At 39.7% G+C, this 72089-nt stretch overlaps 4 protein-coding genes across 4 annotated transcripts in view; all 4 read left to right on the forward strand.

Annotated features, from left to right (window-relative positions):
- Positions 1-685: 685 nt before the first annotated feature.
- Positions 686-36503, forward strand: LOC120297481 (vomeronasal type-2 receptor 26-like). Its single transcript, XM_039320142.1, has 5 exons — positions 686-805; positions 29789-30028; positions 31712-32569; positions 32659-32720; positions 35552-36503. Exons 1-5 carry the CDS (start codon positions 686-688, stop codon positions 36501-36503), a joined length of 2232 nt encoding a protein of 743 aa, XP_039176076.1.
- An 8744-nt stretch (positions 36504-45247) lies between these two features.
- LOC120297459 (vomeronasal type-2 receptor 26-like) lies at positions 45248-55303 on the forward strand. Its single transcript, XM_039320102.1, has 5 exons — positions 45248-45359; positions 46389-46477; positions 48826-49683; positions 50720-50947; positions 54374-55303. Exons 1-5 carry the CDS (start codon positions 45248-45250, stop codon positions 55301-55303), a joined length of 2217 nt encoding a protein of 738 aa, XP_039176036.1.
- A 4728-nt stretch (positions 55304-60031) lies between these two features.
- LOC120297460 (vomeronasal type-2 receptor 26-like) lies at positions 60032-70728 on the forward strand. Its single transcript, XM_039320104.1, has 7 exons — positions 60032-60249; positions 61569-61746; positions 62645-63505; positions 64149-64376; positions 65429-65555; positions 66643-67544; positions 70612-70728. The coding sequence occupies exons 1-7, from the start codon at positions 60032-60034 to the stop codon at positions 70726-70728; spliced, it is 2631 nt and encodes an 876-aa protein (XP_039176038.1).
- Positions 70729-71310: 582 nt separating this feature from the next.
- LOC120297461 (vomeronasal type-2 receptor 26-like) overlaps positions 71311-72089 on the forward strand; it is an 8061-nt gene continuing 7282 nt past the window's right edge. The window contains exon 1 of the mRNA XM_039320105.1: positions 71311-71553. Coding sequence (XP_039176039.1) covers positions 71311-71553 — 243 coding nt within the window. The remainder of the gene's footprint in view (positions 71554-72089) is intronic.

Genomic DNA, 72089 nt, shown 5'->3' on the forward strand with positions numbered 1-72089 from the left:
GGGTTAGGTTTCCATAAATTCGTAGAGTGAAATGGACATCGCCAATGGATTTGGAGTTCATGGCAATGGTTTGTAGCATCCATTTCTTTTTAGCCTGACTTATCTACATGTCCTTGTGAAATACATGGGAAAAAATCATTGCCGGGAAAACCCACTTAGGGTTAGGGTTAGGTTTCCCTAAATTTGTAGAGAGAAATGGACATCACCAATGGATTCGGAGCACGTGGCATTGGTTAGGAGAGTTCATTTCTTTTTAGCCTGTCTTATCTACATTTTCTGGTGAAATGCATGGGAAAATCCCATTGGCGGGAAAACCTACTTAGGGTTAGGGTTGGTTTTTCATAAATTCAGAGAGTGAAATGTACATCACCAAGGATTTGCAGCTCATGGCCATTGTTAGGAGCATGCATTAAATTTTAGCCTGCCTTATCTAAATTTCGTGGTGAAATACATGGGAAAATCTAATTTGCGGGAAATCCCTCTTAGGTTTAGGGTTAGGTTTCCGTAAATTTGTAGAGCGAAATGGACATCCCCAATGGATTTGGAGTGCATGGCAATGGTTATGATCTTCCATTTCTTTTTAGCCTGCCTTATCTACATGTCCTGGTAAAATACATGGGAAAATCCCATTCGCCGGAAAACCCTCTTAGAGTTAGGGTTGGTTTCCATAAATTCATTGCGCAAAATGGACATCAACAGTGGATTGACAGGGAATGGCAATGGTTATGAGCTTGCATTTCTTTTTAACGTATCTTATCTACATCTCCTGCTGAAATACATGGGAACATCCCATTGGCGGATTTCGGTTAGGTTTCCATAAATTCGGAGAGTGAAATGGTCATCATCAATGGATTTGGAGTGCATGGCAAAGGTTTGTAGCATGCATTTCTTTTTAGCCTGACTATTCTACATGTCCTTGTGAAATACATGGGAAAAAAACATTGCTGGGAAAACACTCTTAGGGTTAGGGTTAGGTTTCCCTAAATTTGTGGAGCGAAGTGGACATCACCAATAGATTTGGAGCACATGGCAATGGTTAGAAGCATGTATTTCTTTTTAGCCTTTCTTATCTACATTTCCTAGTGAAATGCATGGGAAAATCCCTTTGGCGGAAAAACCCACTTAGCGTTAGGGTTAGATTTCCGTAAATTTGTAGAGCGAAACGGACATCACCAATGGATTTGGAGCGCATGGCAATGGTTAGGAGTGTGCATTTCTTTCTAGCCTGTCTTATCTACATTTCCTAGCGAAATACATGGGAAAATCCCTTTGGCAGGAAAATCCACTTAGGGTTAGGGTTAGGTTTCCGTAAATTTGTAGAGTGAAATGGACATCACCAATGGATTCAGAGCGCATGGCAATGGTTAGGAGTGTGGATTTCTTTTTAGCCTGCCTTATCTACATGTCCTGGTGAAATACATGGGAATATCCCATTCGCAGGAAAACCCACGTAGGGTTAGGGTTGGGTTCCATAAATTCATTTCACGAAATAGATATCACCAATGGATTTGCAGAGAATGGCAATGATTAGGAGCGTTCATATCTTTTTAGCCTGCCTTTTCTACGTATCCTAGTGAAATGTATGGGAAAATCCCATTGGCGGGAAACCCCACTTAGGGTTAGGGTTAGGTTTCCCTAAATTCGTAGAGGGAAATGGACATCACCAATGGATGTGGAGAGCATGGCAATGGTTATGATCATGCATTTCTTTTTAGCCTGCCTGATCTACATGTCCTGGTGAAATACATGGGAAAATTCCATTGGCGGGAAAACCCACTTAGGGTTAGGGTTAGATTTCCATAAATTCGTAGAGTGAAATGCACATCAACAATGGATTTAGGAGTGCATGGCAATGGTTAGGAGCATTCATGTCTTTTTAGCCTTCCTTATCTACATTTCCTAGTGAAATGCATGGGAAAATCCCATTGGCAAGAAAACACACTTAGGGTTAGAGTTAGGCTTCCGTAAATTTTTAGAACAAAATGGACATCACCCATGGATTTGGAGCACATGGCAATGTTTAGGAGCTTGAATTTCTTTTTAGCATGCCTTATTTACATTTAATAGTGAAATACATGGGAAAATACCATTGGAGGGAAAACCCACTTAGGGTTAGAGTTAGGTTTCCGTAAATTTGTAGAGCGAAATGGACATCACCAATCGATTCAGAGAATATGGCAATGGTTAGGAGCATACATTTCTTTTTCACCTGCCTTATCTAAATTTCGTGGTGAAATACATGGGAAAAACTATTGCGGGGAAAACCCACTTAGGGTTAGGGTTAGGTTTCTGTAAATTCGTAGAGCGAAATGGACATCACCAATGGATTTGGAGAGCATGGCAATGGTGATGATCACGCATTTCTTTTTAGCCTTTCTCATCTACATGTCGTGGTGAAATACATGGGAAAATCCCATTCGCGGGAAAACCCACTTAGGGTTAGGTTTAGGTTTCTGTAAATTCATAGAGCAAGATGGACATCACCGATGGATTCGGAGCACGTGGCAGTGGTTAGGAGAGTTCAATTCTTTTTAGCCTGCCTTATCTACATTTTCTGGTGAAATACATGGGAAAATCCCATTGGCGGGAAAACCCACTTCGATTTAGGGTTGGTGTTCCATAAATTCATAGAGCGAAATGGACATCACCAATGGATTCGCAGCGCATGACAATTGTTAGGAGCATGCATTACATTTTAGCCTGCCTTATCTAAATTTCCTGGTGAAATGCATAGGAAAATACCATTGGCGGGAAAACCCACTTAGCGTTTGGGTTAGGTTTCCATAAATTCGTATAGTGAAATGGACATCATCAATGGATTTGTAGAGTGTGGCAATGGTTAGGAGCGTTCATTTCTTTTTAGCCTGCCTTATCTACATTTCCTGGTGAAATACATGGGAACATACCTTTGGCGGGAAAACCCACTTAGGGTTAGGGTTAGGCTTCTGTTAATTCGCAGAGTGAAATGGACATCACCAACAGATTTGGAGCACATGGCAATGGTTAGGAGCATGCATTTCTTTTTCGCCTGCCTTATCTACATTTCCTGTTGAAATACAAGGGAAAAATCTATTGCCGCGAAAACACACTTAGGGTTAGGTTTGTTTTCCATAAATTCATTGCGTGAAATGGACATCACCAATGAATTCACAGGGAATGGCAATGGTTAGGGGTGTGCATTACTTTTTAGCCTGCCTTATCTACATTCTCTGGTGAAATACATGGGAAAATACCATTGGCGGGAAAACCCACTTAGAGTTAGGATTAGGTTTCTGTAAATTTGTAGAGCGAGATGGACATCACCAATGGATTCGGAGCACGTGGCAAAGGTTAGGAGAGTTCATTTCTTTTTAGCCTGCCTTATCTACATTTTCTGGTGAAATACATGGGAAAATCGCATTGGCGGGAAAACACACTTAGGGTTAGGGTTGGTTTCCATAAATTCATTGCGCAAAAAGGACATCACCAATGGATTCACAGGGAATGGCAATGGTTAGTAGCGTGCATCTCTTTTTAGCCTGCCTTATCTACATTATCTGGTGAAATACATGGGAAAATACATTTTGCGGGAAAAACCACTTAGGGTTAGGTTTCTGTAAATTTGTAGAGCGAGATGGACATCACCAATGGATTCGGAGCACGTGGCAATGGTTAGGAGAGTTCATTTCTTTTTAGCCTGCCTTATCTACATTTCCTGTTGAAATACATGGGAAAAATCCATTGCCGCGAAAACACACTTAGGGTTAGGTTTGGTTTCCATAAATTCATTGCACGAAATGGACATCACCAATGAATTCACAGGGAATGGCAATGGTTAGGGGTGTGCATTACTTTTTAGCCTGCCTTATCTAAAGTTCCTGGTGAAATACATGGGAATATACCATTGGCGGGAAAACCCACTTAGTGTTTGGTTGGTTTCCATAAATTTATTGTGCGAAATGGACATCACCAATGGATTCACATGGAATGGCAATGGTTAGGAGCGTTCATTTCTTTTTATCCTGCCTTATCTATATTTCCTAGTGAAACGCATGGGAAAATCCCATTGCCGGGAAAACACACTTAGGGTTAGGGTTGGTTTCCATAAATTCATTGCGCAAAATGGACATCACCAATGGATTCATAGGGAATGGAAATGGTTAGTAGCGTGCACCTCTTTTTAGCCTGCCTTATCTACATTCTCTTGTGAAATACATGGGAAAATCCTATTGGCGGGAAAACCAACTTAGGGTTTGGGTTGGTTTCCATAAATTCATTGTGCGAAATAGACATCACCAATGGATTCACATGGAATGGCAGTGGTTAGGAGCGTTCATTTCTTTTTAGCCTACCTTATCTACATTTCCTGCTGATATACATGGGGAAATACCGTTGGCGGGAAAACCCACCTAGGGTTAGGGTTAGGTTGCCATAAATTCATAGAGCGAAGTGGACATCACCAATAGATTCGCAGCGCATGGCAATGGTTAGGAGCATGCATTACATTTTAGCCTGCCTTATCTAAATTTCCTGGTGAAATGCATAGGAAAATCCCATTGGCGAGAAAACCCACTTAGCATTTGGGTTAGGTTTCCATAAATTCGTATAGTGAAATGGACATCATCAATGGATTTGTAGAGTTTGGCAATGGTTAGGAGCGTTCATTTCAATTTAGCCTGCCTTATCTACATTTCCTGGTGAAATACATGGGAAAATCCTATTGGCGGGAAAACCAACTTAGGGTTTGGTTTCCATAAATCATGAGATGCGAAATAGATATCACCAATGGATCACAGAGGACTGGCAAGGTTAGGAACATTCATTTCATTTTAGCCCTGCCTTATCTACATTTCCTAGTGAAAACGGCATGGAAAATCCCATTACCGCGGAAAACACAATTATGGTTAGGTTTGGTTTCACATAATTTCATTGCCGTGGAAATGGACATCACAATGAATTTCACAGGGGAATGGCAATGGTTAGGGTGTGTCGCATTACTTTGTAGCCTTTCCTTCCAATCTAATTTCCTGGTGAAATACATGGGAATATACCATTGGCGGGAAAACCCACTTAGTGTTTGGTTGGTTTCCATAAATTTATTGTGCGAAATGGACATCACCAATAGATTGACATGGAATGGCAATGGTTAGGAGCGTTCATTTCTTTTTATCCTGCCTTATCTACATTTCCTATGTGAAAACGAATGCGGAAAATCCCACATTGCCGGGAAAAACACACTTAGGGTTAGAGTTGCGTTTCCATAAATTCATGCGCAAAAAATGGACATCACCAATGGATCATAGGAAGGAAATGGTTAAGTAGCGCACTCTTTTTAGCCTGACCTATGATACATTCTCTTGGAAATACATGGGAAAATCCTATTGGCGGGGAAAACCAACTTAGGGTTTGGGTTGGTTCCATAAATTTCATTGGCGAAATAGACATCACCAATGGAGTCACCGGAAGGGCATATGGTTAGGGAGCGTTTCATTTCTTTAGCCTACCCTTATCTACAATTTCGACTGATAGACATGGTGGAAATTACGTTGGCGGGAAAACCCACCTAGGGTTAGGGTTAGGTTGCCATAAATTCATAGAGCGAAGTGGACATCACCAATAGATTCGCAGCGCATGGCAATGGTTAGGAGCATGCATTACATTTTAGCCTGCCTTATCTAAATTTCCTGGTGAAATGCATAGGAAAATCCCATTGGCGAGAAAACCCACTTAGCATTTGGGTTAGGTTTCCATAAATTCGTATAGTGAAATGGACATCATCAATGGATTTGTCGAGTTTGGCAATGGTTAGGAGCGTTCATTTCAATAGCCTGCCTTATCTACATTTCCTGGTGAAAGACATGGCGAAAATCCTATTGGCGGGGAAAACCCACTTAGGGTTTGGGGTTTTTTTGGTTTCCATAAAATTCATGTTCGAAATAGACCTCAACAAATGGATTCACAGGGAATGGCAATGGTTAGGAACATCAATTCTTTTTAGACTGGCCTATCTAAATTTATCCATAGTGAATGAAACGCATGGAAAAGGAAAATCCCCATTACGGAAAACACACCTTATGGTTAGGTTGTTTCCATAATGCATTGCGTGAAACATGGACATAACCAATGAATTCACATGCGGAATGGCAAAGGTAGGGGTGGCATTACTTTTTAGCCTTCCTTATTTCCTGGTGAAATACATGGGAAAATACTAGTGGCGGGAAAACCCACTTAGTGTTTGGTTGGTTTCCATAAATTCCTTGTGCGAAATGGACATCACCAATGGATTCACATGGAATGGCAATGGTTAGGAGCCTTCATTTCTTTTTAGCCTGCCTTTTCTACATTTCCTGGTGAAATACATGGGAAAATACCATCGGCGGGAAAACCCACTTAGGGTTAGGGTAAGGTTTCTGTAAATTTGTGGAGCGAGATGGACATCACCAATGGATTCGGAGCATGTGGAAATGGTTAGGAGAGTTCATTTCTTTTTAGCCTGCCTTATCTACATTTTCTATTGAAATACATGGGAAAATCGCATTGGCGGGAAAGCCCACTTAGGGTTAGGGTTGTTTTCCATAAATTCATTGCGCAAAATGGACATCACCAATGGATTCACAGGGAATGGCAATGGTTAGTAGCATCCATCTCTTTTTAGCCTGCCTTATCTACATTCTCTGGTGAAATACATGGGAAAATCCTATTGGCGGGAAAACCCACTTAGGGTTAGGGTTGGTTTCCATAAATTCATTGTGCGAAATAGACATCACCAATGAATTTACAGGGAATGGCAATGGTTAGGAACATTGATTTCTTTTTAGCCTGCCTTATCTACATTTCCTAGTGAAACGCATGGGAAAATCCCATTGCCGGGAAAACACATTTAGGGTTAGGGTTGGTTTCCATAAATTCATTGCGTGAAATGGACATCACCAATGAATTCACAGGGAATGGCAATGGTTAGGGGTGTGCATTACTTTTTTGCCTGCCTTATCTAAATTTCCTGGTGAAATACATGGGAATATACCATTGGCGGGAAAACCCACTTAGGGTTAGGGTTAGGTTTCCGTAAATTCGTAGAGCGAAATGGAAATCACCAATAGATTTGGATTGCATGGCAATGGTTAGGACCGTTCATTGTTTTTAGCCAGCCTTATGTACATGTCCTGGTGAAATACATGGGAAAATCCCATTGGAGGGAAAACATATTTAGGGTTAGGGTTAGGTTTCCATAAAATCGTACAGGAAATGGACATCACCAATGGATTTGGAGTGCATGGCAATGGTTAGGAGCATTTATTTCTTTTTAGCCTGCCTTATGTACATTTCCTGGTGAAAGACATGGGAAAATAACATTGGCGGGAAAACCCATTTAGGGTTAGGGTTAGGTTTCTGTAAATTTATAGAGCGAAATGGATATCACCAATGGATTCGCAGCGCATGGCAATGGTTAGGAGCATTCATTAAATTTAGCCTCCCTTATCTACATTTCCTAATGAAATGCATGGGAAAAATCCATTGCCGGGAAAGCCCACTTAGTGTTAGGGTTGGTTTCCATAAATTCATTGCGCAAAATGGACATCACCAATGGATTCACAGGGAATGGCAATGGTTAGTAGCATGCACCTCTTTTTAGCCTGCCTTATCTACATTCTCTGGTGAGATACATGGGAAAATCCTATTGGCGGGAAAACCAACTTAGGGTTTGGGTTGGTTTCCATAAATTCATTGTGCGAAATAGACATCACCAATGGATTCACATGGAATGGCAATGGTTAGGAGCGTTCATTTCTTTTTAGCCTACCTTATCTACATTTCCTGGTGATATACATGGGGAAATACCGTTGGCGGGAAAACCCACTTAGCGTTTGGGTTAGGTTGCCATAAATTCGTATAGTGAAATGGACATCATCAATGGATTTGTCGAGTTTGGCAATGGTTAGGAGCGTTCATTTCTTTTTAGCCTGCCTTATCTACATTTCCTAGTGAAACGCATGGGAAAATCCCATTACCGGGAAAACACACTTATGGTTAGGTTTGGTTTCCATAATTTCATTGCGTGAAATGGACATCACCAATGAATTCACAGGGACTGGCAATGGTTAGGGGTGTGCATTACTTTTTAGCCTTCCTTATCTAAATTTCCTGGTGAAATACATGGGAAAATACTATTGGCGGGAAAACCCACTTAGTGTTTGGTTGGTTTCCATAAATTCCTTGTGCGAAATGGACATCACCAATGGATTCACATGGAATGGCAATGGTTAGGAGCCTTCATTTCTTTTTAGCCTGCCTTTTCTACATTTCCTGGTGAAATACATGGGAAAATACCATCGGCGGGAAAACCCACTTAGGGTTAGGGTAAGGTTTCTGTAAATTTGTTGAGCGAGATGGACATCACAAATGGATTCGGAGCATGTGGCAATGGTTAGGAGAGTTCATTTCTTTTTAGCCTGCCTTATCTACATTTTCTAGTGAAATACATGGGAAAATCGCATTGGCGGGAAAGCCCACTTAGGGTTAGGGTTGTTTTCCATAAATTCATTGCGCAAAATGGACATCACCAATGGATTCACAGGGAATGGCAATGGTTAGTAGCATCCATCTCTTTTTAGCCTGCCTTATCTACATTCTCTGGTGAAATACATGGGAAAATCCTATTGGCGGGAAAACCCACTTAGGGTTAGGGTTGGTTTCCATAAATTCATTGTGCGAAATAGACATCACCAATGAATTTACAGGGAATGGCAATGGTTAGGAACATTGATTTCTTTGTAGCCTGCCTTATCTACATTTCCTAGTGAAACGCATGGGAAAATCCCATTGCCGGGAAAACACATTTAGGGTTAGGGTTGGTTTCCATAAATTCATTGCGTGAAATGGACATCACCAATGAATTCACAGGGAATGGCAATGGTTAGGGGTGTGCATTACTTTTTTGCCTGCCTTATCTAAATTTCCTGGTGAAATACATGGGAATATACCATTGGCGGGAAAACCCACTTAGGGTTTGGGTTAGGTTTCCATAAAATCGTACAGGAAATGGACATCACCAATGGATTTGGAGTGCATGGCAATGGTTAGGAGCATTTATTTCTTTTTAGCCTGCCTTATGTACATTTCCTGGTGAAAGACATGGGAAAATAACATTGGCGGGAAAACCCATTTAGGGTTAAAGTTAGGTTTCTGTAAATTTATAGAGCGAAATGGATATCACCAATGGATTCGCAGCGCATGGCAATGGTTAGGAGCATTCATTAAATTTAGCCTCCCTTATCTACATTTCCTAATGAAATGCATGGGAAAAATCCATTGCCGGGAAAGCCCACTTAGGGTTAGGGTTGGTTTCCATAAATTCATTGCGCAAAATGGACATCACCAATGGCTTCACAGGGAATGGCAATGGTTAGTAGCATGCACCTCTTTTTAGCCTGCCTTATCTACATTCTCTGGTGAGATACATGGGAAAATCCTATTGGCGGGAAAACCCACTTAGGGTTTGGGTTGGTTTCCATAAATTCATTGTGCGAAATAGACATCACCAATGGATTCACATGGAATGGTAATGGTTAGGAGCGTTCATTTCTTTTTAGCCTATCTTATCTACATTTCCTGGTGAAATACATGGGAAAATACCGTTGGCGGGAAAACCCACCTAGGGTTTGGGTTAGGTTTCCATAAATTCATAGAGTCAAGTGGACATCACCAATAGATTCGCAGCGCATGGCAATGGTTAGGAGCATGCATTACATTTTAGCCTGCCTTATCTAAATTTCCTGGTGAAATGCATAGGAAAATCCCATTGGCGGGAAAACCCACTTAGCGTTTGGGTTAGGTTTCCATAAATTCGTATAGTGAAATGAACATCACCAACAGATTTGGAGCTCATGGCAATGGTTAGGAGCATGCATTTCTTTTTATCCTGCCTTATCTACATTTCCTGTTGAAATACATTGGAAAATCCCATTGCCGGGAAAACACAGTGTTTGGTTGGTTTCCATAAATTTATTGTGCGAAATGGACATCACCAATAGATTCATATGGAATGGCAATGGTTAGGAGCGTTCATTTCTTTTTAGCCTGCCTTATCTACATTTCCTGTGAAATACATGGGAAAAACCTATTGGCGGGAAAACCCACTTAGGTTTAGGGTTAGGTTTCCATATATTCGTAGAGGAAATGGACATCACCAATGGATTTGGAGTGCATGGCAATGGTTAGGAGCGTTTATGTCTTTTTAGCCTGCCTTATGTACATGTCCTGGTGAAATACATGGAAAATACCATTGGCGAGAAAACCCATTTAGGGTTAGGGTTAGGTTTCTGTAAATTTGTAGAGCGAAATGGACATCACCAATGGATTCTCAGCACATGGCAATGGTTAGGAGCATGCATTAAATTTAGCCTGCCTTATCTACATTTCCTAATGAAATGCATGGGAAAAATCCATTGCCGGGAAAGCCCACTTAGGGTTAGGTTTGGTTTCCATAAATTCATTGCGCAAAATGGACATCACCGATGGATTCACAGGGAATGGCAATGGTTAGTAGCGTCCATCTCTTTTTAGCCTGCCTTATCTATATTCTCTGGTGAGATACATGGAAAAATCCTATTGGCGGGAAAACCCACTTAGGGTTTGGGTTGGTTTCCATAAATTCATTGTGCGAAATAGACATCACCAATGGATTCACATGGAATGGTAATGGTTAGGAGCGTTCATTTCTTTTTAGCCTACCGTATCTACATTTCCTGGTGAAATACATGGGAAAATACCGTTGGCGGGAAAACCCACCTAGGGTTAGGTTTGGTTTCCATAAATTCATTGTGTGAAATGGACATCACCAATGAATTCACAGGGAATGGCAATTGTTAGGAACGTTCATTTCTTTTTAGCCTGCCTTATCTAAATTTCCTGGTGAAATACATGGGAATATACCATTGGCGGGAAAACCCACTTAGTGTTTGGTTGGTTTCCATAAATTTATTGTGCGAAATGGACATCACCAATAGATTGACATGGAATGGCAATGGTTAGGAGCGTTCATTTCTTTTTAGCCTGCCTTATCTACATTTCCTGGTGAAATACATGGGAAAATACCATTGGCGGGAAAACCCACTTAGGGTTTGGGTTAGGTTTCCATAAATTCATAGAGCGAAATGGACATCACCAATGGATTCGCAGCGCATGGCAATTGTTAGGAGCATGGATTACATTTTAGCCTGCCTTATCTACATTTCCAAGTGAAATGCATGGAAAAAATCTATAGCCGGGAAAACCCACTTAGGTTTAGGGTTAGGTTTCCATAAATTCATATAGTGAAATGGACATCACCAATGGATTTGGAGTGCATGGCAATGGTTAGGAGCGTTTATTTCTTTTTAGCCTGCCTTGTCTACATTTCCTGGTGAAATACATGGGAAAATACCATTGGTGGGAAAACCCACTTAGGGTTAGGGTTAGGTTTCTGTAAATTCGTAGAGCGAGATGGACATCACCAATGGATTTGGAGCACATGGCAATGGTTAGGAGAGTTCAATTCCTTTTAGCCTCCCTTATTTACATTTTCTGGTGAAATATATAGGAAAATCCCATTGGCTGGAAAACCAATTTATGGTTAGGGTTAGGTTTCCATAAATTCATAGAGCGAAATGGACATCACCAATGGATTCGCAGCGCATGGCAATTGTTAGGAGCATGCATTACATTTTAGCGTGCCTTATCTACATTTCCTAGTGAAATCCATGGGAAAAATCCATTGCCGGGAAAACCCACTTAGGGTTAGGGTTAGGTTTCCGTAAATTCGTAGAGCGAAATGGAAATCACCAATAGATTTGGATTGCATGGCAATGGTTAGGACCGTTCATTGTTTTTAGCCAGCCTTATGTACATGTCCTGGTGAAATACATGGGAAAATCCCATTGGAGGGAAAACATATTTAGGGTTAGGGTTAGGTTTCTGTAAATTTGTAGAACGAAATGGAGATCACCAATGGATTCGGAGCACATGGCAATGGTTAGGAGCATGCATTTCTTATTAGCCTGCCTTATCTACATGTCCTTGTAAAATACATGGGAAAAATTCATTGCAGGGAAAACCCACTTAGGGTTAGGGTTAGGTTTCTGTAAATTCGTAGAGCCAAATGGACATCACCAATCGATTTGGAGCACGTGGCAATGTTTAGGAGCGTGCATTTCTTCTTAGCGTGCCTTATCTACATTTCCTGGTGAAATACATGGGAAAATACCTTTGGCGGGAAAACACACTTACGGTTAGGGTTAGGTTTCTGTAAATTCGTAGAGCGAGATGGACATCACCAATGGATTCGTAGCACGTGGCAATGGTTAGGAGCATGCATTTCTTTTTATCCTGCCTTATCTACATTTCCTGTTGAAATACATTGGAAAATCCCATTGCCGGGAAAACACAGTGTTTGGTTGGTTTCCATAAATTTATTGTGCGAAATGGACATCACCAATAGATTCATATGGAATGGCAATGGTTAGGAGCGTTCATTTCTTTTTAGCCTGCCTTATCTACATTTCCTGTGAAATACATGGGAAAAACCTATTGGCGGGAAAACCCACTTAGGTTTAGGGTTAGGTTTCCATATATTCGTAGAGGAAATGGACATCACCAATGGATTTGGAGTGCATGGCAATGGTTAGGAGCGTTTATGTCTTTTTAGCCTGCCTTATGTACATGTCCTGGTGAAATACATGGAAAATACCATTGGCGAGAAAACCCATTTAGGGTTAGGGTTAGGTTTCTGTAAATTTGTAGAGCGAAATGGACATCACCAATGGATTCTCAGCACATGGCAATGGTTAGGAGCATGCATTAAATTTAGCCTGCCTTATCTACATTTCCTAATGAAATGCATGGGAAAAATCCATTGCCGGGAAAGCCCACTTAGGGTTAGGTTTGGTTTCCATAAATTCATTGCGCAAAATGGACATCACCGATGGATTCACAGGGAATGGCAATGGTTAGTAGCGTCCATCTCTTTTTAGCCTGCCTTATCTATATTCTCTGGTGAGATACATGGAAAAATCCTATTGGCGGGAAAACCCACTTAGGGTTTGGGTTGGTTTCCATAAATTCATTGTGCGAAATAGACATCACCAATGGATTCACATGGAATGGTAATGGTTAGGAGCGTTCATTTCTTTTTAGCCTACCGTATCTACATTTCCTGGTGAAATACATGGGAAAATACCGTTGGCGGGAAAACCCACCTAGGGTTAGGTTTGGTTTCCATAAATTCATTGTGTGAAATGGACATCACCAATGAATTCACAGGGAATGGCAATTGTTAGGAACGTTCATTTCTTTTTAGCCTGCCTTATCTAAATTTCCTGGTGAAATACATGGGAATATACCATTGGCGGGAAAACCCACTTAGTGTTTGGTTGGTTTCCATAAATTTATTGTGCGAAATGGACATCACCAATAGATTGACATGGAATGGCAATGGTTAGGAGCGTTCATTTCTTTTTAGCCTGCCTTATCTACATTTCCTGGTGAAATACATGGGAAAATACCATTGGCGGGAAAACCCACTTAGGGTTTGGGTTAGGTTTCCATAAATTCATAGAGCGAAATGGACATCACCAATGGATTCGCAGCGCATGGCAATTGTTAGGAGCATGGATTACATTTTAGCCTGCCTTATCTACATTTCCAAGTGAAATGCATGGAAAAAATCTATAGCCGGGAAAACCCACTTAGGTTTAGGGTTAGGTTTCCATAAATTCATATAGTGAAATGGACATCACCAATGGATTTGGAGTGCATGGCAATGGTTAGGAGCGTTTATTTCTTTTTAGCCTGCCTTGTCTACATTTCCTGGTGAAATACATGGGAAAATACCATTGGTGGGAAAACCCACTTAGGGTTAGGGTTAGGTTTCTGTAAATTCGTAGAGCGAGATGGACATCACCAATGGATTTGGAGCACATGGCAATGGTTAGGAGAGTTCAATTCCTTTTAGCCTCCCTTATTTACATTTTCTGGTGAAATATATAGGAAAATCCCATTGGCTGGAAAACCAATTTATGGTTAGGGTTAGGTTTCCATAAATTCATAGAGCGAAATGGACATCACCAATGGATTCGCAGCGCATGGCAATTGTTAGGAGCATGCATTACATTTTAGCGTGCCTTATCTACATTTCCTAGTGAAATCCATGGGAAAAATCCATTTCCGGGAAAACCCACTTAGGGTTAGGGTTAGGTTTCCGTAAATTCGTAGAGCGAAATGGAAATCACCAATAGATTTGGATTGCATGGCAATGGTTAGGACCGTTCATTGTTTTTAGCCAGCCTTATGTACATGTCCTGGTGAAATACATGGGAAAATCCCATTGGAGGGAAAACATATTTAGGGTTAGGGTTAGGTTTCTGTAAATTTGTAGAACGAAATGGAGATCACCAATGGATTCGGAGCACATGGCAATGGTTAGGAGCATGCATTTCTTATTAGCCTGCCTTATCTACATGTCCTTGTAAAATACATGGGAAAAATTCATTGCAGGGAAAACCCACTTAGGGTTAGGGTTAGGTTTCTGTAAATTCGTAGAGCCAAATGGACATCACCAATCGATTTGGAGCACGTGGCAATGTTTAGGAGCGTGCATTTCTTCTTAGCGTGCCTTATCTACATTTCCTGGTGAAATACATGGGAAAATACCTTTGGCGGGAAAACACACTTACGGTTAGGGTTAGGTTTCTGTAAATTCGTAGAGCGAGATGGACATCACCAATGGATTCGTAGCACGTGGCAATGGTTAGGAGAATTCAATTCTTTTTATCCTGCCTTATATACATTTTCTGATGAAATACATGGGAAAATCCCATTGGAGGGAAAACCCACTTAGGGTTAGGGTTGTTTTTCCATAAATCCATAGAGCGAAATGGACATCACCAATAGATTAGCAGCGCACGGCAATTGTTAGGAGCATGCATTATATTTTAGCCTGCCTTATCTACATTTCCTAGATTCTTGGCGGTGTCCATTTTGCTCTGTGAGTTCATGGTGACATAACCCTAACTCTAAGTGTAATTTTCCTCCTATAGGATTTTCCCATGTATTTTACCAGGAAACATAGATATCACAGCCTAGAAAAGTAAGTGCCCACCGAACGATACACAAGCACTCCGAGTTTGTTGGCGCTGTCCATTTTGCTCTATAAGTTCATGGTGACCTAACCCTAAGTGGAATTTTTCTCCTATAGGATTTTCCCATGTATTTTGCCAGGAAACATAGATATCGCAGCCTAGAAAAGTAAGTGCCCTCCAAAACATACCCAAGCACTTCGAATTTATTAGCTATGTCCATTTTTCTCTATGAGTTCATGGTGACCTAACCCTAAGAGGAATTTTCCTCCTATGGGATTTTCCCATGTAGTTTACCAGGAAACATAAATAGCGCAGCATACAAAAGTAAGTGCCCTCCTAACCATACCCATGCACTCCGACTTTGTTGGCGATGTCCATTTTCCTCTATGAGTTCATGGGGACCTAACCCTAACAGTAAGTGGAATTTTCCTCCTATGGGATTTTACCATGTATTTTACCAGGAAACCTACATAGGGCAGCCTCGAAAATTAAGTGCCCTACTAACCATTCCCAAGCACTCCGAGTTTCTTGGCGCTGTCCATTTTGCTCTATGAATTCATGGTGACCTAACCCTAACCCGAAGTGGAATTTTCCTCATGTGGGATTTTCCCATGTATTTTACCAGGACACCTATATAGGGCGGCCTATTAAATTAAGTGCCCTTCTAACCGTACCCAAGCACTCTGAGTTTGTTGGCACTGTCCATTTTGCTCTATGAGTTCATGGTTAATTAAACCTAACCCTAAGTGGAATTTATCTCCTATGGGATTTTCCCATGTATTTTACCAGGAAACATAGATATCGCAGCCTAGAAAAGTAAGTGCCCTCTTAACCATACACAAGCACTCCAAGTTTTTTGGCTGTGTCCATTTTTCTCTATGACTTCATGGGGACCTAACCCTAACCCTAAGTGGAATTTTCCTCCTATGGGATTTTCCCATGTAGTTTACCAGGAAACATAGATAGCGCAGCCTGGGAAAATAAGTGCCCTCTGAACCATACCCAAGCACTCCGGGTTTGTTGGTGCTGTCCATTTTGCTCTATCAGTTCATGGGGACCTAACCCTAACCCTAAGTGGAATCTTCCTCCTATGGGATTTTCCCATGTATTTTACCAGGAAAAATAGATAGGCAGCCTAGAAAAGTAACTGCCCTCCTAACCATACCCAAGCACTTCAAATTTTTTGGTGCAGTCCATTTTGCTCTATGAGTTCATGGTAACCTAACCCTAACCCTAAGTGGAATTTTCCTCCTACGGGATTTTCCCAGGTAGTTTACCCTGAAACATAGATAGCGCAGCGTAGAAAAATAACTGCCCTCCGAACAATACCCAAGCACTTTGAATTTGTTGACGCTGTCCATTTTGCTCTATGAGTTCATGGTGACCGAACCAAAACCCTAAGTGGAATTTTCCTCCTATGGGATTTTCCCATGTATTTTACCAGGAAACATAGATAGGCAGCCTAGAAAATTAAGTGACCTCCTAACCATACCCAAGCACTCCGAGTTTGTTGGCGGTGTCCATTTTGCTCTGTGACTTCATGGTGACCTAACCCTAACCCTAACTGGAATTTTTCTCCTATGGGATTTTCATATGTACTTAAGCAGGAAACATAGATAAGGCAGGGTAGAAAAGTAACTGTCCCACTAACCATACGCAAGAACACCGATTTTGTTGGCGATGTCCATTTTGCTCTATGAGTTCATGGTGACCTAACCCTAACCCTCAGTGGAATTTTCCTCCTATGTCATTTTCCCATGTATTTTACCAGGAAACATAAACAGCGGAGCCCAGAAAAGTAAGTGCCCTCCTAAGTATACCCAAGCATTCCGAGTTTGTTGGCGCTGTCCATTTTGCTCTATGAATTCATGGTGACCTAACCCTAACCCGAAGTGGAATTTTCCTCATGTGGGATTTTCCCATGTATTTTACCAGGACACCTATATAGAGCGGCCTATTAAATTAAGTGCCCTTCTAACCGTATCCAAGCACTCTGAGTTTGTTGGAACTGTCCATTTTGCTCTATGAGTTCATGGTTAATTAAACCTAACCCTAAGTGGAATTTATCTCCTATGGGATTTTCCCATGTATTTTACCAGGAAACATAGATATCGCAGCCTAGAAAAGTAAGTGCCCTCTGAACCATACACAAGCACTCCAAGTTTTTTGGCTGTGTCCATTTTGCTCTATGAGTTCATGGGGACCTAGCCCTAACCCTAAGTGGAATTTTCATCCTATGGGATTTTCCCATGTAGTTTACCAGGAAACATAGCTAGCGCAGCCTGGAAAAATAAATGCCCTCTGAACCATACCCAAGCACTCCGGGTTTGTTGGTGCTGTCCATTTTGCTCTATCAGTTCATGGGGACCTAACCCTAACCCTAAGTGGAATTTTCCTCCTATGGGATTTTCCCATGTAGTTTACCAAAAAACATAGATAGGGTAGGCTAGAAAAGTAACTGTCCTACTAACCATACCCAAGGACTCTGAGTTTGTTGGCGCTTTCCATTTTGCTCCATGAGTTCATGGGGACCTAACCCTAACCCTAAGTGGAATTTTCCTCCTGTGGGATTTTCCCATGTATTTTACCAGGAAACATAGATAGGGCGGCCTATTAAATTAAGTGCCCTTCTAACCATACCAAAGCACTCTGAGTTTGTTGGCGCTACTTAGGTTTCCTGGTAAACTACATGGGAAATTCCCATAGGAGGAAAATTCCACTTAAGGTTAGGGTTAATTAACCATGAACTCATAGAGCAAAATTGACAGCGCCAACAAACTCAGAATGCTTGGGTATGGTTAGAAGGGCACTTACTTTTCTAGGCTGCTCTATCCATGTTTCCTGGTAAAATACATGGAAAAATCCCATACGAGGAAAATTACACTTAGAGTTAGGGTTAGGTCACCATGAACTCATAGAGCAAAACGGACATCACCAACAAACTCGGTGTTCTTATGTATGGTTAGTAGGACAGTTACTTTTCTAGCCTGCCCTATCTATGTTTCCTGGTAAACTACATGGGAAAATCCCATAGGTGGAAAATTCCACTTAGGGTTAGGGTTAGGTCCGCATGAACTCATACAGCAAAATGGACGGCGCCAACAAACTCGGAGTGCTTGGGTATGGTTCAGAGGGCACTTACTTTTCTAGGATGCGCTATTTATGTTACCTCGTAAAACACATGGGAAAATCCCACATGAGGAAAATTCCACTTAGGGTTAGGGTTAGGTCACCATGAACTTATAGAGGAAAATGGACAGCGCCAACAAACTTGGAGTGCTTGTGTATGGTTCAGAGGGAACTTACTTTTCTAGGCTGTGATATCTATGTTTCCAGGTAAACTACATAGGAAAATCCCATAGGAGGAAAATTCCACTGAGGGATAGGGTTAGGTCCCCATGAACTCATAGAGCAAAATGGACATCGCCAGCAAACTTGGAGTGCTTGTGTATGGTTCAGAGGGCACTTACTTTTCTAGGCTGCGATATCTATGTTTCCTGGCAAAATACATGGGAAAATCCCATAGGAGGAAAATTCCACTTAGGGTTAGGGTTAGGTCACCATGAACTCACAGAGCAAAATGGACACCGCCAACAAACTCGGAGTGCTTGGGTATGGTTAGGAGGTCACTTAATTTTCTAGGCTGCCTATCTATGTTTCCTGCTGTAATACATGGGAAAATCCCATAGGAGGAAAATTCCACTTAGGGTTTTGGTTCGGTCCCCATGAACTCATAGAGCAAAATGGACAGCGTCAACAAATTCGAAGTGCTTGGGTATGCTTCAGAGGGCACTTATTTTTTTAGGATGCGCTATCTATGTTTCCTGGTAAACTACATGGGAAAATCCCATAGGAGGAAAATTCCACTTAGGGTTAGGGTTAGGTCCCCATGAACTCATAGAGCAAAATGGACAGCGCCAACAAACTCGGAGTGCTTTTGTATGGTTCGGTGGGCACTTACTTTTCTAGGCTGCTCTATCTATGTTTCCTGGTAAAATACATGGGAAAATCCCATAGGAGGAAAATTCCACTTAGGGTTAGGGTTAGGTCCCCATGAACTCATAGAGCAAAATGGACATCGCCAACAAACTCGGAGTGCTTGTGTATGGTTCGGTGGGCACTTACTTTTCTAGGCTGCGATATCTATGTTTCCTGGAAAAATACATGGGAAAATCCCATAGGAGGAAAATTCCACTTAAGGTTAGGTTTAATTAAACATGAACTCATAGAGCAAAATTGACAGCACCAACAAACTCAGCGTGCTTGGTGATGGTTAGAAGTGCACTTAATTTAATAGGCCGCCCTATCTATGTTTCCTGGTAAAATACAAGGGAAAATCCCATAGGAGGAAAATTCGACTTAGGATTAGGGTTAGATCCCAATGAACTCATGGAGCAAAATGGAAAGCGCCAACAAACTCGGAGTCCTTCGGTATGGTTAGTAGGACAGTTATTTTTCTAGCATACCCTATCTATGTTTTTTGGTAAACTACATGGGAAAATCCATAGGAGGAAAATTCCACTTAGGGTTATGGTTAGGTCACCATGAATTCATAGAGCAAAATGGACAGCACCAACAAACCCGGAATGCTTGGGTATACTTAAGAGGGCACATAATTTTCTAGGCCGCCCTATTTAGGTTTCCTTGTAAACTACATGGGAAAATCCCATAGGAGGAAAATTCCAGTTAGGGTTAGGGCAGTGGTTCTCATCCTGTGGGTCGGGACCACATTTGGGGTCGAACGACCATTTCACAGGGGTCGCCAAACAAGGCTGTCCGCCATTTTCTCCCTTTTCTTTGGCCACGCCCCTGGCACCCGGTGATGTATAAGTGGTTGGGGGTCACCAGAACATGGGGAACTGTATTATGGGGTCGCGGCATTAGAAAGGTTGAGAACTACTGGGTTAGGGTTATGTCCCCATTAACTCATAGAGCAAAATGGACAGCGCCAACAAACTTGAAGTGCTTGGGTATGGTTCGGAGGACACTGACTTTTCTAGGCTGCTCTATCTATGTTTCCTGGTAAACTACATGGGAAAATCCCATAGGAGGAAAATTACACTTAGGGTTAGGGTTAGGTCACCATGAACTCACAGAGCAAAATGGACAACGCCAACAAACTCGGAGTGCTTGGGTATGGTTCGGAGGGCACTTATTTTTCTAGGCTGCGCTATTTATGTTTCCTTGTAAAACACATGGGAAAATGCCACAGGAGGAAAATTCCACTTAGGGTTAGGGTTAGGTCACCATGAACTCATAGAGCAAAATGGACAGCGTCATAAAATTCGAAGTGCTTGGGTATGGTTCGGAGGGCACTTACTTTTCTAGGCTGCCTATCTATGTTTCCCCCTTTATGGATTACTGCCTTGTCGTGGCGAAGAGTCTTGCGTAACTCAATGAAGCTATAAGCTATGCCATGCAGGGCCACCCAAGACGTATAGGTTATAGCAGAGAGTTCTGACAAAATGTGATCCACTGGAGAAGGAAATGGCAAACCACTCCAGTATCTTTGCCATGAAAACCCCATGGACAGTAATAAAAGGAAAAAATATATGACGCTGGAAGATGAGCCCCTCAGGTCGGAAGGTGTCCAATATGCTACTGGGGAAGAGCAGAGGGCTAGTACTAGTAGCGCCAGAAAGAATGAAGCGACTGGGCCAAAGCCGAAAGGACGCTCAGCTGTGGATATATCTGGTGGTGAAAGGAAAGTCCGATGCTGTAAAGATTTTTTCTCCATAGGAACCTGGAATGTAAGATCCATGAATCAAGGCAAGCTAGACGTAGTCAAAAAAGAGATGACAAGACTGAACATCGACATCTTAGGAATCAGCGAACTAAAATGGATAGGAATGGGTGAATTTAACTCAGATGACCATCAGGTATACTACTGTGGGCAAGAATCCCTCAGAAGAAATGGAGTAGCCTTCATAGTCAATAAAAGAATAGGAAAAGCAATACTGGGATACAATCCCCAAAATGACAGAATGATCTCAATTCGAATCCAAGGCAAACCATTCAATATCACAATAATCCAAATCTATGCCCCAACCACTGGTGCTGAAGAGGATGAAATTGACCGGTTCTATGAAGCCCTACAGCACCTTATAGAATTAACACCAAAAAATGATGTCCTTATCATCATGGGGGATTGGAATGCTAAGGTAGGAAGCCAAAAGATAACCGGAATAACAGGCAAGTTTGGCCTTGGAGAACAAAATGAAGCAGGGCACAGGCTAATAGAATTTTGTCAAGAGAATACGATGGTCATAACAAACACTCTTTTCCAACAACCCAAGAGACGGCTCTACACATGGACATCACCAGACGGTCAACATAGAAATCAGATTGACTAGGTACTCTGCAGCCAAAGATGGAGAAGCTGTATACAGTCAGTAAAAACAAGACCAGGAGCTGACTGTGGCTCAGATCATGAGCTTCTCGTTGCAAAATTTAGGCTTAAATTGAACAAAGTAGGGAAAAGCACTAGGCCACTCAGGTATGAACTAAATCATATTCCTGATGAATATACAGTAGAGGTGACAAATAGATTTAAGGAACTGGATCTGATAGACAGAATGCCTGAAGAACTATGGATGGAAGTTCGCAACATTGTAAAAGAGGTAGCAACTAAAACCATCCCAAAGAAAAAGAAATGCAAGAAAGCAAAATGGCTGTCTCAGGAAGCTTTGCAAATAGCTGAGGAAAGAAGGGAAGCGAAAGGCAAAGGAGAAAGAGAAAGATACACACAATTGAATGAAGAATTCCAGAGAGTAGCTAGAAGAGATAAGAATGCCTTCTTAAATGAACAGTGCAAAGAAATAGAAGAAAACAACAGAATAGGGAGGACCAGAGATCTCTTCAAGAAAGTTGGAGATATGAAGGGAACGTTTCATGCAAAGATGGGCATGATAAAGGACCAAAATGGCAGAGACCTAACAGAGGCAGAAGAGATTAAGAAGAGATGGCAAAACTACACAGAAGAACTATACAAGAATGAGCTTAACATCCCAGATAAGCACAATGAGATGGTCATTGACCTCGAACCAGACATCCTAGAATGTGAAGTGAAATGGGCCTTAGAAAATCTGAGCAACAACAAAACTAGGGGAGGTGACAGTATTCCAGCTGAGCTATTCAAAATCTTAAAAGACGATGCAGTAAAAGTGCTACACTCAATTTGCAAGCAAATTTTGAAAACTCAACAGTGGCCACAGGATTGGAAAAGGTCAGTTTACATTCCAATTCCAAAGAAAGGCAATGCCAAAGAATTGTTTTCAACAACTACGCACCATGCACTCATTTCACATGCTAGTAAAGTTATGCTTAAATCCTACAAGCTAGACTCCAGCAGTATGTGGATCGAGAACTACCAGAAGTACAGGCAGGATTTCGAAGAGGCAGAGGAACTAGAGATCAAATTGCCAACATACGCTGGATCATGGAGAAAGCTAGGGAGTTCCAGAAAAACATCTACTTCTGCTTCATTGACTATGCAAAAGCCTTTGATTGTGTGGATCACAACAAATTGTGGCAAGTTCTTAAAGAGATGGGAGTACCAGACCATCTCATTTGTCTCTTGAGAAACCTATATGCGGGTCAAGAAGCAACAGTGAGAACCGAACACGGAACCACTGATTGGTTCAAAATTGGAAAAGGAGTCCGGCAAGGCTGTATACTGTCGCCCTGCCTATTTAACTTATATGCAGAGCACATCAGGAGAAAGGCAGGGCTAGATGAATCAAAAGTTGGAATTAAGATTGCCGGGAGAAATATCAACAACCTAAGATATGCAGATGATACCACTCTAATGGCAGAAAGTGAAGAGGAACTAAAGAGCCTCTTGATGCGGGTGAAGAAGGAGAGTGCAAAAGTTGGCTTGAAACTCAACATTAAGAAAACCAAAATCATGGCATCCGGCCCTCTCAATTCTGGCAAATAGATGGGGAGAAATGGAGGTAGTGACAGATTTTATTTTTCTGGGCTCCAAGATCACCTCAGATGGAGACTGCAGCCAAGAAATTAAAAGACGCTTGCTCCTGGGGAGGAAAGCTATGGCAAATCTAGACAGCATTCTAAAAAAGCAGAGACATCACCCTGCCAACAAAAGTGCGTATAGTCCAGGCCATGGTTTTCCCAGTTGCAATGTATGGCTGTGAAAGTTGGACCATAAGAAAGGCTGAGCGCAAAAGAATTGAGGCCTTTGAACTGTGGTGCTGGAGAAGACTCCTGCGAGTCCCTTGGACTGCAAGGCGTTCAAAACGGTCGGTCCTAGAAGAGATCAACCCCGACTGCTCTTTAGAAGGCCAGATCCTGAAGTTGAAACTCAAGTACTTTGGCCACCTAATGAGAAGGAAGGATCACTGGAGAAGGGCCTAATGCTGGGAAAGATTGAGGGCAATAGAAGAAGGGAACGACAGAGAATGAGATGGCTGGATGGAGTCACTGAAGCAGTAGGTGTGAATTTAAATGGACTCCAGAAGATGGTAGAGGACAGGAAGACCTGGAGGAATGTTGTCCATGGGGTCGCGATGGGTCGGACACGACTTCGCAATTAACAACAACAACAACATGGCCAAGGCTTCTCTGTCAATTTGAGCGTAATTTCGCTTTGCAGAAGAAAGAGTCTATGAATAATAGGCCACAGGAACCTGTGTCCCATCAGCCTTCAGATGGCTGAGTACAGCTCCAACCCCATAAAGAGATGTATCACATGCGATGCAAACAGGCAGTTGCTCATTGAAATGCGCTAAAACAGCATTAGAAGTAAGCAAGACCTTAACCTCATTGAAACTCTTGTCATGGACTTTAGTCCACTGCCAAGGAGCCTGCTTGTCTAAGAGCCTGTGTAATGGCTCTGCCACTGCAGCTTTATGTGGGAGAAATGCATGGTAAAAATTTAATAGCCCCAAGAAGGCTTGCAGCTCATTCTTAGACTTAGGGCTTGGGGCCTGCTGGATAGCTTGCAATTTAGTTTCAGCAGGGTGAATGCCTTGAGCATCTATCTTGAATCCTAAGAAGTCAGTAGAAGTGACTCCTATCTTACATTTATCCTTCTTTAGTTTAAGGCCTGCTTTTCAAAAACGAAGCAAGACAGCCCTTAATCTCTCTGCTAAATTTTGAGATGATTCCCCAGCAATGAGGACATCATCAAAGTAGAGTCAGACCCCAGGAATACCTCAAAGTGTGCTCTCCGTGACACTTTGGAATATGCCAAGGGCTACATTTACCCCAAATTGCAGTCTCTTGACCTTGAAGGCCCCCCCTGTGAGTTACAATAGTCTGGGCCTCTGCAGCTGCCTCATCAACAGGTAGCTGTTGATAGGCCTGTGCCAGGTCAAGCTTTGCAAAAGTGTGCCCCCCCTTGAGGGAGGCCAGAATGTGACTTACCACAGGCACTGGATAAGCATGCTGTTGCAGCACCTTATTCAGTGTGCACTTGTAGTCTGCACATATATGTATGTTCCCATTAGCCTTTAGAGGCATTACTATGGGGGTTTCCCATGGACTTGAATCCACAGGTTCTAGAATGCCCTGCTGGAGCAATTTGTCCAGCTCAGCATCAATCTCCTAGGCTTAACCCTGATGAGTGTGATGGTTGGGTCTAATCCTAGTGAAATTGGAGGCCCCTTGTAGGATCCTAGCTCTGAACTAAACACATCTGCAAACTCCTTGCAGACTTCTGCAAGGCTCAACGTTTGCAAATGGTGCAGCCCAGTTACCTGGATTCCCAGGGCCTCGAACCAATCGAGTCCAATAAGACTCGTACGCTCACCCCCAACAACCACCACATCTAGGGGACCTTCAAAATCCTTACGCTGTACTCTAAGGGTGGCCTCCCCCTTAACACACATCATATAATTCTGAAAATCTGTAAGTATTAGATTGGATGGCCTGAGTTTAACTCGAAGGCCACTGCAACTGCATATTCTTTTGAATGTGTTAATAGAAATAATAGAGAGAGCGGATCCAGTGTCCAACTCCATTGATAAGGGAACCCCTTGCAGCCTTAAGTTAATAGAAAGTTTCTTCTTAAGGGGCTTATGTGTCCCTGTCCTTAAAATACTCCTGCGCAATGCGCAGAAACCCACCCTATGTTGGCTGGGGACCGTGGTACCTTTCAGATGCAATTCTTCACGAGGTTGGACCTTCTGGCAACCCAAACAGACGGATGTGATGTGGCCTTGCCTGCCACATGCTCTGCAAATGGTGGAGCAGAACCTGCAGTCAGCTCGCTTGTGGCGTCCTCCACACCCGAAGCATTGAAGAGATGCTGGGGCCTTGTCCGGATGTTCCTTCTGCCTCCTTTCAGTTGGCTGGTGAAGTCTATCCACCTCTTCTTCAGGATCCGCTTCTGATCCTTCTCGAGCGTCCTCTTGATGGACGGTAGCTGTCTCTGGAGGGCTGCTGGTGGGCCGTAGGGTCTTCACAGCCCCGCCTGCTGCTTCCTCAGCTGTCACCTCTTGTAGCGCATCTTGGAAAGAGACATCTTCTTTAGCAAAAATCTTCTATTCCTTAAACCGCATACAAAGCGATCTCGTAGCCTCTCTTCCAGATGCTTGAACTCACAAGATCTGGCTGCTTGCCTTAAGGCCGCAATAAAATCTGTAGCAGATTCACCCGGCTTCTGGTCTCTCTGCTCAAACATGTGCCTCCAAGCAATAACAGATAACTTTGACTGGAAATGTTCCTTTAACATTTTCTTCAAATCAGTATATGTTACTGACTCCAGAGGTGCAGGGGCCACCAGATTCTCTGCAATTTCAAAAGCTTCCTGTCCACAGACACACAAAAGAATTGCAGCCTTCAAGCCATCTTCTTTAATTTGATTTACTCTGAAGTAATTCTCCACTCTTGCAACGTAGGAATTCCATCTCTCTGGGTGTGAGACATCAAAATCAGACAAACGACCAATCTTCGCCATCGTACTTCTACTAACTTCACCACTCGCTCCTCTGCAAACTTCTGTTTGGGGAAAGGGTCCTTTAGCTGAGCTCACCCTCCAGCAATGCTATACTGGCAGGCTGGGACGCTGATTCAGACGCCGTCTTCCCTCTTCAGGACTTCCTGGGTAAGTCCTTAAAACTTTCTCTTTAGTTTGCAAAGGATCCCATCCTCGTTGCCAGTGTTAAGTACTTTGTTCACTTGCAAATGATGAATAAACATGGTGAAGTTTAACAGCTCTTTATTCTTCAACCAACAACACCCGAACAATGGCAAAAGGCACGCAGGCCTCTTTATGTGTCCAGAGACTTGGACAACGGCAAACAAAGTAACAGAGCGTTTTTGTGCCTTGCGTATGCGTAGAAGGCCGGCGCCGCTCAGTCTGGTCCTGGGCAGCTTTTGGAGTGCCCAGAACCTATGCAACATCCTGAGCCTGCTTTTGCAGGCTCAGGATACAACAGGAAATATCTATGTTCAATGACAGTGCCTTCACAATACGTAAGACAGGAATTGTATTAGTAATTGCACCCAGATCAACCCAAAGGGTTTATAGTGCTAGATACAGTCCTTTCTAATAGTTGAAAGCAACATCAACAAGCAATGCAGACCTATCATGGTGTCTTGAGCAATTTTATTTTGGGTTCTGTATAGGAAGTTAGGCTAGAAAGTGGGAAGTGTGTCCCACCTTAGCCATGGAAACCAGCTGAGTGAGGGCCAGCCATTCTCTCTCAGCCCAACTCACCACACAGAGTTTTTTGTTGTGGGGAATATAGGAGGAGGAAGGTGTGTTGGATATGTTTACTGTCTTGAGCTATTTGTAATATTAATATAGGCAGGAAATAAACAAGTAAACAGTACAACCTACAGTTAACAGACAGTATTTCTTGCATCTAAGATATTAATTGGGGGCTTGTATCACACCATCAATTTTGCCATCTTGCTTGCTTCGTACTTTTGAAACATTTTTTTAGAAAAAAATTTTTTGCTGAAGCTGTAGGTGGGGGAATTGTTTTCCTCTGCTACGTGGACATCTAATGACGAGTAGAAGGATATATTCCCCATAATTATCCAATTGATGCTGATTACTTGGAGAATTCCTCCAGGTGAGAAGAGATTTTCTGGTAGTAGCTAGCTAAACAGTGAACTAAGATTAAGGAATACTGTTAAATACTGTTAAACTCCACTGGAACTTTCATGGCAGGGATTTTAAAGCATCTGGGACTCCTGAATTATTGATGAAGCTGACATTCTTGGACATGCTAGAAGAGCACAACAGAACACCAACGCTTGAACGATTGTAAAGGAAAAGATGACTTGATGTTAAGGAGAAGATGTGAATGAGAGATAATGATCTTTATTCTTTCATTTGTCATGCTGCTTCCTTCAGCAGTGTGTTATGTTCCAGTTGCTAAATGCATAATCAGTGACCCTCGGAAAATCAATCATAAGTATTACCAGTCAGGAGATGTTATCATAGCTGACATTAGTTCACAGAGCTACAGGTTTTCCAACCCTCTCAACTTTGAAAGGCATCCTGCTTCTGAACTCTTTGATGACCTCATGTAAGCAATTGGTATCTTAAACCAAATATTTCAGGCAGTGGGTCTCTCCCTAGGCTTAGGCAATAAGAGCAAGCATGACTTTTCAATCATAAGCATTAAGGGATATAGTACAAATTAAATTTCAATGGATCAGAATTTTTATCCAGTTTAGCGTGTTCTATGAACACATTCTGACCATTTTAAGTAACATTCCTGAGCAAAGTGACAAGTTAAATGGATGGAAATTACTGAGACTGATTCCACTACCTACCCATTTCATGTTGTGTTATTATTATTGTCATAGTACTGTAGTTCTTCTGTATACTTGTAATAAATTTCATGAGAATTTTTCATTTTGCTTTCTTGGTAGCAAAAGAGAATTGAGGCTAAACTTATTTCTCTTAGAAAAATAGCCATCTTTCATTATGAACTGCAAAATTAAAGATAACTGAACATATTTAATAGCTAATAACTAATCTGAAGAACAGAGAGATTGCAAAGATATAATTCCACAAATATCATGATGGGATTTTGTTATTGTGTGGTAGAGAAGATGAACTTCTTTAGAATTCTTGATGGCCTGTTAAACTAATTGTTAGTTCATGTGCCAAAACTAGGATATTCAACTGAACTGAAATGTAAAATGTCTATTATAAAGGCATAACATCCATGGCTAAATCATGTTTCTTGCAATAATATGTAGTTGGTATAACATTTTCCTTTATTGTGACCAAATCCAGGCATACCTAAGGCAATCAAATCACTCTGAAGATGCATAAGTTTATTTGCATGCCTACAAGCAATAATATAGTATATACTGAATTCAAGCAAAGCTTTGATACTTTGTTAAGCACCCAAGAGCAAAACGAGAGCCAGGGCTTATATACCTTTGGTCTACTGCATTGAAAGGCAAAGAAAGGCAGAAGCAAAACAAAGAAATGTTGGGATATTTTAAATAGAATAGAATAGAATAGAATAAAATGGAATGGAATGGAATGGAGTGGAGTGGAGTGGAGTGGAGTGGAGTGGAGTGGAATGGAATGGAACGGAGCGGAGCGGAATAGAATAGAATAGAATAGAATAGAATAGAATAGAATAGAATAGAATAGAATAGAATAGAATAGAATAGTTGGATGGGACCTTGGAGGTCTTCTAGTTCAGTCCCCTGCTCAGACAGGAAATCCTATACCATTTCAGACAAATGGTTGTCCAATAAACCCATTTGTGTGACCATATTATTATTTGTTCCTTCTTACTAAGTTAATATGCTAACTATACTATCTCTGAGTTATTGTCAGTGAATAGAAATAACAATCTGGGCCACAGGTACCTGACTGAGTTTTCTCCTTGTCACCATTCAGAATGAATTCAACTTGAGGCAAATGTTTTCTTACAAGGGCATTTTACACAGATCATATGTCTGGGGAGCATCCCACAGGTTTGGTAATGAATATAGTTTCAGGTCTACAAGGAGGGGACCTTTTACCATCACACTATGTGCACCCAAGATCACATGCTATTTTCTTTCAGAAATGTTCTCTTGTTAGAAATGAAAATTAGCATTCTAGTTGAATGTTTTTGGGAATCAACACCCTGATAGGCATGGTTAGATACACTTCACTGAAATATATGCATTTTTTGTACAAACATTTTGAGATAAAAAGTACTATTTTGGCAATTACCCATCATTTGGGTAATTGGTGCACTCTCATTTTCAACTTAAAAATATTTGAGCCTGTATTTCATAACAGCTGTCCAGATAACTTATGATCCACTAATATTTATATATTCATTAAACTGATGTGGCCTCCCATGAAAACAGTACAACTCTGAGCAGCTCAGGGCAGTGATATAAAACCAAAACATTAAAAAAACAATAAACACATACACAAAAAAAAAAACCAACTGGCATCAAATTCCGTCTCCTCTGATGAGGCCAACCACATCCTCTTCCAGCTGTCTCCTCACCTTATTCCAGTGGTGGTGTGAACCAGCTCTTTATGGTCTTCTAGAAAGTTACTGGGATGAGGACCTACTAGATTTCAGAGGACAGGATGCTCCACAGGAACAGACTGCTATGGAAAAGGCAGATGATCTAAATTTAGAAGAATAGGAATCTAGCAACCCTTAAACTTAACTTGAGACAATCCAATGGTACAGTTAAATCTCATTGCAGATTTGTGACACATCTTGGCTTTTGTCTTTGCTGTGAAGGAGATCAATGAGAATATCCAGATGCTGAATAATGTCTCCCTGGGTTTCAACATTTATAATGACTACTTCACTGGAAGCTTAACTTATCTTGCTTCACTGGAGCTTCTGTCTACACGGGACAAGTTCATTCCAAACTATAAATGTGATGTCCAAGGTATTACTGTGGCTGTCATTGGAGGACCAAACTCCAAGGCATGTCTTTTCATGGCAACCATTCTGAGCATCTATAAGATACCACAGGTAAGATCTGAACAAGACATGTAGAACTGAACAAGACATGTAGAACTCTTTTTTATTGTTCAGTAAGAATTTTTATCAATTTGGGACAAAGAATGTGTCATCATCAAACAGGTAATAATTCATTGTTTAAATGCTAGCCTAACCCAGAATTCACAGCATCTATACTTAATTCCTTTGCTTATCAAATAGAATATATACCTTTCCACTTCCTATCTCACAAATGAATTGAAAACTCTTGATTACCCCTGATTCCTAGCTCCCTTTTTTTAACTCCTGGATAAAATTCTCAATTATTGTAACAATCAAGGATTGATACCTTCTTATTTGATGTCTTGATGTCTTCTTATTTATCTTGAGCCATGGTGGCGCAATGGTTAGAATGCAGTATTTCAGGCTGATTCTGCTGACTGCCAGGGGTTCGATCCTGACCGGCTCAAGGTTGACTCAGCCTTCCATCCTTCCGAGATCAGTAAAATGAGGATCCAGATTATTGGGGGCAATATGCTGACTCTGTAAACCACTTAGAGAAGGCTGTAAAGCACTGTGAAGTGGTATATAAGTCTAAGTGCTAATGCTATTGCAGTTGCTCTTGTAAGTTTTCTTCTATTTTTGGTGTTAACAGGAACAACCCAAATTTATATTTATTCCATATTGTAAGAATGGTCTGCCTGACATAACAATTTCTGAAATATACATTAACCTTAGCTTTACCATACCATAGAATTCCAAGCTACCCAAATGTCAGATCATGTCCTTCTAACTCCAGCAGTCTTCTATTTCTTAGCAACAACCACTATTTCATCTAAGATAAATAGCAGGAAGAAAAATATAATTTCAAATCTGGTTATCCCATAAACTTCCTTTTTCCTTTGCAATTTGTAGTAAAATGTATTTAACTCAGTGATTTTCCCCTGCCATACAAACTTAAACATAAATTTCTGCTAGTAATTAAATAGTACACTAGTCATCAAAATAGATATTGTCTGAAACAAAAATAACATTCTAGATAAAACATTCATCTTAATCACATATCTTTTTAAATTTTGTTCCATGTCTCAACACAGTTATTATAAAATAACATACAATTCATATTTGTCATAGTAATACCCAAATATTTTATTTTCTTCTCAACCTTAAAATCTGTTTTATTCCTCAATTTTGTTTAACCTTGAAACCATCTATAAAATAGTTACTTCCCAAAGTGGGAAAAGCAGGGTTTACTGTCTGTGTTGGCTCCACCTCAGTTAGGAGCATAGATGGAATCCCAGGACTGCTGACAGCTCAACTCTTGAGCTAACAGCAAAAAATAATCCATTTCTGCAGTTTACTCAAGAGGAAGTATCATCTATAATGCTTTGACCCAGGGAGATTGTAATGGCCAGAATCTGCTTTCTAATTGGTGATCTTGGGTAAATTGTCTCCCCGTGTTTTTCAATTTTTTTGCACATATTTATTTTCACAATTCAGTATGAATGATTCTTACAAACTGATAACATGAATCAAATGAAAAACACCCACTATATCTTAAAAAATAAAGAAAAGTGAAGTTCCATTCTAATGGAACTTGGTCGTACAATGTTTGATTCTTGATTCAGTTTCAGAATGTTAGATGAATACCCACCATTCATACATTAAAATTTTACCTTATTCATTCTACCTACTTAATCTTTCCTTTCTTTATAGCTTGGATATGGTTCTTCTCCTTTGATTAATGACCCATCCCAACAAGCCTTTTTCCAATGGATGTTCCCTAATAGAAACCAACAGTATATGGGGATGCTTCAGTTGCTTTTGCTTTTCAGATGGACCTGGATTGGTGTCATTTTTATACATGATGACAATGGCCTAAGGTTTGTACAGAATGAACTTCCCAAATTTTCCCAGGGAGGTGTCTGCTTTGATTTTATAGAACCATTGCCAACCTTGTATTTTAAAACTGGCATTCATGAAATGATAGAATCATGGGTCAAAACATACCAATTGATAATTAGTAGCACAGCCAATGTTGTGTTCTTACATGGTGAAATTCACACTACAATCTTTTTGAGAATGTTTCCCCAAATTTCAGAACTTGAAAACATACCAATGAAAGCGGGCAAAGTCTGGATAATGACTGCACAAATGGAATTCACTTCTGTTCCTTTTCAACAAACTTGGGATCTAGATATTCTTCATGGTACCCTAATCTTTGCAATTCATTCTCAGGATGTGGTGGGTTTCCAAAATTTTCTTCAGAAGAGAAACCCTAATATGGAAACCACAGATGGTTTTATTAAGGACTTTTGGAAACAAGCCTTTCTTTGTTCCTTTTCAACATCCTTGGAAGAGGAGATTGTTTGGAATCACTGCAGTGGGGAGGAAAAGCTAGAGGCTCTTCCTAGGTCTGTTTTTGACATGAGAATAACATCCCATAGCTATAGCATTTACAATGCAGTTTATGCTGTGTCCCACGTATTGCAGTCCATGACTTCATTAAAGTTCAAATATAGAACTATGTCAGAAGAAGGACAGAAGAAGATCTTGAAGCAACAACTGTGGCAGGTAATGTCCTGATTACGCAAGTAGAAATTGGACAATCATATCTACATAAGCCAATTCTCTAGTAAGTTGATATTTTTGTATGTTTTTAGAGTCGAATGGGCCAACTCACCATAACCAACTCACAACTGCCAATTTGCCATCACAACTCAATGTGAGATAACTATAATATTACTAATAATAATATTAATAACATTACTAATAGTATTACTAATAATTTTAAAAGAGGAACAGGTCTAGAGCACAGTTATCTTGTGTTAAGTTGTTCCACAGCAAATTGGCCGTGGCAAGTTGATTGTGGTGAATTGGCTACTGTGAGGTGGCCATGGCAAGTTGTCCTAGATCCCATTATTTCATAGTTGTCATTGTTTAGAAAATGTTATTATGATGGATTTAGAGAGTCTGCAGATCTACATCCAGTAGAAATGATTTTTCAATATTTCATGTTCTATTCAACACAAAGGGGCAGCAGGGGTCAAAAGGAAAATTAAGGATTGATTTGTTGCCTTTTTAATTATTGATCTGACTGCTAATCTCAGCTCCTTTCCTTTTGCTTTTCTTAGACATACACATATAATGATTTATTACATTATAATACTTTGTAATCATTGCTCATATCAGATTCCCATTGTAGGAAATACTTGTATGCTTCCATAAAACTCTTCAGCCTCAATAGAATAGAATAGAATAGAGTAGAATAGAATAGAATAGAATAGAATAGAATAGAATAGAATAGAATAGAATAGAATAGAATAGAATAGAACCATGGAGGTCTTCTAATCCAGCCTCCTGCTCCAACAGGAGAATCTATATCATTTCAGACAAATGACTCTCTCGTCTCTTCATAAAAACCTCCAGTGATGGAGCACCCACAATTTCTGAAGGCAAACTGTTCCATTGATTAATTGTTCTCACTGTTAGGAAGTTTCTCCTTAATTCCAGGTTGCTTCTCTCTTTGATCAGTTTCCAACCATTGTTTCTTGTCCTGCCCCCCGGTGCTCTGGAGAATAATTTGACCCTCTCTTCTTTGTGGTAGCCCCTCAAATATTGGAATACTGCTATCATGTCACCCTTGTTTCTTCTTTTCTTTAGACTAGCCAAACCCAAATCCTGCAGCCGTTCTTCATATGTTTTAGTTTCCAGGCCTTTGGTCATTTAAGTTGCTCTTCTCTGAACTTTTTCCAAAGTCTCAACATTAACTTTATTACTCAACTTGGTATGTTATCAGGTCCAAAGGCATACAATTCTCTATAACACTATTAACAGGAAGTACAATAGGAGAGAGAGAAAAAAACATGTATGAGACGACTAACTTGTATTGGTAGGCTCCCAAGTCAGAGTAAGGAATAGTAGAGGCCATTCCAATGATGAAAAGAAGATGTAAAAAATTTTATTTCTCTTTTTTTTCCCCATTTGAGTGGGTCACTGGGACAAATATCAAGATGCTTGAATTTGCTTTTTGGTTTGGTTAATGGTTCATTTTTTTAATGTAATTAATTGGCTTCTTGGAAGTAATGATAAACTTACCTTAAGTGTATATTTTGTTTATATTATAGGCTTATTATAAATAATTCAATAACAAGCACCTAGATTGTTTGATCATGATTACTGATAGTTTGGGTACAAGACTAATTATATTTTGTGAATGTCTATGGAGATTCTTAGTCATCCATGTCATACTTGTGCCAAAGATGCTTTTTCATGTCTTTCTTGTTTTTCTGTGCCCTAGAAGAACAAGAAAGTAAGTTGCCTCATGAAAAAGCATCTTTGGGTATACTTGGTGAAATATTCTCACCTTCTATTATCATTTGTACTATTTTTCTAATGCATTTTGTTTTATTTTTATGCTTAGTTTAGTTCCATCACTATCTAAGAAAGGTCTCATTTAACAATAGTGTTGGGGAAATCATTTCCTTTGATGAAAATGGGAACCTGGAAGCAGGATTTGATATTATCAATTGGGTCACATTCCCAAACCTAAGTCTACATCGAGTCAAAGTGGGAAGATTTGATCTCAGAGCTCCCAAAGGACAAGTGTTCAGTGTTAATGCTGATTCTATTAAGTGCCCAAGGAAATTTAGCCAGGTATTTTCTGTATATACTTGGGGTCCATCACTGTTCATGATGCAGATAATGAAAATAGTTGTATGGCCAGTTATTTTCTCAGGCCTCCTTCTGACCCATGCAATATACTGGTCTTCTATGGAAGGCAGGTTGGTTACAATTTTTTTTTCTGCAGACCTAACTATCCACTGAAGTCTGTACCTGTCCTGTTAGATTGCTTTATAAAACCAGACAATTATAGAAGTACAAATGACATATTCAGTAATTCCTCTGTTGAACTGTATCAACAGCTCCTGGGGCAATATGAACTTCTGAGTTGATGCAGAAAGAACATTCTTTGTTGTGCCTTTTTAATGATGGTTCTTAGGTGTTCATTTCAAATCCTGGGAGATTATAGAACACAAAAACCTATATCCCAGTGACTATCCCAGTACCAAACCAACAATTAAGGATTCTGTCTTGTCTGTTTCTCCTTGTACCCAGGCACAGCCTCTGTCTTTGTGCAATGATCCCTGTCATAAAGGTCACAGCAAGACCAAGAAGGAAGGGAAGCCATTTTGTTGTTACAATTGCTTTCCATGCCCAAGAGGAAAAGTTTCAGTTCAAATGGGTAAGGATCTCATGGACTGCATTTGAATTTGGAATCAGGCGGGAATGTTCAGACATTATCATATAAAAATCATGTTGAATAGAAATTGGCCTTTTCCTTTGTGTGGATGCTAGAAGCACTTCCAGGATCCAGTGCAGATATGTTGCCCAGAGTTTCTGAAGGAAGGGTGCCTATAAATTGAATGAGTGAACAACAAACAAATTGATGTTGGCCTCTGCATAATATCTCATAAAAACACAATTATTTAAGAAACGTGCAATTTTCTTTGTAGCTCAGATTATGCACTAAGCTGTTTTTTCTATCTTGATTAGATACACCACAGTCCAAATAAAGAGATTTGGTTTTATCTTTTCAGACTTGGAATTTTGCTACCAGTGTCCAGAGGATCATTATCCCAGCAAAACTCAGGATCAGTGCATCCCAAAAGAGATCAGCTTTCTATCTTTCCATGAACCTTTGGGGATCACCTTGACCATTTTTGCTCTTTTATTTTCCTCCAGTACAGCTCTGGTCCTCGCGGTCTTCATTCAGCATAAGGATACTCCCATAGTCAAGGCCAACAACCAGGATCTCAGCTACATCCTCCTAGTCTCCCTTCTGCTTTCCTTTCTCTGTTCTTTACTTTTCATTGGTCAGCCTCAGATGACAACCTGTCTGCTTCGCCAAACTGCTTTTGGCATCATCTTTTCTGTGGCGGTTTCTTGTGTGGTGGCCAAAACCCTCACTGTAGTTCTAGCTTTCATGGCCACCAGGCCAGGCTCCCAGATGAAGTCATGGGTGGGGAAAAGACTGGCACTTTTTATAGTGCTTTCCTGCTCTTTCATTCAAACCAGTCTTTGTACTGTATGGCTAGTGAGCTCTGCTCCCTTCCCAGATCTTGATATGTACTCTCTGCCTACAGAAATGGTCCTGGAGTGCAATGAAGGCTCCCCTGTCATGTTTTATTGTGTCCTGCGTTTCATTGGTCTCTTGGCTATGATCAGCTTTTCAGTGGCTTTTCTTGGAAGGAACCTTCCAGACAGTTTCAATGAAGCCAAATTTATCACTCTCAGCATGCTGCTCTTTTGTAGTGTTTGGATTTCTTTTGTTCCAGCCTACCAAAGCACCAAAGGGAAATACATGGTGGCTGTGGAGATCTTCTCCATCTTAGCCTCAAGTGCTGGATTATTGGTCCTCATTTTCTCCCCCAAAGTTTACATCATCTTGATAAGGCCTGAGCTGAATAACAGGCAACAACTCATGCAAAAAAACATCATAAAATGAGTTAAAGGAATCAATCTTGATGTACACAATTGGATTTAGATCAGTGATTGTTGCCAGCAATAATATGTGCCTTAAGTGCTTTTGAAAATGAAATGGTTGTGTATTAGTGTAATAATAAAATGTATAATTTTCTATGTCTTTCCATTCTATAATGCCTATGGTTTAATAATTAAAGCATTATAGAGATAAAGTCTATCCCAACATATGAACAAACTTGATTTTGACAGCTTTAAATGTTGAACTGTCCTGCCCCCTGAAGCTGCAAGATTCAATGAGTCACAATACTTAGCAATTATGGTTCCTGAAGAAAATTTTGAAAAGTGTAAACAGGAAATATTGTTAAACAATCTTCTAGTAAACCAAAAGAAAAAGACTAATCTGAGTGATTCATGTTTCAGTGGTGGGTACAGAAGTCCAAGAGCATCAAAATACAAAAGAAGTTCAGGTTTGTTCAGATTGTGAGGATGTCTAACAGGTGACTGCAGAAATATAGAATCTGGACCATCTACATGCCTGCAGACCTGTGGATTTTTGATTGATTAATTTGAATAAGAGTCCTTACCCAGATCTGGCTATATATACCTGCATTTCCAAAAGTATGTTCATTTATTTGATGCATATGAGGGCAACAGAGATTGCAATCAAAATCTCAAGGAGGAATATTAAGGTAATTGAGGCTGCCAAAAGTCTGGATTTCTAACATTTATAAAAATCATAATTTAAAAAAGAATGCAGAATAAGTCAAGTTAGTATAATGGTTAAGAAGCTTGCTAGGAATGGGAAAGCCTAGGTTTTTGGGGGGAGGTGTTTTGTTTTGTTTTCTTTTTACAACCCTGTAATCTCTTTTATTGGGATGACAATGGAACTGAGCATTTACTGGCCAGATGCCCTTCCTGATGCCTACATGGAGTTCACAGCAGATATTTTCGCCTTGTGTCCTGATAGAGAAACATCTGTTGCTGCCTAGGACTGAACTCTCAAACATCTTCACCTCTAGGCCATCGCACCACTCAAATGGGGAAGGCTAGTTTATTGTCTTTATTTCAGCATGGAAGCCAGCAGGATGACCTTAGAACTTCCTTCTCTCTCAAACTTGGACATGAAAAATATCTCAGAGAAAAACCATTTGTTGCAATATTCCCAAGAAAATGGCATGGACTAATCCATTCTGCTAAAGGAAAAGAGGAGAAAAGAAGCAGCTTAAGAATACCAGACAGAAAATTCAACTTGACTGTTGAAGGATGGTTCATCAGCCACATCTTTGCACCCATTAAGAAATCCTCCACCTGGGAAAGATCGAGGAAACAGAATGAGAAGAACATTGTGGATGGTGGAGGAATCAACTGAAGTGAGCAAATTGAACAAGAATCAGGGGGAAAATCGCTTAGGGGCCCAATGAGTTAGAGTTCCAACCGGGGACAGGTCTGACTGTTATGAAAAAAAAAAAACAGGGGCACCCAAAAAGCTACACTCAAGTCCAAAATTCTTGCATACACTACAGCTTTAAAAATAAAAGATTTCTGTAATAAATCTGCTTCTGAAGAGGAAAGATTATCATTGATCTGCAGATCAATACAGGTTAGGCCCTTACCTCAACTGACTTTTCCTGTTTCTATCTTCAATTTCCTCTGAAACAATGGAAAGAATATTAAACAGGGCAGCCCAAAGGGAACTCAGTTGAAGGGTTATGTATTTTTAGGTCCATTGTATAGTTGGCAATTATTTAAAAAAAAATGGTTGGGCATTCAATTGCATAGGAATAGCTGTACTCTCAACTTCTTCAACCCTGCCCGACATTAAATTACATTTTCTCAAAAATTAAAAGGATTGGAATTGCGTGGTGTTGATCAAAATGGTTTTGATCCCATACTGCTATATTGGTATTCTGACCCAACCTAATTCTGAGGACACCACTGATACATGTGGGTATTTGTGTGTGCATGTATGTGCAAGTGTGTGTAATTAAATTTATATGCTGCCCAATTTCCAGTGGCTCTATGTAGCTTATCAACAAGAAGAAACACAAACACACATAGAGAGAGAGAGAGAGAGAGAGAGAGAGAGAGAGAGAGAGAGAGAGAGAGAGAGAGAGAGAGAGAGAGAGAGAGAGTAAAAATGGCACAGATTTAAAAAAACAAGTGGAACTAAATCATGGCCCCAAAATTTCATTGTTTTATTGAAGGAACTGGCTGGACAAATATGATGGGAGACAGGCAATCCCTCAAATAATCAGGCCCCATGCCCTGTAGGGCTCTATGCAGTGGTGAGATTCAGCCAGTTTGCACCAGTTCGGCAGAACCGGTAGCTAATTTTTTGTTGACCAGGCCCAGAATGGACCTCCATAAGTGGCATACACACAGAGAACTGGTTTTTCACATATTTGAATCCCACCACTGGCTCTATGGGTAGAAATCAAGACCTTGAATATATCATGAAGAATAAAATTGACAGCTAGTACAATTCATGAAGCAGATGTGTCATATGAGCATACGGCATGTTCATCATTGCTTATACCACTGCATTTGGACCAGATGAAATAATATTTTCACGGGCAGCTCCATATAGAGTGCACAGCCGTAGTCAAACCATGTGTCATTCATGGCATGAGTGACTGCCTGAAGGGTCCTCAATCTTTCAAAAATTTCAAGGAAGGAGAACAACTGGTACATTAGAAAGTATATATCCTAAATAGAATTACCCTAAAATGCCCCTTCTGTCTTGTTATATTAATACAATGAAAAAAAAAAACAATTGAAATATGCAATCAAGATGTTTTCTTCTACAGTATTGTAAATAATCCATGATTATGCAAAGGTGATTATCTCCCTGTAGTTTATCGATCTGACAACAGTAACTTCTACTTCTCCTAAAGAACAACTAAAGACCATGGCAGAAAAGAGGCAAGATTAAAGTATACTATTAAAAGATGTTTTGCTGTTCAAAAATGGGTACAGACCAGTTGGAGACTGTCCCCTGAAGATTCTGAGTGCAAAAACTATGAGAGGGCACTAAAGTCATCCAGAATTCCTTAATGACATTTAATTATGACCATTCAACTCTATTATTCTGTTCTGTTATTCTGTTATTTTTTTTATGATCACATATAACCCATCCCATCAAACCCAAAGAAAATCTGGAATGGTATAGGATCTCCTGCCATGGGCAGGGGGTTGGACTAGAAGACTTTCAAAGTTCCTTACAATCCTATTATTCTATGTTCTAAGTATGTATCTTGAATCAGTCATCACAATGGATATAACATTAGTGAGATATGGATCATATATGTTGGCTTTTAAAGTAAAGATTAGATTAGAACAGACATGTCACATTAGCGATGTCACATGATGTTGCGTGATGTATTGGAGTTTTTTCCCCATTGCAGGCAATGGGGTGGGCATGGTTTCATCATGACGCATCTATCCCTTGGACCGGCAGTTTGACACCCCTGGATTAGAATATCATAAACACACATGGTGTGTGTGTAATTTTGTTTATTTTATTTAAAAGACATATATGGCTACCCATCTTGTAGAACATAACTCTGGCTTACAATAACCATGGTAAAAAATTGCCTTGTGTGCAGATCAATATAAGGTACATTAAAGTCCCCTTTGAATTGAAGCATCCTCAGGATACCTAAGACCACAATAGTCCATCATGGGGAACCAATGTTATCTAAATGATTGTTTCTATGTCTAAACTACTAAACTTCACAACCCTCAATTAATTGATATTCCTGGTATAAGGGTGGATGAATACATGTAAAAAATCAGTGAATTATCATACTTTAGCAGAGGTTTTTAAAAATAGAAAAATTCTGAACTGAAACTTATTGAACCAAGTCTACATTGGAACCCCACAAACTCAACTGAAATAAATATAGGAATAGCAAACATGATCCCTCAAAACAAGCTTCCTTGCAACATTATTTTTTGTCATCTTGCCTATTTTGACCCCACCTGGAAATACTCCTGCTAAACACTCTTTTTAGAAAGTTGCATTCTTTTGAAACTTCTTAGGAAAAAATAAAAGTTTTGTTGAAATGATAGGTTGGAAAATTATTTTCTTCTGCTACATGAAAGAATTTCTAATGATAAGCAGATGTTTAAATTCCCCATAATTATACAATTGATGCTGATTACTTGGCATCAGCATCAACTCCTTCAGATGACAAGGGATTTTCTGGTAGTGACTAGCAAAACAGAATCAAGATTGGAGATTCTTCTTAATCTATGCTGGAACATTTGGCCCAAGGAGTTTAAAGCAATTGGGAGCTCTGAATGTATTGATGAAACTGACATTACTGGCCATACAAGGATGCCAGCTCTTGAATGACTAGAAAAACACAGGTGACTTGATGTTAACAAGATGTAAATGCAAGATCATGCACTTTATTCTCTGGATTCTCATACTGTTTCCTTGGACATCATGTGATGTTCCAGTTGCTAAATGCATGAACAGTGACCCACGGAATATCAACCACAAATATGATCAGCCAGGGGATGTCATCATAGCTGGCATTAGTTCACAAAGCTTCATGTTTTCCAATCCTCTCAATTTTGAAAGGCATCCCTCTTCTGAAGTCCTTGATGACCTCATGTAAGCAATTGGTACCTTAATCAAATGGTTCAGGTGATAAGTCTCTTCTTAGATTTGGGCAGCAGGTGTATCCATGACTTTTCAATCAAAACTAAAACTGAGAGATGTACTATCCTTTAAGTTTCAATGAGCTATAATATTCATCCAATGAAAGAGATTTCAGGCAAAGGTGAACAAATAACATATCACTTTACATTATGTTCCCAAGAAAGATGATCAATTAAATTTTCTATGGTTGGATATTACTGAGATTCATTCCATCCTCCCCGTTTCTTTGTGACATATTGCGATCATTCTCATTATACTTCTTCTGTAACTTGCAATAAATTTTAAAAGAATTGTTCCTTTTCATTTTCCTGAACATCCAAGGAAGATTGATACTAATTTATTTGGAATATTCTTTATTGACCAAGTGTGATTGGACACACAAGGAATTAGTCTCCAATGCATAAGCTCTTAGTATACATATAAACAACAAAGTGGTAAATCATAAGATACAACCATAAATTATAAGATGTAAGATTTCCATTATAAAAATCTCCCACCTTTCATTAAGAACTGTGAATTGAAATCTATTAAAAATATAAATCAGTAAAATAATCCTTAACAATATCAGGATGGGAGTTGAATGTAGCATGTAGCAGAAAATGAATTTGCAACCAAGCAGAATTCTTGGAAGTTGGCTAAAATAAGGGGAACCTCGCATTTTAAAATGAGGATGTTCGACTAATGGAAATCCTATCTCTAAGAGTAGGCATGCAGTCCATGACTAAACCACATTTCCTGCTAAGATATGCAGTTGGTAGAACTCTTTCCATTCATATCCAAGGTCACTTCTTGTTTTCTGTCACAGATATTCCCTTGTTAAAAATGAAAGTTAACACTAACATGCATTTGGAATCAGCCTCTAGACAGAGATAGTTAGATGGAGATTTAAATGCAGCTCACTGAAATGTATGCATTTTTATGCTAGGTTTTGAAAAATGTACCCTTTTGTCATGGTGCCTTAGAAAGTCTATGGATGTTCTGCCAAAACAAAAAGAGTTTTGCTGAATCCCATCTTTTCAGTTGAAAATAGTTGAGAACCTACTCCTGAGTTTCATCATGAAGTTGCTCGGATATGATCCTGTAATATTACAAAATACAATATCTATATGTTAAGGGAATAGGAATTTAACAAGCTTTAAACTTCTTAAGTAGGGTGGACGCAGCCTGGGGGGAATGGGTAGGCGATACCAATGGTTATGAATTTATTTTATTCTAAAATTGTATTTTTTATGATGTATAAATGGAAAAAATAAAAAACTTTTAATAAAAAAATAAATAAATAAACTTCTTAAGTAGAGACAATTCACAGGTGCAGGTAAATCTCATTACAGATTTTTGACTCAGACCTACCAGCACATCTTGGCTCTTGTCTTTGCTGTGATGGAGATCAACGATGATACCCAGATGTTGCGCAACATCTCCTTGGGTTTCAAAATTTATAATGCCTACTTCACTGAAAGCTTAACTTATCTTGCTTCACTGGAGCTCCTCTCCACATGGGGCAGGTTCATTCCAAACTATAAATGTGATGCCCAAAGTACTACTGTAGCTGTGATTGGGGGACCCGACTCCAAAGCTTGTCTTTTCATGGCAACCATTCTGAGCATCTACAAGTTACCACAGGTAAGATAGACATCCAGAGCATCAGATTTTAAAAGCCAGATGAGGCTCTCTCATTTTGTTTTGTTTTTAAGTAAGAATTTTTATTAATTTGGGACAAAGAAGATGACATCATCCTAAAAGAGATGTTTATTCTGTGCATTAAACATGAATCCTGACCTAAAACCTTTTAAAAGTCATTTTGAATTAGCATTTCACAGCATCCATCCTGGAGTGAGGAAGGGGCATAGATCCAATGGGAGTCAGTCATCAGGACCAGAGGTTTACTCCTCCAAGCTTTCAGATTTGTGCTGGAGTCCAACCTCAGAGATGTAGACATATTCTATAGAGGGAAATTCCTTGAAGCTGGGCTCCAGCACAAGTCCAAAAGCTTAGACTTGTGGTCCTGGTGACCAACACAGATTGGATCTTGCCAGATTATCCTGGGACATGTATATTTGCCTTCATTCATGAAGGGGCCATAGTCTGGAGCAGGCAGAAGTTTCAAGGCCTCCACTTGTCAATAGGAAGCAAAAGCTCAGGGAGTTGGCTGGAAAGATATTTCAAAGCAACAGCATCTACCAGAGGGGAGTTAAAGCTGCCATTTAGTCGTCATGATTTTGTTATCAAACCCTTGTTTGTTTATTGCATCTAACCCCCATTGGACCCTCTATGGCACAGTAAACTTGGAGAAAGGAGTTCCACAAGGATGTGTTTTTGCTCTTTCTCTTTTCAATTGCTATGTTAATTCATTGGTAGGCCTTTTTCAAAACATGGATATTCATGCACCCAATTTATCACAGTACAAAATTCAAATACCTATATGCTGATGCTACTGATGCTATAATTTTCACAAACTTCTGGACTGAACAGAGGACACATAGTAATATCTTATATGTACTTCATGTACTGCAGATAAAATCATTTTATTTTCAATTTTGATAATTCAAAAATTTTGGATTTCATTAAGCAGTATCCCTGGGGAATAGAAAGGTATAAATTAGAATCAGTCAGCACATTTAAATACCTTGGGGTAATTTTCCACTTGAAAGATACATGGAATGCACCATAGAATTAAAATTAGGATAGGGTAGGGTAGGGTAGAGTAGGATGGAATAGAATAGAATAGAGTAGAGTAGAGTAGAGTAGAGTAGAGTAGAGTAGAGTAGAGTAGAGCAGAGCAGAGCAGAGCAGAGCAGAGCAAAATATTTGGCCAGGTGTGGTCAGCCCTTAGATCAATGAAAGCCATCCAACATTTCTTTTGCACTGGCAAAAGATAATTAGTTCCCATGGCTTTAAAACTTTTTGAAGGCAAAATATTGGCTCAAATTCTTTACCGGACAGAAACAGGAATCTTGTACAGTAGAAGGAGCTGCAGGAAACAGTGCAAACAAATTTCTGATTTGAGACAGTAATGCAGAAATTCAGGTTATGGACTGGAACAGTGGTGGTGAACCAACGGCATGCAGAGCCATTTCTGTGGGCACATGCACAGCTGCTGCTGCCAGCAGTTTGTGCAGGTCCAGGCTCAGAGCGGTAGCCCCATCCAGCACAAAGGAGGTGAAGCAGCCAGCTAACAAGCCTTGTATAGAGGTGCACGCCCATGCCCAGGAAGCAAAAGGCCACTCCGAGCAGGGAAAGTGCCATGGTGCCAATTGGCGCCATGGCCCCCCAGTCCCAGCAAGGATTGTGTGCCTCCCCTGTCTCTGCTGGGACTGGGGGGGCATGGTGCCAATTGGGATCTGGCTTTCCCCGCTCAGGGTGGCCTTTTGCCTGCTGGGTGTAGGTGTGCACCTCTACGCAGGACTTGCTAGCTGGCCATTTTGCCTCCTTTGTGCTGGGTGGGCCAGGCCTCCAGGTGGTGGCGGCAGCCTAATGGACTTGTGGACCCTGGCCCAAATCCGCCTCCCATGTGCCTCACAGTCCTCTCCTTCTGCACCTGCCAACTCAGAGCCCAACTAGGAGGACCCCAGCTGCCCATGCCATGCCGCCCTGGCCCTGATGCCACACACCCCGCTGGCAGCCACTGCCAGCACAGCAGTAGCAGCCTCTCATAACACAGCTGGGAGCTCACCTGCTGCCCAGCTCACCCACCCGCATGGAGTCCCAGTGCGACTACATGTATTTCCCGGCTGTGCCTTTCCCGGCCCACAAGGTGCTTCTGGGGGAGGCAGGCTGCTACTGGGCCTTGCCCCAGAGGAACCATCTCTATCTGGGTGAGACAGTCTGCTTCTTGCTGGTCCTGCGGTGCTGCTTGGGAGCCAGTGGTACTCCGCAGCCACCCTGGAAGAAACTGGCAGGCTCGCTCTTGGCCCAGGTGGCACCAGCGTTGGTGTTGAACATGAGGCCATCCTTGGTGAAGCAGCAGAGGAGGGTGCAGCTGGATCTGGAGAGGCAGCCACCAACGGAAGCATCTTCCAGGAGAGCCAGGTGCTCCTGACCCACGGCCCCGGCACCCTGGGAAGACTGCAATTGCCATCCCCCCTGAGGAGCCCATCATGTCCATTGACGAAGTCATCTTTCTGCTGACCATTTCTCTGGACAAGCTGCCCACCACTACCGTCAAAGCCAAAAGTGTGGCGACCATCTGGAGATGCGACCAAGAAAGAGGTGAGGTCCGGGAACGCAGCTACCTCAGCATCTTGCAGGATTAGGCCCCTTCCCAGATTTTCCACAAAGAGCAAGGCGCCTTCTAGGGTGGAGGCAGGCAGTGCAGATTCCCCATGCACGAGACTGGGATTTTTTCCTTACTATTGGATTTTCCCTACCAGATTGTTTACCTTGATGCAGAAATGGAAGGATATACATTCTGCATCAAGTAAACTTTTAAGAAGTTAAAGAGTTGGTGTCTGGTAGCAAAAATCCTCCCCCTCAACCCTGTGCCTCAGGTCAATGCCGCCAGCAGCTTGCTCAGGTCCATTAGGCTGCTGCCGCTGAGGAGAAGAATGATGAGGTTTTGTGCCAGCCGGCTGACCAGACAAGGAGTAGGTCAGGGAATGGTGGCTGGCTGGCTAGGGAAGGGGAATCATGGCTGCTTGGGGGGGATTTGCCAAGCCTCAGGGCAGCAGCATTGGCAGCTCCCCCCACCCAGCCCACTTCCCCAGCTCTGTTTTTGGAGGTGCTTCTGATCAGCTTCAGCATGCCATGGAGAGCCTGGCTGATACAGGCAATGCAGGAGTGCACACAGATTTCACTTTTTTCCTTTGACAGTGATGGGGTTAGGGTTGCTGCAGCTGATCAGAAACACCACCAAAAACAGCAGAGTCTGTGTGCATGCCTGTTATGCATGCACCCATCAGCCATGCTCCCCATGCCTCGGATCAGCTTCAGCATGCTGTGGACAGCAAGGCTGATGTGGGCTAGGCAGGCTTGCAAAGAGACTCCATTTTTTTCAGAGGGGCTTCGGTGCCTGGTCGGCTCAGCCAATTTTCCTCTTTCTTTTCCCCATTCCTCCTCCTCCTTTGACAGTGGTGGAGTTTGGGGGATGATCAATCCCCATTTGTGGCGTGGCTGCCAACTAATCACCATGTCATCCTCTGAGGAGGGCAACACCAGCAGCCAATGGTGCAGCAAGAAAAGTGGAAGGCAATGTCGCCCACCAGACCTGCTTGGTGACAGAGTAACTGCCCTTCTCCTCAGCTCCAGGAAGCTTGTGCAATGGAAACTTTGATGGTGAGGGCCATGAGGCACTTGCTGAAGGAGCTGCTACCAGTAATGGAGCCAGGGAAGTGAGCCGGGTGGGGGGAGCTGCCAATGCCACTGCCCTGAGGCTTGGCAGATCTCCCCCCAAGCAGCCATGATTCCTCCTCCCCAGCCAGCCAGCCACTTGTCCTACTCCTTGCCTGGCCAGCCAGCTGGCACAAAACCTCACCACTCTTCTCCTCGGCGGAGGCAGGCTAATTGACCTAAGCAAGCTGCTGGCGGTGCTGGCCTGACGCATGGGGGGAGAGGGAGGCAGGCAATGTAGCGGCTTGGGTACCTCAGATCCATCCAAGTTGAAAGTGGAGGTGTAGCATGGGGATTGCTCTCAATAAGAGCCGGGTGCATTTCTCGCTTGTGTGCGCCTGTCTTATTGAAAGCAATCCTGCTGCTGCGCCTCCGCTTTCTTTAACTTAGATGGAGCTGAGGAACTGCTGGTGGCTGCTTGAGTGTGGAGGAGGAACTTTGGTGCTGCTGCTGGGCCACACCTGGGCTACACCCTGCCACTTCCTCCCAAAAATCCACCTTCACACTGGGTGTGAGTAGCGATGGGGCGCTCCATCTTGGGGAGAAAGCAGCAGCATCCTAACCCTAACCCCTGCCCTGCCCCTCCCTCGCCTTGCCTCACCCTGCAGGATGAGCCTCCTGCCCACTGCCCACCCATCAGAGACCCCCTGGATCTCCCCCAACCCTGCCCGGCCCCCACAGGCATCCCTCCCCAGGAGCAACACTGAGGTGGCCACGCCCACCCTGGCCACACCCACCCAGTCTGCCATGACCACCATAGCATGCCCACCCCGTGGGCCATGCCAATCCCATGGACCATGCCAACCCCCTGGGCCAAGCCAACCCTGTGGGCCATGCCCACCTGACACCCGGCAATACATAAGTGGGTTTTGGGTTGCAGTTTGGGCACTCAGTCTCTAAAAGGTTTGCCATCACTGGACCAGAAGATGATAACTTATTGGCTTAAAATGCTGTTTTTCCTAACTGGTCTGACTCCTTTAGTAGATAACTTTCCCTCACCCTGTAAATAAATGGTATGCTATAAACTGACTTTATGTGGACTCTTCGCAATTCCTAATATTATTAGATTACAATCAAGCTAAGCAATTAATTACAAGTGCTCCTCCTCCTCCTATGTCGATAATTGAGCCCAAAATTTCTGCTGCAGTTAAGTGAATTTTGCCCATTTTATGACCTTTTTCTGCCACAGTGGTTAAGTTAGTAATTTAATGGCTGCAGTGGTTAAGTTAGTAACATGATTAAGTGAATCTGGCTTCCTCATTGATTTTGCTTGGCAGAAGGCTGCAAAAAAATGATCACATGATTCCAGGGCATAGCAGTCTACATTTTGGCCCTAATAAATAAACTATCTGTGAGTCCAGATAAATTTTATATGAACCTTCTCCTTCAGGATCTAAAACCATTCATTATGTGTGCAAGTAGCTAAATGTTGTGATGCCGAAATGAAAGGGAGACAAAATTGGTTAATCACCTTTTTTAAAATGTTACTATTGGTTTGATTAATCTTATTTACTAAATCATTAGATGAAATATAGTTTTTATCTTATATCTATTAATATTTTAGATTTAGATTATTTGAGTTACAAATGTATTAATATAGTAATAAGGGAGTGAATGTTATATTATTATGTGATTTATTTTGTAAGTTGCTAGTGTATTATTATATCTATTTGCCTCACTGTTTTTGTTGTTTTGCTGCTCATTGACTGAATCGATATTATTGTAATGTCACGACTATATTTGGGTAACATTTAACAATTCAATTAGCTAATTCTTAGGTTTGTTTTCTTTTATAGCTATCAATACTCTTCTCTCATTCTATCAAGTCATGTTACTAAAATAAACATATGACCTCAAGTTCTACCAGAAAGGGTATGATTTAATTTCTTAGAGGAACATATTTCAATTCTGTCTTAAAAAACTCAGAAACAACTTTCTGGTTGATGAGAACTCCATTCTCCAAATCATGTTAATGGTCTTGACTGATATAGTCTACATATTTAAAAAGTACCAATTGATGCTGCACCCTTTCCATGTCCAAACTAAAAGGATTACTATCTACTGTTACAGTCCTAATTTGGTCAAATCATCTCTTTTCCCATTCTTGGGCAATTATTTTGGTGGAGATTTGTCTTTATTGTGGAATATGAGTAGTTATTGCAATAAGAAGTGAAAAACAAATGAAAACTTTTGGAAAATAGAGAAAAGTCAAGCTCTATTCTAACAGGACTTATTCCCATCACTTTTCATCTTCCATTCTTTTCCAAAATACGAGATGGATATCCAACCTTTGGATACTAAAAGTTTACCTACACAAATCATACCTAATTAGTCTTTCTTTTCTTTGTAGCTTGGATATGGATCTTCTCCTGTGATTAATGACCCATTCCAACAAGTCTTCTTCCAATGGATGTTCCCTAATAGAAATCAACATTACACGGGGATGCTCCAATTGCTTTTGCTTTTCAGATGGACCTGGATTGGTATCCTTTTTATACAGGATGACAATGGCCTCAGGTTTATACAGAAGGAACTTCCCAAGTTTTCCCAGCATGGTATCTGCTTTGATTTCATAGAACCATTCCCAACTGTGTATTTCAAAACTGGCATTCATGAAATGATGGAATCATGGGTTAAACTGTATGTCTTGATAAGTGATAGCAGTGCCAGTGTTGTGGTTTTACATGGTGAAATTCATACTACAATCTTTTTGAGAATGTTTCCCAGAATTTTGGAAGTTGAAGATAAACAAATGAAGACAGGTAAAGTCTGGATAATGGTGGCACAAATAGAATTCACTTCTGTTCCCTTTCAACAATCTTGGGATATAGATATCCTTCATGGTTCCTTGGCTTTTGCAACCCAGTCAAAGGAAGTGGTAGGTTTCCACAATTTTCTTCGGATGAGAAACCCTAATATGGAAATTAGAGATAGTTTTATTAAGGACTTTTGGAGACAGGCATTTGATTGTTCCTTCTCAACTTCCTTCAAAAAGGACAATGTTTGGAATCGCTGCAGTGGGGAGGAGAAACTAGAGACTCTTCCTAGGTCTGTCTTTGACATGAGCATAACTCCCCACAGCTACAGTGTCTACAATGCAGTTTATGCTGTAGCCAATGCATTCAAATCCATGAGCTTATCAATGCTCAAACAAAGAACTTTATCAGAGGAAGGACAAAATAATGTTCTGAATTCAATGCTTTGGCAGGTAATGTCTTGAAATCACAAATGGAGGGAAATTGTCATAAGTTAGGTTCCCACTCTCATGAATGCTTGTCTACATATACTGAACTCTTTACTGTATAATATTAACGTTATCTATTATATGATGATGATGATGATGATGATGTTATCCATTCAGTTGTGTCCAAGTCTTGGCGATTCTATGGGGCAGGCTTCTCAACATATTCTGATATTGAATTACTTCTTTCAGTTTTTCAATGCTCTTGTTGGTGTCAGCTTTGATGGTGTCCAGCCATCATGTTCTTTGGTGACCAGGTTTCCTTTACCGTTAACTCTTCCAAATATAATTCCTTGCTCCAGTGAATTCACCTGCATGAAATGGCCAAATCAACTGACACAGCTAATATCTAACTATGTCAAAATGCATAGGATGCTGCTGTTGAAATAATTTCAAGAAAGACCATAGGAACAGAGCTTATTTTTATGAGAACTCTAATTCTTAAAGTTATAGTAGAGAGTTAGGAACACTGTTTGATATCTGATTCAAGAATCTTGGTTTGTCTCTTTGCTCAGAACTTTTAATTCAAGTTAGTTATGGTGTCTTGGTTCTTTATATTTCTTCTTCTTCTTCTTCCTCTTCTTCTTCTTCTTCTTTAGATAACCTTTATTGTCGGCACAACGGCACACATTAAAAATGAAATTTAGTTGCTTGCACTAAATACATAACACACATTTAAAACATACTATATACAACATATGTATAGACCTACACACTTACATATAAGTAACATATATGTACTTATAATGTATAATCTTCCTCCTCATCTTCCTCATCCTCATTCTCCTCATCCTAATCCTTCTTGCTTGATTTGACTTCATGTTTAAATTGTTGACATATTGTAAGCACCAATAATAAGCACCTGGTTAATTATATTATTATATTATGAATGTTGATAGTTTGATTAGGCATTACTAATTTAGTTCTGTGAAATATCCTTTCTGTTATATTGTTTGTATTACATTTGCATAGCTTTATTGCTTTTTTTCCATTTTCATTTTAGCTCCACCATTATCTCAGAAAAGGCTCATTTAACAACAGTGTTGGGCAGATGATTTCTTTTGATCAAAATGGGAATTTGGAAGTAGGATTTGATATTATCAATTGGATCACATTCCCAAACAAAACACTATATCGAATCAAAGTAGGAACATTTGATCTCAGAGCTCCCAAAGACAATGCTTTTAGTCTTTTTGTTGATGCCATCAGATGGTCAAGGAGATTTAACCAGGTATATTCTGTCCATAGTCTGCAGTCCATCTCATTGTTTCCTCTATTCCAAGTTTAGAATATAAATAATAAAGTAGCCATATTGCCCTCTTAGGTTAAGTCAATTAATTGATGCTTACTCCATATATCTACATAAGCAACATTGATTTGAAAGATTCTAAATAGTTTAATGACTGAGGATTCTGAGAGATCATCTTTTGAGGACTTCAGAGGTGTCCATTTTTGAATATATATGTACTTCTGATAGCTATGTATTCTTCTGCAAAGATTTTAAAATTGCTTTTCATTCAGAGAATCACTACTCAACAATACTGGTAGATGACAGCTTAATGAAAAGAAGAACAGGGGTGACATGATAGCAAAGGGATTGCCACAAAGAGGAGGGGGTCAATCTATTTTCCAAAGCACCAGAAGGCAAGACAAGAAACAATGGGTGGAAACTAATCAAGGAGAGAAGCAATCTGGAATTAAGGAGAAACTTCCTAACAGCGAGGACAATTAACCAGTGAAACAACTTGCTTTCAAAAGTTGTGGGTGCTTCATCATTGGAGGTTTTAAAGAAATGACTGGATAGCCACCTATTTGAAATGGTATAGGGTCTCCTGCTTGAGTAGGGGGTTCAACTAGCATACCTCCAAGGTTCCTTCCAGCTCTATTCTGATTGATTGATTGATTGATTGATTGATTGAAATATCTTGATTAAAGGACCTTCTAATTACAGGTATCTGAAAGGACAAACATATAGGTTGGCTTGAAAAGCTAATGGTTTTCAATCCTTGAATGTTTTTACTCACAGAAATATGGATAGAAGAGGCTACTAAAGTAGTAAATATGCTAATTTGCATTTGTGACCATAGCCAAGTAGCAATAAGCATATATCATGATCTATTTTGGGATCTTGTCTCTAAATCTACAGTTCATGCAAATTTTGATTACAGTAATAATTTAATCTCTTTTGACACTTGGCCCAGGTATTTTCACAGTGTGCTCCAACTACTCAGAAGTCTGCAAAATTATTCAATATAGATTAATTGTGGTGACTATAACAAATGATGTTTTCTGTTTATTGGAATGATGCATCTAATAGTTTAATGTGCATCCTTCAGTCAATTTTCATGCTTATTATGACACTACTGAGTATTTTTCGGGTGTAGTGTCTCTCATGTTCTTTTACTTGGGTATGGAAACTGTGCTTTGTGATACCACCATATATCTGCCCACACTACAGGATATGCAATACAGACTGGTTTGTCAGTTGGTCTCTGCTGTCTTTGGTTAATCAGATGATTTCTTGATTATTATTTTTTTAGTCAAGTTGTAGAATATTTTAAGGTGGTACGTTCTTAAAAAAATTCCTGTTTGGTAAATGGCCTTCTCTATGTAGGGGAGAAATACATTTCCTATTTATTATTATTCACCTCCTTAGATGTCATACTCAGCCAATCTCATTAGTGAAGCATCCATTAGCATATAGAGCCTGATTAAGGTATCTTAATTCCCTAGACCAGTGCTTCTCAACGTTTGTGTGACGGCGACCCCCGCCACACAAATGTTCTGTGCATGCACGGCGCCACGCGCATGGGGGCGGGGCCCCATGCGCAGCGCACATGCACGACGGCTCCCCCATGTGCGGCGCGCATGCACGGCGCCGCGAAAAATGGCAGATCGCCACCTTTGGCGACCGCCGAAAAATGGTCGATCGACCCCAAATGGGGTCGCGACCCATAGGTTGAGAACCGCTGCCCTAGACAATTTCTTAGACTTGCAGATACATCTGGCATGGTTGTCTACCATTTTGATCATGCTTCTCTTTTGACTGGGATGATGATTGGAGTCTTTATGTAGCTGGACATCTGTATGGTTGGGTTTCTGCAGTGCTATGTGACTTGCTTGTAGTTTCTCAATTTTGATGGTTAGGACATCTAGAAATGGGAGTTCTTCTTTACTATGGATGCAGATCACAAGGGTGACGTCTATTTACTAGAATAATAAACATGGTTTTAGAGTGCCCAGTGCCTGCTGTTAGAATGTTTTATATATTTATGCTTGACAATATATGCCCTGTTTCTTTCTTTCTTTTTCTTCTATTATACATTTTTGTATGCTTTATCTTTTTCTTTGATTTTTGTATTTAGTTAATAAGAGCTTTTTTTAAAAAAAAAGACGTGAACATTACTTCCAAGCTATTAGTCTGGCTGTCTAATTAGAAATAAAGTTATACAGCTTCAATCCAAGATTCAAGTCTTGTACTTTACCATTTGTTCAATAGATTTTGCTAAGAGTTAAAGCAATTGTGACTTCCCATTGAACACAGGTACAGCCTCGTTCTTTGTGTAATGAACCCTGCTCTAAAGGTCACAGCAAGACCAAGAAGGAAGGAAAGCCATTTTGTTGTTATGATTGTCTTTATGCCCACAAGAAAAAGTGTCAAACTGGACAGGTAAGGCATAATGTCTATCGAGTTTTAATCCATTGGTGATGGTAATGGTATTACAATGGTATTACAGGCAGAATAGAAATAAGATTGTGTTGCTCCATTGTGATGCAAGCTCTGTCTTCTTTTGCTATGTTGGTGATGTTGTTCCACACATACAGTGATAGAGTTTGCATCCCATCATTCTTTTCATCATTTGCTCTCCTTTGTGGATTCCTCTGGGGCCAAGTATTGGGTCCAATTTTTTATCCAGACCAGAGATCAGAAAAATGGGATTCATATTTTCTAATAATGTGGGAAATAGAATTTTTCCCCTGGTAGGATGTTATAAAATGCACAAGGAAGACAATGCAGGGATTTTTCCAGTTATGAACTTTGGTTTTGTATTTCCATAAACTGCATAGGAATCATACAGAATTGTAATGCTCTTTGTGTAGAAATTTTGCAGAATGGGATGAGAGTTACAGAAAAGTTCAAGGTTTAGAAGAGAACAAATCATGCCCATTTTCATTAAAATTGGTAGAACAGTTTTCAGACTACCTTCTTTGAAATCTGACTTGGAATATCCTTAGGTTGTTGAGACACATAGTACATGAAGAAGAGTTGTAAGGAGAATAAAATGTGTGTTAGTTTTTGTGGCTGAACTCACATAAGTCTCTCCACAGTTTATCATGACTGTTCAGTTTTGACTTTGGCCCTATCTTTTTCTCAATTCAACATATACCACAAGGTTGTTTTTTTAGAGAAAGCAAGACAACCGAGGGGTAGGTGTGTGGCCTAGAACATCTGAAGGAAAAGTGGGATATAAACCTAATGAATGAAAAGGAAATAAAAAAATGGTTTGGGGATGATAATGATGATGATGATGATGAGGATGAGGAGGAGGAGGATGTTATCCATTTAGTCATGTCCACCTGTGGTGATTCTATGGGCCAGTTCTCCCCATATCTTCTGATCTTGGTCTACTTTTTTTTTAGTTGTTCTGTGCCAAAGAGACTTTTTCCCCCTTTTTCAGACATGGATTCTTGTTATCAGTGTCCAGAGGATCACTATCCCAGCAAAGCCCAGGATCAGTGCATTCCAAAAGAGATCAGCTTCCTATCATTTCAAGAACCTTTGGGGATCACCTTGACCATTTTTGCTCTTTTATTTTCTTCCATCACAGCTCTGGTCCTTGTGGTCTTTGTCCAGCACAAAAATACCCCCATAGTCAAGGCCAACAATCAGAGCCTCAGCTACACCCTCCTTGTCTCCCTTCTGCTTTCCTTTCTCTGCCCTTTGTTTTTCATTGGTCGGCCTCAGACGGCAACCTGTCTCCTTCGCCAAACTGCTTTTGGCATCATCTTCTCTCTGGCAGTTTCTTGTGTGGTGGCCAAAACCCTCATTGTGGTCTTAGCTTTCACGGCCACCAGGCCAGATTCTAAGATGAGGTCGTGGGTAGGGAACAAGTTGGCCCTCTTCATAGTGCCTTCCTGCTCTTTTGTTCAAACTACTCTTTGTACCATGTGGCTGGTAAGCTGTGCTCCCTTCCCAGACCTTGATACACACTCACTGACTACAGAAATGGTCCTGGAGTGCAATGAAGGCTCCCCTGTCATGTTTTATTGTGTCCTGGGTTTCATTGGTCTCTTGGCTATGATCAGCTTTTCAGTGGCTTTCCTTGGCAGGAACCTTCCAGATAGTTTCAATGAAGCCAAATTTATCACCCTCAGCATGCTTCTCTTTTGCAGTGTTTGGATCTCTTTTGTTCCAGCCTACCAGAGCACCAAAGGGAAATACACAGTGGCTGTGGAGGTCTTCTCCATCTTAGCCTCAAGTGTTGGATTACTGACCCTCATTTTCTTCCCCAAACTCTACATCATCTTAATAAGACCTGAGCTGAATAACAGGCAACAACTCATGCAAAAAACCCTCATAAAATGATTTATAGTAATCAGCCTGGTAGGCAATGTAATTGAGATGAGTGACAAAACCACTCTAGAGTCGCATTGATAGATACCTTAAAAGATTTTTAAAGCAGAATGACTGGGCTTAAATGTAATAATAAATTATATGAAATTCTATATGTCTCCATTCAACCATGCCTATAGTGTAGTAAACAAAATATTCTACCACAAAATGTGGACAAAATTTTTAATTGGGAGAGCTTTGAGCAGATAAACCATCTTTCTCTCTGAAGCTACAATATAAGATTCACTGAGTTATCATACCTAAGAGGTATAATTGCTGAACAAAATTTTTAGGAGTGTAAACAGAAACAATTGTTAAAGAATAGAAGCTTGTGAGGACTTCTGGTTTGCTGAGGCAGCCAATATGGACATCTGGAAGGCAAGCTCTGCCTTCCAAGTTCAGATTCACTTCATTAGGGGACCCTGGAAAGGGTCAAAAGATGCCCTGTAGGGGCAACCAGCAAAGAGGGGATCCCCATTGGATCACAGGAGGGATCCCCTCTTCCGCTTGATCCAGGGCAGCCCTCCAAACCGGTGAATGAAAGACCGGCCATAGCAATATGGCTTGTCACTAGGCTGCAGGCAGCCAAAGTCACACTTACCATCAGGCGATTTTAAGGCAGGGTGGCTGAAACAGGGTGAGATCTACCTCTTTTAAATCCTAGCTATTTTCTTTACCTGCATAAGCTGCCTTAAGTACTTTTCCCTCTGTGGAGAGGGAAGGAAGATTTTACCCTCCCTCAAGAAACAGTGGCAACTGACTATCTAGGGGAGTTTAAAACATTGAAAGAACAACTTGATCCTAATTGGAATTCTATTTTTTAAAGTTTGTGAACTAAAAGATCTTCTATGCTTATTGAAGATTAGGGTTTTTACTTATAAGAAAGAAGCAAAACTGAAAAGATTATAAAAACTTCAGATTCAAAAGAAAACTTTTAATAGTAGGAACGACATCATGTGGCTAAGCCTGGTACTACAATTTGTTATTGTCTAAAAGAGACTTGGCCAGCAGCCCAGAAAAATGGATAAGACTTATGCAACCTTGAGAGAAGCCCAGCTGTGTTCTTTATTCAGTTACAAAATCTCTTTTTTGCATTCTCTGATTGTAAAGCTTTTAACCTAATACATTACTAAGAAAATATGGATGAAGATGAAGAACAGATTCTCTCTATGTTAAAAGCAATTCATCAAACTATTCTTACAGCTACTGATGAAATAAGAGGTTACAAAAAATAACAAGATGTCAGCCCAAATATACGAACTCAAACTTTGATTACATCTGAAAAATCAACTACATAGAATGTAACAGAAAAAGTGGAACAATTAAAGAGTATGACAGAAGATTCAATTAGTCAACAAATACAGACAATGGAAAACCCAGAAAAGGGACTGACAATATGGAAAAAGGAAAAGACTTTCTACATAAATCAGAAAGAACCTGAGGATCAAGAAAAAGAACAGATTGAAGAGAAGATTAAACAGTTCAGGACAACTACAGTGAGATGGAAAAATAAAGAGATGGTTTGTTAGTCCTCTCAAACAAATGGTGACCAGATGGATTTTTCTGTGTCAAACAATCTATATAACAATACAGGAAGATTTGTTTGATGACTCTAAAACATGGAGATGGAAGACAATTTGACAAAGAAAGAAAGCTAGAATAAGACTGAAGAAAATTGGGGATTTGACTTACTTGTGTGAATTAAAATAGAATATACCCAAAAAGCTAAGACGTTTACTTTGAAATATTACATATTGTTATGAGGTGAGAGAAAGAAAATTTGGTTATTTATAAGTTAGAAGTATAAATATTAATAGTTAAATTTGAACATTGATTTGCTTATAAAGGTTAAATGTAAAGGTAATTAAGATATATATAAGCTAAAAATCAATCGATGAAAGTAATGAATATTTTTTTACCTAGCAGTAATAATAAGAATTATTAGTTTAAATATGAGATAGTAGATATTAAGAGAAAAAGACAGGAAGTATTAAATGTTGAAATAGGAGGAATTTTGGTTACTAAATTTAAAATATCTGGAAATTACCAGAAAATAAGAATATTATATTGTATTATTAATTAGTTGATGTAAGGTGAGAACTCAAATAGATAAGACGTGTATTCTGAACATTAGATTTTATGATGAATTGTGATAAAGGGAATTGGGCTTATTTAAAATTTGGAAATTATAAATATCAAACATGAAATATAAATATTAATGGGAAACCAAAAATTGGGAAAAATTAACCAGGACATTGATTGAATGTTAAAACAACTAGGATATGTATAAACTAAAAATTATTGATAAATGCAAGAAAGTTATTTTTATTTAATTGATATAATAAGAATTGAACTAATTTAAAGATAAGACAGTAAATACTAAGGGAAAAAGAGGGGAAACATTTAATGTAATAGTCTGAGATCTGTACTAAAGATATTTGTATGCTATTGAATTATTGACCAACTCAGCCGCCGGTTGCTTTTCCAATACTTAAATGTAAAACTAGAAAACCAATAAAATTTAAAAAAGAAAAGGAATAGAAGATTGTTGTCAGCTAAAAATAAAGTTTCCCTCTGAGATTTTTAGTGTCTTCTGTGGTGGGTGCAGAGATCCAAAATTGTCCAAAAAACCTACCACCACCAACAAGAACACCAAACTCATACTTGCTCAGAATGTCAGATTGTCTAAGATCTGACAATTAACAAACTCCACTCTGGCTATAGAAATGTAGACTTCAATCCTTGTAGATGGCCCCACAGACCTGGGGATTTTTCATTAATAAATTTGACTAATAACCTTCTAAAGTCAGCTAGAACATTTTAAGGATACAAAAAACAGCAACTGATGTCCAGAAGAACTTTACTTAATGCCACTCTTTGTCGTCCTGATATTACTGTTACTACCTCAACCTACATCATGTCCCAGTTGCTGCATGCAATACCTATTACACTCTGCCATCAAGTCATTGTTATTATGAGACAGAGAACTTTATCATTGTTGGAATTATTTCTCAAGTCTACACACTTTTTGACCCTGTGACCCTGTGATGTTGGTCCATCTCATGACCTTCTGGGTAAGATTAAATAAGCCAAGATTTTTGTTAATCATAGCATTTTTGTTATCTCAAGTAGGTGGTGCTTGGGGTATTATTTGATTGAGACAGCATGTATAGGAAAGGTTGTTATACTTCCTTTATCAAAAGAGACAACTCCCTCTGTCTTCCTCTTACTTTCCCTCTTCCTCCACATCTTCAACAGGAGTGTTTCGGATTAACTGCAGACATTATTTGTGGCAAGCTACTAAATGGAAGTTAAATCCTTTGTGATCAGATAGACTATAATAAATCTATTAGATCACAATTAATCAGATTGTTATTTTCATTGTTAATACTGTATATGCCGGCGTATAAGGCGACTTCCGCAAGCGTTAAAATTGGTGCTGAAGTCGGGGGTCGTTTTATACACCGAGTCATCTTATATGCCGGAAATACTGGTAGTTTCCAGCGTATAAGCTGACGTTCTAGGCATGCGACTCGGCGCCAAAGACGGGGGTCATCTTATACGCCGGGTCGTCTTAAACGCCAGCATATATGGTATGTTATATCCCTCATTCATTAAGTCTACAGCTATGACAATATTTGTATAAATGCTATGTATAATTATTACCATAAATACTGCTCATCATTTAAGAATTTCCTGTACATCAAATCTGTGAATGGAAATTCACTGCCTTGCCTTGCATCATTTAAGAAGAGTGGCCTTGAATTCACCCTGTTTTGCAATGAAATATTGGGAATAACCAGTGTAGGTACTATGAAAAAAATTTTTACAAATTTTCATAAGTTTTTTTTTTACTGTTCATGTCCACATATCAATTGCATTTATTTTGACATTCCTTTATTTATTGAAACTGTAGTGAGCTTTATTTTTTTAGACAGTTTTGTAGTTTGTATACTGGATTCTGTGTATTGTTTTCTCACCCTTTCACAGATAAAGATGCCAAATGAATGTACAATCAGAATAAATATTTTATGCTACTTTCCCTGTTGGCATAAGTGTGAGACACTATTTTACAGTTGTAGTGGTGGCAGTAGTAGTAGTAGTAGCAGAAGAAGTAGCAATAATAGTAATAACTTTGGCTGGTACTCCATGAGTATAGGTGAAAGTCCCCTCAATAGACAAAAATAGAGCAAAAATAGTTAAGGTGCCACTTTGACTTTTTCAGTCCCTAGGGATCCTGGAGAGAGGGAAGGAGGGAAGGAGAGAGAAAGTGGGAGAGAGAGAAAGAGAGAGAGACAGAGAGAGACAGAAATCATTCCTACTTCAAATAACTTCAGTCTCATGATAATATATTCACAAGGAAAAAGGAAAAACCTATTGAAATATGCAATTGTTGTTTTCATCTATGATATTGCAAAGAACTAGCACTTTTGCAAAGGAGATTATCTCCCATGTAATTATTATCTTGGGAATGGTATCTTCTACTCCATTTCCCAAAGGACAACCAATATGCTTTGATACACGAGAGAAGCTATTATCAAAATATACTATTAAAATATGTCTTGCCTTTCAAGAAAGGAATCCAACACAGTCTGCTTGGTGATCTTTCCCTGAACGTACCTAGTGGAAAGTGTGTGAGGACACTAAATCATCCAGAAATCCTAATAGGCGCTGATGTCCACAAAAAAATGTTTCTACCTAATGCTACCCTTTCTGTTTCTGATATTACTGCTACTGCCTCAGACCATGTCTGATGTGCCAGTTGCTACTTGCAATTTCTATTACCCTCTGCCAATAAGTCACCGGTATTATCAGCCAGGAGACCTCAGCATTGCTGGTATTATTTCTCAAGTCTATACATTTTCTGACCTTGTGACTTTCAATCAGCATCCAGCTCACAACCTCCTAGATGAGATTGCGTAAGTCAAGATTTTGCTTAATTGTTGCATTTTCCATAAAGGGGTTTCTTGCCACAAATTGTATTGTTATTTTAAGCAGACAATTCCACCAAGGAAGGAAAAATGGGAGAGAATCATGTGCTAGCATAAGTGCTATTTTATATTAGCCTTAGTTTAGCTGTTATTCCATGAGTATAGATGAACATTCCTGTTGAGGTATTCAGCCATCCAACTACTCTTTCTTTCTTTCTTTCTTTCTTTCTTTCTTTCTTTCTTTCTTTCTTTCTTTCTTTCTTTCTTTCTTTCTTTCTTTCCTTCCTTCCTTCCTTCCTTCCTTCCTTCCTTCCTTCCTTCTCTCTCTCTCTCTCTCTCTCTCTCTCTCTCTCTCTCTCTCTCTCTCTCTCTCTCTCTCTTTGGCCAAGTATGATTTGACACGCAAGGAATTTGTCTCCGGTGCATAAGGTCTCAGTGTACATGTAAACAATAAAGTAATATAGTCATAAGATATATATAGGAGAACGTAGTTGGAAAGATATAATATATTCCACATAATATTTAGAATCTTAGAATAGAGCTGGAAGGGACCTTGGTGGTCTTCTAGTCCATCCTCATGCTAAAGCAGGAGATCCTATACCATTTCGGACAAGTGACTGTCCAGTCTCTTCTTAAAAACCTCCAGTGATGAAGCACCCACAACTTTTGGAGACAAGCTGTTCCACTGGTTAATTGTCCTCACTATTACTATTAGGAAGTTTCTCCTTTAATCCCAGGTTGCTTCTCTCTTTGATTAATTTCCTGCCCTCTGGTGCTTTCATAATACCAAGTGCAAGCTATTGGCTATTTGAGTAATTTCTTAAAAAGAAATCAGATGGTACTGATTATTTGTCCACCAATTACCAGCTGCATACCTCAGATGGAAATCCACCATCAGTTTTGGTAACCTGTCCTGTGAATATAAGATAGTTTCATAAGGAATTCTGAAAATACATAGACACTTGAGTGGCTTACTCCCCCCCCCCCACACACACACATAAGATGCATGGGTAAATGCAAATAAATAAAAAAACAATAGAAAGCTGAGTTTTGAATAGTCCAAATGGGAATAAGTCTTCTCATGGCTTCTAGATAAAGTGATATTTTAAGGCATCTCTGATTGTAATGCCTACATGTTTGGAAGAAAATTTAGCAAGTTTCTGACATCATTCAGCATTTAAATCACACCGCAGATTTGTGATTCAGATTTACCAACACACCCTGGCCTTTGCGTTTGCCATAATGGAGATTAATGGAAATCCTCAAATATTACCCAATATCTCCCTGGGCTTCCACATCTATAACAGCCATTTTGTTGCAAGTTGGACTTATCTCGCCTCACTGGAGCTTCTCTCCACATGGAGCAACTTCACCCCGAACTACAAGTGTGATAGTAAAGATAATATCATTGCAGTCATTGGGGGACCAGATTCAGATGTTAGTTTCTTTATGGCAACTATTCTGAGCAATTACAAGATACCGCAGGTAAGAAGTGCACAATGTGCTTAATGCCTGAAGAAACCTAAAGTGTGTCCCTTCATACTTGATGCAATTTGTATGTGTAATACAACATGTATAAACATAGATCAGTGGATAATTTGTAACAGAATGTATAAAAGTACTGGAATAGCACCTTAAAAAGTGATACCCTAGGAATCACATTAGTAGATTTCCATAATTTTGAAAGATGAGTTAAACATGAGGAAATAGAAGCTGGAGTGAATGTCCAGATCCTCTATTGGTAACAAAATTAAATTAATGCCAGCCACTGCCTGCTGCCCTGAAGCAGGATGGCATTTAAAAAAATATAATTCTTCACATTGCAGAAGATTTTAATATTCATTGGAATGTTTTCTTGGCTGATACATTTTCTATTGATTGGGTTGTGAGGTGCAAATTTTGATAGTAGAAAGATACAGAATGTCCCTGCTGATAAACCTATGAAACCTGAATGAGAATAGACAGAAATGTATGCACGCATGAACACATGCACGAACACACACACACACACACACACACACACAGCCACACCACATAACATTAATACCCATAGTTTACTGACATTATGATTTCTTCCTTTAGCTGTTTGGAATGGTATTTTAAAAAAATACAGACAATGTTGTGCAAAGATAATTGGGAGATTGTATGGAAGATACAATATTTCAGAACAGGAATGTCTGAGAGTTGTGTGTTCATGTGTGTATCAAAATAAGCAAAATAGGAGGGGGGCAAGTCAATCTCCACCCTAACAGGACTTGGTTCCTCCTCCTACTACTCCTCCTCCTCCTCCTCCTCCTTCTTCTTCTAGGTGAATATTCTCCCTTTGGACAATAAAAGTTTACGTACATTCATCCTATCTACTTAGTCTTTCTTTTCTTTTTAGCTTGGATATGGTTCTTCTCCTGTGATTAATAAACCATCTCAACAAGTCTTCTTCCAATGGATGTTCCCTAATATAAAGCAACAATATGTGGGGATGCTGCAGCTGCTTTTGCTTTTCACATGGACCTGGATTGGTATTATTTTTATAGAGGATGACAATGGCCTCAGATTTGTACAAAAGGAGCTTCCAAAGTTTTCCCAAGGAGGTATTTGCTTTGATTTTATAGAACCATTGCCACCTCTATATTTTAAAACTGGCATTCATGAAATGGTAGAGTCATGGGTCAAACTGTACCTCTTGATAAGTGATAGCACTGTCAATGTTGTGGTCTTACATGGGGAAATTCATACTATGATCGTTTTGAGAATGTTTCCCAGAATTCCAGTATTTGAAGACATTCCTAGCAAGACAAATGGTAAACTATGGATAATGACAGCCCAGATGGAGTTCACATCTATTCCTTTGCAACGATATTGGGACATAGATATACTTCATGGTTCCTTAGCCTTTGCAACTCAGTCAAAAGAGCTGGTAGGTTTCCACAATTATCTTCAGATGAGAAACCCTTATGTGGAAACCAGAGACGGTTTTATTAAGGACTTTTGGAAACAGGCATTTGATTGTTCCTTCTCAACTTCATTCAAAGAGGACAATGTTTGGAATCACTGTACGGGGAAAGAGAAGCTAGAGGCTCTTCCCAAGTCTGTTTTTGACATGACCATATCCTCCCAAAGCTATGGTGTCTACAATGCAGCTTATGCTGTGGCCTATGCACTGAAATCCATGAGGTCATCAATATTGAAACACAGAATTATGTCAGAGGAGGGACAAAAGAAGCTCTTGAATCAACAATTGTGGCAGGTAATATCCTGAATACATAAACACAAGATTATGTTCCTCAGCCTCCAACATATGATCAGATATTCTTTAAAAGTTTACTGTCTCTGTAAAAATGTCCAAAAGCATAGCTTTTCCCATTAAACCAAATTATAGCAATAACTGGGGAAATGAACTTACTTTAATGGGTAGCCTAACTGTATGTATTATGGTTGAATCTGAATAAGAGACAGGAAAGCACTGGCTCTCTTATCATCTCTCATTGGCTCTCTTATCATCTCCAGTGCCATTATTTTTGTTTTTCTGCACTTAATTCAAAGTTTTCAATTCAAGCTAGTTACTATAATAGATAACTATCTTGATTACTAAGACTGATTCATTTCTTTTGCTAATTCTTTTTTCTGTTACGTTTCTGTTGATATAATGTGCAATGTTATAATTAATGATGTTCTTGGTTTGACTATATTGTGCTTATATTTTTTATATTATAGGTAATTTTTATCATTAATACCCCATCAGATGAATTGTGATGTTGAATTGCAATTATTGATAATTTGCCTAGATACAGCTAATTCTCAAATACACTCACCTTAAAAGATATTAAAGTATTTGTATAATTTTTGTATAGCTTTATCACTTATTACTTTTTGTTCCACTGTCAATTTAGTTCCACCACTATCTACAAAAAGTGTCATTTAACAACAGTGTTGGGGAAATTATTTCCTTTGATCAGAACGGGAACCTAGAAGCAGGATTTGATATTATCAACTGGATCACATCCCCAAATCTAAGTCTACATCGAGTCAAAGTGGGAAAATTTGATCTCAGAGCCCCCAGAGACCAAGTGTTCAGTGTTTCTGCGGCTGCCATTCGGTGGCCAAAGACATTTAACCAGGTATTTTCCATATTTTTTTATTAAATTGTTTTTCCTGCCTTTATTTTAACTCAAGATGACAAAATACATAATAGTGGTGAATATCTATATCGGGTGTAGAATGAGGGTGAAGGTTCATTCTCCCAGCTTGTAGGTTGGTTTCCAAACATTTGTTACCAGACTAGGTAACATCTTCAGCAGAGTTTAGGGGATGTCAGTGTTATAAACCGAATACTGACACTGACATCCCCTAAACTCCGTTGAAGATATTACCTAACCTGGTAACAAAACTTTCAAAACCAACCCACAAGCTCAGAGAATGAAGCTTCACCCTCATAATACTCCTTCCTCCTCCTATTTTTCCCACAACAACCCTGTGAGGTGGGTTGGGCTAAAAAACAGTGATGGCCCAAGGTCATGCATCAGCTTTTATGCCTATGGCAGAACTAGAATTCACATTCTCCTATTTTCTAGGACAGCATTTTAACCAATGCACCAGGTTAATTTTCTATATAGTTAGGGTCCATATATTCTATGTTCAGGATGCAGATCATGAAAATAGTTGTATGGCCAGCAGTTAAATTTATTTTCAAGCTTTTTGCAATGATCCAGATCTTTTCTGGCCAAAATCCATAGCCAGCTGATTTTAATACAATTATTATATACAATGTACATTGCATAATTTTTGTTCTTTTTTTAAAGGTAAATATAACAAGAATTTGAGGGGAATATGTAATGGTTTAATATTGCAGATGACCCAAATTAATGGGCTATAATAATATACAATTCTACTGCAAAGCCATTGCCTCAAACCTTGCAGAGGTGCAAATATTTGAATTAGATTATTATGAATATGATTATGATTTAGTTACTCACAGGATCATAATAATAGCTTTTGGTTGGGATAGAAAATAAATGTATTGATTTAGAGACTCTTGCTCTGTGTACATTCCTTTCTCAAACTACTGTACAGTATTATTCTGATTATCAAATTAGAACCACTGTTATGTGGCTATCCCAGTACCAACCCCAAAATTTAGGATTCTGTTTTCTTGTCTTCTCTTTGTGCCTAGACGCAGCCTCTGTCTTTGTGCAATGAACCCTGCCATAAAGGTCACAGCAAGACCAAGAAGGAAGGGAAGCCATTTTGTTGTTACAATTGCCTTCCATGTCCAAGACGAAAAGTTTCAAACCAGATGGGTAAGGATATCATGGACTGAGTTTGAATTTGGAAGTAAGTGGTGGAATTTGTAAAGCATCACATAAAGATCAGGCCAAATAGAAGCTGGTCTTCTCCTGTGTGTGAATGCCAAAGGCATTTCCAGGATCCAGTGCATTGGGCTAGCTAAAGATGTAGAATTTCCATCACAAGACTTACACTATGGCTTTCGTAATTATTTCCTCTCTGTGGATCCCTTTTTGAACAGGCGTTTGATCCAATTGCTTATTCAGATATAGAAGACAGAACTGAAAACAGGGATCCATGTTTCCAGTAATATGGGAAATAGATTAACTTTTTATTTACTTTTTGTATAATGGCATAAAATACACCCACAAGTATCCACTTTATAATGAATGTAAAGGAAGGATTTTGAAAGTATCAAAGTTTGATTTTATATTTGTCTGTTTTTTATTTATTTCCTCTTTTTTATTCTGCCTTTATTACTTTATAAGTAACTCAAACTGGTGAACATGCATAATACTCCTTCCTCTTCCTATTTTTCCCACAACAAGATTATTGTGAGGTTGGTTGGGATGAGAGAAAGTAACTGGCTCAAAGTCACCCAGCCAGATCTCAACTGTAAAATGGGACTAGAATGAAATCTGTATTTACAAATCCCTCCTGCTCACCATGCTACTTCTTATACATGGGGCGGGACTGTTATTGTTATTTTTTCTCAAATTAAACAAATAGAAAGGATTATCTGAAGCAAAACACATATCAAAGATATCTTTAAAAAATAGTAAATAAATAAGTGGAATTATGTTTTAAGTCTTCAGTTTCTATCTAGGATCATACTTTTAAGGAAATGGATTCACATCTCTAAGGAATAAATGTGGAACTTTTTCCAAATGTTTCAAATTACCTAAGTAGTGAAAGCTGAAAAAGACAAACCCTACCCATCTTCTGCATGATGGACTAACAGTGAGACTCAGGTTATGGAAATTCTGTATGAAATTGATACAATTTTATTTGCATCATTTTATGTACTGAGCCATTCTTTGAAACTTGACCAGACATGCCAAATTCTTAATAATGAAATTTGTCTATTTTTTTCCTTTTCAGATATGGATTTTTGTTACCAGTGTCCAGAGGATCACTATCCCAGCAAAGCCCAGGATCAGTGTATTCCAAAAGAGATCAGCTTCCTATCTTTCCATGAACCTTTGGGGATTACCTTGGCCATTTTTGCTCTTTTATTTTCCTCCATCACAGCCTTGGTCCTCAAGGTCTTCATTCAGCACAAGAACACTCCCATAGTCAAGGCCAACAATCGGGGCCTCAGCTACACCCTCCTGGTCTCCCTTCTGCTTTCCTTTCTCTGCCCTTTGCTATTCATTGGTCGCCCTCAGAGGGCAACCTGTCTCCTTCGCCAAACTGCTTTTGGTATCATTTTCTCTGTGGCGATTTCTTGTGTGGTGACCAAAACCCTCACTGTGGTCCTAGCTTTCATGGCCACCAGGCCAAACTCCCAGATGAGGTCATGGGTAGGGAAAAGATTGGCCCTTTTTATAGTACCTTCCTCCTCCCTCATTCAAACCATTCTTTGTATTGTGTGGCTGGTGAGCTCTGCTCCCTTCCCAAATCTTAATATGCACTCTCTGCCTACAGAAATGGTCCTGGAGTGCAATGAAGGCTCCCCTGTCATGTTTTATTGTGTCCTGGGTTTCATTGGTCTCTTGGCTATGATCAGCTTTTTAGTGGCTTTTCTTGGAAGGAACCTTCCAGACAGTTTCAATGAAGCTAAATTTATCACCCTCAGCATGCTTCTTTTTTGCAGTGTCTGGGTCTCTTTTGTTCCAGCCTACCAGAGCACCAAAGGGAAATACACGGTGGCTGTGGAGATCTTCTCCATCTTAGCCTCAGGTGTTGGATTACTGACCCTCATTTTCTCTCCCAAAGTTTACCTCATCTTGATAAGACCTGAACTGAATAACAGACAACAACTTATGAGAAAACCCCATAAAGTGAGTTATAGGAATCAGTCACATTACAGCATACACAACAGAATTTAGATTAGTGAAAAATCCAGTATGTGGTTTCAAGGAATAACAACTGTCTTAAACTTTTAGTAAAATAGAATGATTGAGTATAAATGTAATAGTAAAATAAAATGGGTGTTCATCTTTGTTCAATATGTCCTTAAACAATATTAATTCTATGGATGCCCAGGTAGCCCCTCATGGTGACATTTGTTTTATTTTTTTATTATTTTAAAATTTGATTAAAGTTTATTAAAGCATAAAATAGAATGAAAATAAAATTTAAACCAAGAAAAATGTGGAGTGCACAATGAAAAAGAAAGAAAACAGTAAAAAGTGTTGATTTACAACTCTTCCCAATGCAATAAAATACTAATTCAATTATGACTTCATGTTTTTACATTACCTATAATTATTACAAGCCAGTTCTATAACTACACAATTATTAAATCTTCAAACTAAATTCCAAACTTCCTTTTTTTATTTCAAGCCTGAACACCAGAAGCAATATCTCAACAGAAATAAGACCAGATAAAATCTCTTTGTTTAAAAAAGTTTACCTTACCATCTTAAAAACTCTTCCATTTCTCTCCCCCCCCATGGTAGGAAGTGAGATATATTTCTATTTACACTTATTAATCTTTGCAAACTATCATTATTTTATGTTAATAAAAATCACTGTATTATTTCAAATTCCTTAACTCTAAAGAGAAAATCCTTTATATTGCTTGTAAGTCTATAAAAATTTCTTTAAAAATTTCATTTTTATAATTAAAATCAGTTAATTCTGATGCATCTTTTTAATTTTAATTAAAGATTTAATTATCCTTCTGAGATTTAATTTAATTATCCTTTTAATAGACTTACATTCAAATTTGCTTCCAGTGGTATTTTTCAAACTTGAGAAATTACAAAAAGAAAAAAACCTAACCCACTTTATATGCACAAAACAATGCATTAGAATGCTATTTTAATTACATATCTCTCCTTTAGGACCACTGCTATAGATTGATTCAAAGTCCATCTTATTTTTTTCTGCATTTCTTTCCACACCATTTTAAGGGTTATGATCTGCCCAAGTACCCAATTCTATTTCAATTTCCTGCATATTAATCCTTAATTCAGGCATCATCCAAATCATATCAGTTCTGCCCAGCAGGGCAGCCCAGAGCAACCCGGCCAGGAGGGCAAAGAGCCCCACGAGGCAGAAGCAGCACAGGGAGCCATTTGGCTGCCACAAGGCACCCGACGTGGCTGAGAAATGTCCCAACAACAATAGGGCCAGCAGGCAGGGTGGGCAGAGGCTGGGGCCAGCTGAGGGTTTCGTTAGTTGCAGCTGCAGGCAAGCAGACAGTGGGAGAGAGAAGGCGGGGCTAGCAGTAGCTGGTTTCAGTGGCAGCTGCTGGAGAAGGGCCCTGGCAGGCCACCGGTGGGGGTGCACTATGGTTGTCGCACATAAGATTTGGGATGACTCGCCCCACCCCGAGCTAGGACTTACTTTTGGGGTAGGGCTTATATTAGGCCCACCCCCTGAAAATCAGCTGGGGCTTACTTTTGGAGTAGGGTTTACTTTTGGGGAAACACGGTAGGTTAGGGGAACAGCTGGAGAAGATTGAGAAACCAGCTATTCAAAGAGAGGCTGAAATTTTGGAGAGGAAAGTGGAGAGAAAAGAAGCAACTTTGAAAGACTAGATTGAATTTGGAAGATTTTTCTCCCTATTCTGCTATATGTCCTGCTGGCTAGTTTACCTTTAATATTGGTTCAAGGAAGGTAGATCAACCTTTTTGCAAATTTAAATCACAATCCTGCCTGTTATGTAAAAAAATACCCCATGGGTACCCAAAGAGCTATATCCATATTTGGGTGAAGTCCCAAGTTATTGCACGGATTACAGTTTTAAAAAGGGGAAACATTAGTAACATTTGAAGACAAAAGGTTTTGTTTGATTTTCACATCAGTGTAGGTTTGGTACTTAGTTCAGACCATTTTTCCTGGTCCCTAAATTCAAACTTCTCTGGAAGAGTTGAAAGAATTTCAAAAAAAAGGAAATCCAGTGGTAAGAGGGAACAAAAAAAAAGTGTTGAGAAGGGCTATGCCTTCTTTTATGTCAGTGGTTCTCAACCTGTGGGTCGGGACCCCATTTGGGGTCAAATGACCATTTCACGGGGGTCGCCAAACAATGCAGTCCGCCATTTTTTCCCCTTTTCCTTAGCTGTGCTACTCCCTTTTATTCTATTGGCTTTTGAAAGCCAATAGAATAGACTCTCTTGAATAGAGTCTAATTCTATTGGCTTTCAAAAGCCAATAGGAATTGTCCAGGCTGTCTCTGCCCTGCTGAGCCCGCCAAAAGTCCCATTCTGCAAACAGTGCTGCCCCAGTTGAGTAGTCCTCGACTTACGACCGATTGAGTAGTCCTCGACTTACGACTGGTTGGGGGTTGCGGGATTAAAAAGGTTGAGAACCACTGTTTTATGTGTTTGTGTAAATGGCAAGTACAAAAATGGTTGAGGAGCCACCTTGATTTTTTGGGATCACCGTGGATCTTGGAAACAGTGGGAAGGAGAATGAAAGTGAGGGTGAGAAATAATTTCTCTCTTGATAACTTATTCGTGAGAAAGAGGAATAGCTAGCTGAAATATGCAATTAAGTTGTTTTCTTCTACAAGGGCAATCATCTCTTTTGTATCAACATGACAAGGGGAACTTCTATTACACTTCCCAAAAGACAACCAATACACCTTGGCAGAAAGGAACCAAGATCAAAATATGCTACTAAATGATTTTTTTTTTTTTTGCAATTCAAGAAAGAGACCAAACACAGACTGGTTTCAACCTTCCTCTGATCATTCCTAGTGCAAAAAAGTATTAGAGGGCACTAAAGTCAGCCAGAACTCCTCAAGGATATTTTAGACAGAAACTGATGTCCAGAAGAAGTTGTTTCTACCTAATGGCGCTCTTTGTGTTCCTGATATTTCTGCTACTACCTGAGACTATGTTCAACATCCCAGTTGCTACATGTAATATCTGTTACCCTCTGCCAATACGCCATCAGTATTATCAGCCAGGGGATCTCATCATTGCTGGCATTATTTCTCAAGCCTACATATTTTCTGACCCTGTGACTTTCAATCAACACCCGTCTCATAATCTCCTGGATGAGATTGGGTAAAACAAGATTCTGGTTAATTGTACATTTTCCATAAGGTGCAATAAATTGTATTTTTATTTTAAGCAGGCAATTCCACAAGAGAGGAAGATTGTGAACCTAAGCTAACATAAGTGCTAGGGACTATTTACATTATTCATACTAGTAGTCTATTTAGCTGCTATTCCATGACTCTAGATGAACATTCCTCTTGTGGTATTCAGCTCCCATCCACTCTATATAATGTTTCACAATAGCAAGGGCCAAATATGTCCCACATCAAAATCTTCTGTCTACTAGATTCAACATGTTGGCTATCTAAGAGCTTTCTTAAAAGAAACATATAAGATACTGTAGTACTCATTATTTGTCCACTTAATATCAGCTACGTATATCAATTTTGGTAATTCTTCCTGTAAATATGAGCTAGTTCATAAACAGATAGATATTTTAAGATATCTCTCTGATTGTATGACCTTGGATATTTGCCATGGACAAAAATTTAGCAAGACTGCTATTGACAACTGCACTCATTCAGCATGTAAATCACACTGCAGATTTGTGACTCAGATTTATCAACATATCTTGGCCTTTGTATTTGCCGTAATGGAAATCAATGGAAATCCTCAGATATTACCCAATATTTCCCTGGGCTTCCACATCTATAACAGTCAATTTGGTGCCAGTTGGACTTACCTCACCTCACTGGAGCTTCTCTCCACATGCAGCAACTTCTTCCCTAACTACAAGTATGATAGTAAAGATAAGACTATCACAGTCATTGGGGGACCAAACTCAAATGTGAACTTCTTTATGGCAACCATTCTTAGCTTCTACAAGGTACCACAGGTAAGATGTGCTTGAAAAAAATAACATGTGTACAGTCTTGATGAATTTTGTTGTGTAAAGCAGCCTGGGTAAGCATTATAGATCAATGGATAATTTGAAACAGAATGTATAAAAAAATACTAGAATAGCACCTAAAAATTGATACCCTATGAATCAGATCAGGAGATCTCCATAAGAGCTCTATTTAATGTTACATGTATTAACAGAAGCAAGAATAGTATTCGCCCAATTTTGGAAAAATGAAAATCTACCATCTGACCAGGCTATAATTTTAAAAATCTTAGACTGTGCAGAAATGGACAGATAAACTTTGAAGATGAAGGAGAAAGAAGACTCAATTTATTTTAAAACCTGGGAAAAAATTTATTGATGGATGGAAACACGTTAGAATATGAATAGAACCTAAAATTGAATGGAATAAATGATGGACTTTTAACTAAGTTTTATTTTTTTTAGATTAATAACATCTTTATTACTTTGTTGTTGTTAATTGCGAAGTCATGTCCGACCCATCGCGACCCCATGGACAACGTTCC

This window comes from Crotalus tigris, unplaced genomic scaffold, assembly GCF_016545835.1.
Source record: "Crotalus tigris isolate CLP2741 ecotype Arizona unplaced genomic scaffold, ASM1654583v1 scf7180000023622.256236, whole genome shotgun sequence".
In the NCBI taxonomy this organism is placed as follows: domain Eukaryota; kingdom Metazoa; phylum Chordata; class Lepidosauria; order Squamata; family Viperidae; genus Crotalus; species Crotalus tigris.

Bases quoted from the DNA above. Each gene is read 5' to 3' on its own strand.
- LOC120297481 (XM_039320142.1), top strand. From the start codon at position 686: ATGGACATCAACAGTGGATTGACAGGGAATGGCAATGGTTATGAGCTT. The intron at 30,029-31,711 runs GTAAGATCTGAA...CTTTCTTTATAG, and splicing joins GCATCTATAAGATACCACAG to CTTGGATATGGTTCTTCTCC. The intron at 32,721-35,551 runs GTGAGATAACTA...TATCTTGATTAG, and splicing joins ATTTGCCATCACAACTCAAT to ATACACCACAGTCCAAATAA.
- LOC120297460 (XM_039320104.1), top strand. From the start codon at position 60,032: ATGCTACCCTTTCTGTTTCTGATATTACTGCTACTGCCTCAGACCATG. The intron at 61,747-62,644 runs GTAAGAAGTGCA...TTTTCTTTTTAG, and splicing joins GCAATTACAAGATACCGCAG to CTTGGATATGGTTCTTCTCC. The intron at 67,545-70,611 runs GTGAGTTATAGG...ATACGCCATCAG, and splicing joins TTATGAGAAAACCCCATAAA to TATTATCAGCCAGGGGATCT.
- LOC120297459 (XM_039320102.1), top strand. From the start codon at position 45,248: ATGTCCATTGACGAAGTCATCTTTCTGCTGACCATTTCTCTGGACAAG. The intron at 49,684-50,719 runs GTAATGTCTTGA...TTTTCATTTTAG, and splicing joins TGAATTCAATGCTTTGGCAG to CTCCACCATTATCTCAGAAA. The intron at 50,948-54,373 runs GTATATTCTGTC...TCTGTGCCAAAG, and splicing joins GGTCAAGGAGATTTAACCAG to AGACTTTTTCCCCCTTTTTC.